General features: G+C 46.0%; 1 protein-coding gene across 5 annotated transcripts; it reads left to right on the top strand.

Annotated features, from left to right (window-relative positions):
- The first annotated feature begins 4,634 nt into the window (after nt 1-4,634).
- On the top strand, nt 4,635-47,646 carry SEPTIN8 (septin 8). Of its 5 annotated transcripts, none has more exons than XM_032124686.1 (10): nt 4,635-4,784; nt 21,209-21,323; nt 23,251-23,446; nt 24,134-24,314; nt 29,567-29,728; nt 31,075-31,171; nt 31,507-31,675; nt 31,930-32,062; nt 32,736-32,926; nt 46,196-47,646. In XM_032124686.1, exons 1-10 carry the CDS (start codon nt 4,755-4,757, stop codon nt 46,359-46,361), a joined length of 1,440 nt encoding a protein of 479 aa, XP_031980577.1. In that variant the 5' UTR covers nt 4,635-4,754; the 3' UTR covers nt 46,362-47,646. The 5 variants fall into 5 exon arrangements, with proteins under 5 accessions (XP_031980577.1, XP_031980576.1, XP_031980572.1 ...); XM_032124685.1 differs by having other exon boundaries at nt 24,128-24,314; XM_032124681.1 differs by lacking the exon at nt 4,635-4,784 and having other exon boundaries at nt 24,128-24,314; nt 46,199-47,646.
- Nucleotides 47,647-53,961: the final 6,315 nt, after the last annotated feature.

Below are 53,961 nucleotides of genomic sequence, written 5' to 3'. Positions count from 1 at the left end.
CAGCAGCCGTTCAAACAGAGTTTTCTGTGTATCTCAGAGTCTGTATTTATTAAATACTGCTTGTTTCACACAGATTGATGCAAGGACTCATCTCAAACAGCTTCTGTTTTTCAGATGGTACCTGCAAACTTGATGGGATTTTACCAGGATAATGCAAACCTGGCATGAGGTTCAGTGTGGTGACAGAATCATGGACTCATGGAATGATTTGGGTTGGAAGGGATCTTAAAGCTCCCAGCCTCCCTGCCATGGGCAGGGAAACTTTCCACTAGACCAGGTTGTTCAGGGCCCATCCAGCCTGGCCTTGAATGCTTCCAGGGATGTGGCATCCACAGCTTCTCTGGACAGCCTGTGCCAGGGCCTCACTGCCCTCACAGGGAGGAGTTTTCTTCTAGTAGCTAACCTATGTTATAAATGAAATTGTTAATTAGTGCTTGTGTACATAAATATATATATTAATTGTACAAATAAAAATGCCTAAGCCCAAACCCCAGGACGGGGACGGAGAAAATTTCGGAAGCCTTGGCAGCAGCAGAGAAGACAATAGGCCAGGAACTAATCAGTATGCGAAAAAGTCTATCTCCGGGTGGAGGTAGACCTTATCTGGAGCTATTAACACCACACCTGGGCGATAATTTGGACGATGATGAAACTGATTAACATCTCGGAGTCGTTAAAGGAGTATCCCATTCCGGGAACTAAGAATAACTGTTCCAGGAATCAGAGATGGACCATTCATCATCCAAGATGGACAATTCATCAGACCCAGGAAAGGCTTTGTGCAGTCCAACTTCGGGACAAGAAAACATCATGAATATGCTAAATTGCGAGAAGAATAGAATTAATTCGGACTCTGCCCAAGAACTGTATAAGAAGGAACCAGCCTAAGCGACATTCGTGAACTTGGGGATCTGACGCGATAGAGGTCAGATCTGTGTTCACCCAGCACCGATCCCGGGCTCGGGGCTGACCTTTTTTCCGATCATGGCTTTCTGTGTGACTGATCTTTCAGCTGCGGAATAAAATCTATTTCTTTAGTAAATTTAATTTGACTGAATTTCTTTACCTCACCTAAATCTACCCTCTGCTGCCCTTTAGCAGGGAAATTTGGGGTCTGTTTCTGTACGGACATGGACCTACAGCTCCTATTGACTTCCAGGTTGAAAAGATAGGACTTCTGTATAAATGCTTTATGAGCTCCATATATTGTCAGCTCCAATGAAAATTTAATAAGGTGCTTGGTGGTGTTAATGCTGAAAGAGTAGCTATAAACCACTCGATTTCTAGTAATCTCCAGGACACACAGTGAGAAATGTATATTTATCCAAAAGCTGTTTCCTCTGGCCTGTGTTGAAAACCCTGAAGGAGATCTGTTTATCTGCACCACCTGGATTTAAAAATCAAGGATTTTTTTCAGCCCTGAAAGTTGGAGCCATCCTCAAAAGGCCTTGGTCTTGCTGCTGTACTCATGTGGCAGATGGGATGATCTTTTGCTCTCTGTGTCTGCCTACCAAATCAAAGGGGCTGTGATAGCATTTACTGCTCTCCACTTTCATTGCCTATACCTGTGCTCACAATGTGAAGAGGTAAAGCACCTCCTGCTGATCTCCCCACCATCAGAACTGTGCTGCTGCAATGCCACCATCCATGCAGAGAGGGGCATTTCCCTTGCTTTCCCCAAGACAAAGAGATTCCAGGGACACATTTGTGCCTCTCCAGTCCTTTGTGCTCTCTGCCCCAGGTCTTCACCTGTAAAAAAATCCACAGCTCGTCTTAAATTCACCGTGGTTTTAGCAGGTACAAATATTCCACGATATTTAAAGTCCTTGCAGGAGCATCCAGCACTATAATATACATTTAATTACGGAGCTATTAGGAATAATTTGCATAACAATTAGCAGCTAAAGGAGTCACCAAATCCAAGTCACTTCTCTTGAAGCAGTTTTTGTGCAACTGAACCTTTTGAAATCAGCAGGGATTTCTCTTGAATTGGCATTAGAAATAGTGTGCTTTCTCAAATAACAAGGTGTTTAAAAATAACTGTGAGCTTTTATACAGTGCTCTGCTGTCACAGAGATCTTGCCGCACACTGGTGGCAGCGCTACTGGAAACTTCCTCTGTCGAGGACCTCAGCTGCAGGAGGTCTGAGCAGCACAGCTCAGAGCCAGGAGGCAGCAGTGTTGGCTCTTGATTTGTTGCAATGTCTCACAATTTTCTTTGTGCTGAGAATCTTTGCATCTGACCTGCAGCTCTCAGAAAGCAGCAGCTGTTTGGGAATCAGCTTTCGTGAACGTTGTTGTCTTGTTACATTGTGCACTTTATTGTCAGGGAATAGAGCTCTTAATGAATCAAAGTCAATTGTTTCTCCAAAAGTACCTGGCATTAAGGCGTTTAGGCATGTGCTAAGCAAGAGTTTTACATTGTCTTAAATAAGGACTCACAAAGCTGATTATAAAATAAAAAAACCAAACCAAAACATAAAACCCGAAACAAAACAACAACAAAACCCAACAAAACCAGAACTTTCAGGGTTTTTTATCCGCTTATTTTTGCTTCTTTGTGATATATAAAAGCAGCCTGGAAAGTTAACTCTGCTTCTGTATTAACTGTTTGACTTGCGTCTGTACACCAAAAATGGCAGATTTTAGCTTCCACATTTTTGCTGAAGGAGCCAGGGAGAACTGGAGAACCTTTGGGAATCAGCCAAAGAAACAAGGTGATAAAGTGAATGTCTGGTCTGCAGGAACATTTCACTCACAGGGGTAAATGAATAAAAGGTTCAGCAAACTTATAACACTGCTCAGGCTTGCCTTCAGGTGGCAGGGACCAGCAGGACAGCTTTGCTGTCCCTGGCAGCATTAAGAACTGTGACTGTGACATGAAAAATATTGGGGGTGGTTTTGGTAATTTTTGGTGAAAATAAATTAAAACAGAAGGTGTTCAGCAATGACCTTTTTAGAAAAGTACATTTTTAAAAACCTGCCTTTATCCACAGCTAATACATGGATTAATTAGAATTAATTTAGTTGTAGGCAGTCTGCTCAGGAAAGAGAAAAACAGCTCCTTTGACCTGCACTAGATCTATCATATTTCAAAAAGCAAATAATTTGGATTACACCATCTCAGAAAATGCCTTGAAATTGCTTAAAGGGAGAACACAACCTTCTTCCTAATCTCTGATCCCTCTAACCCTTGTCCTCTCTCTTCAATTACCTACATTTGAGTTTATATCCTGTATTATTACTCCAGCATAAGCACCGTGCCCTTCTGGATGCACAGTGCTTCCCAGAGCTCCTGCAGCACTGCGCAGGTGGAACACAAGGAGGCTTAGGAAGAATCAAAGATGTGGAGATGTAAAATACGGACACCTGCTGTAACCCAGTGACTCAGTGACTGCCCCGTGGCTGGTGTGTGCACTGATGGAGAAGCAGCCCTGAGGACAGGCTTTGAGCAGCTCAGCTGAGCAGATGCTGCCTGAGAGCAAAGGAGAGAGGGCTCTGTGACTCCCCAAAGCTGCTGGGGGATTTCTGCTGGGCCCTCAGAACATGCACAGTAACTGCTCCATTTTTGTGCTCACACTGCTTTTTTTTGACTCCTGTGTGTAGTGGTAAGAGGAATTCTCTTCTTGCGGGGTTCAAAATGATCCTCATGAGTCCCTTCCTTGCAAAGAGCGTTGTAGGCAGAAGTATTTGGTCTCTTTGACCAAACTCAGCTCTCCAAATCTGAAGAGTGGATTGCTCCAAGAGAGAGGATGAGGAGGAAAGGTGAGGACATAGCAGGGACAGAGGGGAAAGCCTCAGACAAAACCAGGGCTACAGAGAGATTAGCGGTGCAGGTCTGGTCTAGTGACCCAGCAGCACGACCGAGAGCACACGTGGCTCTGGTGAGCTGTTCCTGGGTAGCTGCACTGCAGCAGAGGGCACCAGAAAGCAATAGAAACCGCTCTGTGCTAACAGCTCGTGAAATACCAATGTCTGCGTTACAGAGACTGGCGGTAGCCTTAGCTCTGTGCCTTTGGTGGGAAGGAACGATGAAGAAAGACTCGACAGCCCTCTGTTGCATACTTTAAACTATCATAAACACCGGCAGCGTTAATGGCCGTGAGCTCTCATGGCCCGGCTCAAACCCACACTGTGGCTGCCACTTTGGTGTGGCTCCCGCGTGTTATGGAAGCACCTCGGTGCAGAGGCACCGCTGCCCTGTGGAATGTGTTGTTCTTCCAGCACGCTGAACGCTGGAGACCTTCCCGAGATGGGGAGATGGGTCTCTGTGACCCCTGCAGAGGATGCTCCTGGCCCTTCCGCAGCCGCACTCGGGCTCGCAGCTGCCCCGTGCAGTGCTGTACGGCGCTCACAGCCCCCTTCTCCTGCCAGGGCCACCCGTGCGATGTGCTAGCCCCCAGACGACAGCTGACCCCCGGTAGGGGCGGTGGGCGCCCGCCGGGGCAGCCCAACCGCTGTTCCCCGGTTCCACTCCCCTCCGCGGCCGAGGGTGCCACGCTGAGGGCGGCGGATGGCGGGACCTCCGCGCCGGCCGAGGGAGGGCTGACCCCCACCCCGTCCCGCCCCGCCGGTGCCCGTCCCGCCCCGCCGGTGCCCGTCCCCTCGGTTCCCCCGGTCCTGCGGGCGGGCGGCGCCTGCGGCGGGCGGAGGGAGTTTCCAGGAAGTGGCCATATTGGATCCATTCAGCCGCATCCACCCGCGGCGGGCAGCGACAGTAGCGCTCCCGCCGCCGGAGCCGCGCCAGTCCCGGTCATGGCCGCCACCGACCTGGAGCGTTTCTCGGTGAGCACCGCCCCGCTCTCGTATGCGCTTTCCCTCGACCACACAACTTGGGGTTTCTTTGTCACTCGGAGGCGGGGGAATAACCCAGTGGGTGGCGGGGACAGGACACCAGGAGGGATGCGCGGCCTCTGCCCCGCCGGCCCCCTCCGGGACCCCGGCGGCGGCGGGGGGGAGCTGGGGAGGGAGCAGGTCGATGCCGGTGCCCGTGGTGGGTGCGAGGAAAGTCCTTGCGGGAAGGTCCTGCCCGCACTGTGGGCGGAGGAAACGGTGGGTGGAGGGCTCCGGGGCCTCGGAGCCCCCTCTGGTGCTGGAACCGGCACCGGCACCGCCATGCTCGGGGACTCCTGCCGGGATGCCCAGGATGGTCACAAAGGGTACCCGGGATCCGTGTGTCTGCAGGCATGCAGCACCCCGCAAAGACGGGCGGCAAGAAATGGGGTCAGACCTTCCTAAATGCGAATTGTTTACATACCACTGGTATCCAAACACTCTGCAACAGTAACTGAGCGGTGTGTATATAATACAGCGAGAGACACGCTGATTCAAACACGGGTAAAGCAAACCCTTGAGGCTGGCTGCTCCCTGAGCCTATGTATGAGGAATGCTGTACAGCAAATATGGAGCGTGACCTGTGCACCGCCGCCTCTGCAGCTCACATGTTGTATAACTGCTATCGGAAGTCAATCTGGCTAAAATCTGTGTCGGCTCAAAACTATTCTTTGTCTACAGCTTGAATTTTTTGTTGTTGTTGGAAGGCTGTTCTCGTTAAATAGCTTGGTATTGCGTCTTGTACGCTCTCAGAGCTAAAAACATTTTTACTGCATTAAATAGCATAGCTCTCCAAAGTCAAAAAACTCTGGTGTGATATTACTAAATAAATGGGAACAGCAGTGGTTGCTGTCTCAATTATAGGCATGCTATTTGAGCACAAACAAGTCCCTGCTACTGTTTTCCCTGTAAGCTACTTTTTGCTAAGAATCTTAAACCCTGTTTCATTTCTTTGAATCCTCGCCCAAAAGTTTCCAGCTCAAGAATGAATTTGCAAGACTGTAACTTCCTTAAAACCTGCATAAAGGAAAATTGAGTTGGGGCTCTTATTTAAAGAAGCTAATATTTCTAGGCTCTGGGAGGAGTAGATTAAGGTAAAGACAGTGGCAGAGAGTGAGAACACCAAGACTCTCTCACTGCGATTCTCTTCTGCATTTGTATCATATAAAAATACTTTTAATGTTAATTTGGTGTGCCTGCAGTTGCCTGTGCAGGTTTTCATAGGTGTTACAGGAATGTAAAATATTGCCTAGTTCTGGAGGAAATTAAATTAATTTGCATTCTTTGGTGTGGGTACTTGAATGCTTGGTGTACTTACATCAGTACTCTGTCACTTTGATTTAAAACAAAACCTTTTTAAAAAAACCTCTTGAAGTTGCTTGGCTCTCATTTGGGCACCAAAGGGAAATGGCTGGGCTCCAGCATGGCTTGAGTGCCCAACTCCATTAGGAAGAAATTTGCTTGCTTTATGCAGGGAGCTGGGATGATTTTATAGGGATCTGCAGGCACGGTAGGTCTGGTGATCTGATGATCTCAGTTTACCTTTTGCCTGGAACCATGGATCTGGCAGAGGTGAATGGGAGAGCAGCATCTTGTTTCCATTTGATGTGGGGCAGATGTCTGTCCCAGCTGCTGTTTCCTTTACCCCTAGCATGTGTCTCAGCTGGTTTTCCTCCAGCAGTATCATGGAAACCTCATGATTCAGGTGTTCTGAGTTGTTCTTTCTGGGGCGCTTACAGGTTTCTTGTTGCCATTTTATATCACTGTACTTCAGCTTCCTGAGCATGAAGTCCATGTGGGAGTAGCTTGTTATTGCTAAGCAAAGGTGATGATAAATTCACTTATTTTTACCAGCCGTTTGTATTTGCAGTAGGAAGTAATGTTGGAAAAACCTCTGAAGTAGGGTTTTGATACACAATGGGTCATGCTATTCAGATTGGTGAAGCTATTTATAAGTGTCCAGCTGACACTGACATCCTGGAATGTAGCAAACTTTAGGTTCGGATAATATGTTTTGAAAACTCCCCAGATGCACGCTTCCCTTGTACAGTCCTCCAGAATGCCTCTGTCTCCAGCACAATAAAGTTCCCTTCAAGTGCTGCTGTTGGAAATGACCAACAAAAGCAAATGAAAGGAAGTTTGCCCATGGAAAGCTGTCTCTGAGGCAGCAGGATCACACCAGTGGTGCTCAACACTGTTTTTGTGGCTGTAGTGTTGAGAGAGATTTGCTTCAGCCCCTGGAGACTTAAGTTTTCTGCTGATCTGCTCTGAGAACGTGGCTCACTACAGCTGTGTTCAGGTCTTGGGCTGCAGGCATTGCTTCTGGAGACCCATAGCTGCTCACCACCAGGAGGGAAGGAGAACTGATAAAGTTTGGTTCATTTATTGAATACTTTTATTTTGTCATTAAAGCTCAGAGCTTCTCCATTGCCTGGGGTGGCCAGTGGTGAATTAGCACCTGTGGTGACTGTATTGGAGCAGACACTAGCACTATTAGCAAGGATGTTGGGATGTTGAGTGGAAAACAGCCCAACCACCATGTGCAAGCACCAGAAGTTGCTTGAAATGCAGCAAGGAAATGCAGAAGCTGTGAAGGAGCTGGAAAAGCTGGAAGGAGAAAAAGTGACAGAGAAGCGACTGGAAATGCGTAGGAGAGTAAATGGGATGAGATGTGAGACCAAGACTGTAAGACTTCTATTTTCCCAAATCTGTTGCTTTCTCTCTTTTTAAATAAAACCCATTGACCTCACAAAATGCTGTTGCTTAACTATCTGCACTAACCCATGGCCTGACATGGAGGTGCAAAGCCAGTGGATTCCAAACTGAATAGTTCTTGTGAGAAGAACCAGGTGTCCTCAGCCTCAAGGTTGGGCTGGGATAAGAGTTTAACATGAAAAGCTAACTTTTGGCTGATTGTTCTGTGTGGACACTGCCATTGCCTGCATGGACAGGGATGTGTGAATACTGATGCCCAGGGCGGACAGCACTGGACACATGTACATAGCAGTGTGTGAGCTATGGTTGGGGATGGCTGTCCACATGCAGTCCTGAGATTTCCCTTCATGTAAGTGATTAACAGCTAGGCTGGTATTGGCAGCTTTACTATAAATTAATGTCCCTTAGGAGATCTTGCCAAAAAACCACCACTTCATACAGAGGAAAGCTGAATAGCAGCTTCTTCGCTGGAAATAGACAATGGGATTTGCTTTGTCTCAGCAAGTTGCTGAGCTTGGGGAGGATCTGGCGAGTTTGGCAGCTGTGCGTGAGTGCTACCTGCTTACACACCACTGCCTTCTTGTCACCTGCTCCCAGCTCTGTGGGAGGAGAGGAACCTTTGGATGGTGCCTGTTCCTTCCATAACTGCCTGTGTTGTGATAAACTTCGCGTGTTGCTGCTGCTTTCTGTAAGCTCAGGGTTCACTTAATGACTGCACAACCTAAACCCACCCTTTCCTGTGAGGGGCCAGTGTGATGCCTTAGTTTGTGAAAGATGGGCTTAAGGAGTGAGCTGAGAACAGCTCTGTGTTCCATGACCAGAAGTCTTATTGTTGCACGTCCTAAGCAGAGGCACATTTTCTTCTAAACAAACTCTCAAGGAAAACCTTTCCATGGCTCAATTCCAGTGGAAAATGGAGTTGATTTGAATTCAGACATTCCCTCTGCTCTCTTTTTTGCCCGGGCAGGTGGCACTATTTGGAAGTTCCAGGATCAAATCTCCTTGTCTGTTTTTGCTATTCAGTTATTTTACCTTTCGCCTGGAAAAACTCAAGTGATCCCCCATGCAGTGTGGAGCACAAGTGACAGATTTTTCTCCAAGCTGGTAGCAGGCACCAGGAAGCCAACCCAGCAGGGGCAGCCCTTCCCCTCCCTGTGCTGGCCAGCTCTTCTGAATCTATAGCGTATGCTTTTTTGGGAAGGAACGATGCAGAAAATGGCCTTCCACTGGAGGGGACAAATTGGTGGTTGCGTCTCCGAGCCCTGAGATTTCTCCCCTGGAATTTTGCCTGTCCTCACACAGGAAGCCAGCTTTGACTGCCTCAACCACAGAACCAATTAACTCAATCTCAGCCCATGGCAGTTAAACACTTATTTTCAGTTTATGGACTGGGTACAAATGTTGCCCAGAATAAGATTTTTTTAAATTTCTTTTTTCTCTTCCCTGCTGTGGTGCTGTCACTGCTGGTAAATCTGGAGTGTCTCTTCCTCCTGTAGCAGAGATGCAACATGTTGTTCTGCGTGGGAGCTCCAGAGCTGCTCTGAACCACTCATAACTGCAGTGAGTGCTGAGGCAGTGGGTGGAAGGACGTGAGCTGGTGGAGACTGAGGCTGTGTGTGCTCTCGGCATCAGCAAAACAGATGAGAGCCTGAAGAATAACTCCCTTTCAGGAGGCCGGCATGGTGTCAGGGCTTGTCATCTGTGCTGTGGTGGCAGCTGTCAGCCAGTCCCCAGCATTGCTGGAAGACCAAAAGCTCCCTAAATATTATCTTCTGTGGCAGAATACCAGTGCTGTCTACAGCTGCGGGGAGAGGCACAGCCCTGTCTCTGAGTGCCCCCGCTGTCCCCAGTCCTGTCGTCTCAAGGCACCACTGTGCAAGCCAAGGGCCCCAGCACTGGGCTGTTTTCCTCTCTCTCCAGGAGCAACAGTCATGCTCATCCCCTTTCCTTCCCATGCTCCTTTGGCTTGGAGCTTGGGAGGGGAAGAAACTGATATGATGCTGAATTGGCTTTTCCTGGGTTGTGCAATTAAGAGGAGGAATTTGGGAGGTGATGGGACTGAAGGAGATGTTCAGGGGCGTGGGTGTGCTGGTTCACCCTGCTTATGTAGGGTCAGCGTGTGTTTATGGGATTAGTTTTGATTATTCAGAATGTGTTTTGGGCACACTTCAGGCTGTGGATGGGAGAAGCTGCCCTGTTTGTTTCAGATGCCCTGTTTGTGCAGCCTTTGGAAATAACATTGTCCTGTCCCGTACTTGTTTTGTTGAGGTCAGCCTTGTGTTTATGCAGAATCTGCTTGTTTCTCCCCTTCCCTGCATCTGCATAGCTGCAATGAGCTCTGGGTTTATACCTGAAGCTTTGCCTTTGTATTCGTGAATCATAAAAATGTCAGACGGCTAAGAGAGTCCATCTCTTCTCCCAGAGCAGTTCAAGTGAGAAAAAAAATCCTGAAAGTGCTGCTCCTGCTCAATCCCAGCCATGCGCTTTCCTTCCAGAGCCTCTTCTCTGGCATAAGTAGCCATGCTCGCCTCCAGTTTGTGACATTGGGATGCAGAAGGAGCCCAGACAGGGAATTATCCTCAAATGGAGTGACGGGAGACTTTCAGAGGAGGGTGGTATCAGTTAGAACCACAGGATTCTTGGATACAGCCCTAGTTACCGCTCTCAGCTTGTGGCTGACCAGGGCCCATGGGGTCAGAGCTGTGAAGGCACCACTTTTAGATGTTTAGATTCCTTTGTGAAACCAAAAAGTGTCCGTCTCCCACGTGCATGGAATTCCAGAGATGTCAGACAGCTTGAGCGAGGTTCCCATGGAGCACCCTGTCTTGGAGCTCTTGCCCTCTCTGGCTGCACTGCCTCAAAACCAGACTGTCACAGGGAGCTGTGGAGCCAGAGAGCCTGGCCTGGATTTCCATCAAAGGGTTGGGGTTCTCCCATCCTCACCTCACCATTGTCTGAGATGCTGTGATGACTCTGCATTTTGTGTGCATGTGGGGAATGCATCAAGTCCTCCACAGGCAACCAGCACGCTTCAGCTGGCTCTGGCTGTAACAGAGGCAGGACTCAGCCCTCAGCCTCTGCTCAGCTGGGTTCATGTCTGCCTGCAAAGGACTGTGCAGGCATGCCTTCAGCTGTGGCTGCTGTGGAGCATGTTCCCAGAGCTTGTGGTGATGCTGGAAGATGGAACATTCCCGCATCTGCCAGGATCTCCTGTGCAATCCTCAGGTCTGTTGCTGGGAGAGGAGATCATCCCCGCTGTGTTGAATAGTGTGTGCATTCCTGGGGTGCCTGGAGTGTGGGTGCAGTTCAGGGCATTGCTGGGTCTCTGGTCCAGACCCTGCTTACAGCAGCCTTCCATCCTGAGCCACATTGATCCTGGCTTTCAGCCTGGTCACAGGAAAATGCTACCTGAGGAAGACTGGCAGCTGGCCTCCCAGCAACATTCCTCTTCCCTTTTTCTGGAGCAAAGGTGCTTCCAGCTCATGTTCCTGGATATAGATTTATTCTGTATTTTCATACAGAACAAATAGTCCTTTAAGCTTATCTTTTTGCTATGTGTATTTTTCAAACAGAAGTTTTCTTTTCCTTTTTTCCGTTGCTTTGATTCTTCAGATTAAAGATATTCTGTGCTAATACACTTGGAGGCTTTCTGGAGGCATGTGTTAATAGGATATATAGCAGTCAGCTTATTAGTATGATGACTCTGGTTTAGCCCTCAGAGGAGCTGAGTTGCTGTGGTATATTGTGGGATATTCTCTTTCTGGTGTCTTCCAGGCATTATTACAAGAAGTCATGGTCATTGGCTGAAGACCTGTTTGTGGAGATCCTGTGGGATGGTTGCATAAGGCAAACTGGGAAAAAGCATACAGCAGTGACAAAAAGCTCTTGGGTTCCCATTATAACTCTGTTCCCTTCTCTAAAAATATACTGGATAATAGTATTTATTGTAATTGGGCAATAAATTCTGGAAATGTATGTGGGAATTAGCCATGCTTATTTTAAGTGGTAACTAAAGCAAATAATTTTGGTGGCTGATATCCAGCGTGGCTTGTTTGGTGTGATGGCGATCCAGATCCTTTTTCCCTTCTTCAACACTTCTTTTAAACTGCTCCAGACGTTTTTCATTCCACTCCTTAAGGGTAGGCTCTCACTTTATCTCCTGGGTTTGTCCCACAGCCACTTGTGTTTGCCCAGTGTCTCCTCTTCCTCATGGAAGGATACTGGGAAAGGGAAGAGATTCCACAGCTTAGAGCAGCTGAGTGTAAGCTGGGAATGCATCTGCTGCCTTGGGTCAACTTGGGGAAGGTCTGTGCTAGATAAGGTGCTAAGATTGGCCTCTTGACAGGGGTAATTGGGAAGTCCATTAAATGAAAAGCCTCAGCGGCTTCTGAATAAATAATTTTAAAAAGAAACTGACTAGGGCAGTGTTGGGTATTGTTGTTTGTCCGTATTTTAGGTTTTTTTCTGTGTAAAAAGTTTTATTTGTATTTTGGACTTTGCTTGGTTTTGAATAGCTTATGGGGGATGGAATTCTCACACTGCCGAGAAGCTGAACTTTCTCATCCTTTAAGGTCATTTTGGAGGAAATGTCTTTCATTTTTGGTTCCATAGCTTTCTCTGTTTTTACCAACTTTCCTTATTCTCAAAGGCAACATTCATGTTTGCAAAACACTGTATACATAACGAAAATCTGGTAAATCCTGCTTTTCTCCATTGTAAACTCTCATCCAGGACTTGTGATAGAGACAAAATGCACATTTAATCCTTTCTTGATTAAGAAAGACCTCACAGTTAATTAATTAGGCTTTATAAATGTTATAGGGAAATCACTAAATAACAGCTTAAGAAAAGGAAGCATGTGGGAATTTTGCTTGTGGTGTAAAACAGAGGAATTTACGCCAGAAACAGGTAGTTTGTTTGGAGAAAATTAAAACTGATGTTGCATTCACAGGTTGTGAATGGATCTTCTTGGATGTGTGTGGTATAAGAAGATGAGGAGCTTTACTCTCCCTTGAGACTTGGCTCTGAGCATCAGCAAAAACTGTTGTTTTAGCCTGTGCCATTTGATTCTGTAGATGTGTGTAGGATTTTTATGTTCTGTGGTTTGTTGTGGTTTTTTGAAGGAGGAAAGGCTGCTGGGGCTGAAGTGAAGGCAATGCTGTCAGTTCAGCTGTGTGCTCACAAGCCTTGAAGGGAGCAGGCTGGTGCAGAAGGGGAACACGTGGAGTGTGCAGGTCCCTGCTCCTGGTTCGCTGCTGGGAGTGCCCTGCATCCGGCTAGTTGCTGGGATACAGCACAAGGTGTGCCGCAGGAATCCAAGTGCATTTTGGCACCAGTACCTTGGATACAGGAAAGCAATCAAGGAGTTTGCCTAAGGAGTTCCTCCCTTCAAAGGAGCTTGGCTTTCTCACTTAAATCCCTGTCCGCCTTCTTGTTGGAGGAGGCTGCAGTGTGTGTTCAGCACTGGATATTGCAGGTGTGCAGCAGAGCCTTTGGTTCCCCGAGACTGCGCTGGGGCACATGGGACATTGTGAAATGTTGGCACTGGACAAGTGATTTTTTTGAAATATTTGTTTTCCGTAGGTGCTGAGCACTGCACTTCACAACGCACTCACTGGTCACTTGCTGGTCTTAAAGTTTGTGAATAGCTCTTAAAAATGGGTCCAAAAGAACCTCAGCTCTTGAGCCTTCTTGCTTCTGTAGTATAAAGTTGCTTTAATTTTTATTTGGCACATCTTGGTGGTGACTCCATATGTGGTTTCTTCAGTGATGTTTTTGCCTGCCTGGAGTGCAGCTGGGAGCCAGGAGGGATATGAATAAAGGCTTGAGTGTCTGGGAAAATTCTTGGCATTCTTTGAAGAGCGTTTTAACGGTGGGGGGAGGGCTGGGAATTGTGTTGGTTTAGTGTGAGGTTTTCTGGGGGGACTCCAGTGTAGGCTGGGAGCTTATTGTGAGCATGCAGCAACTGGAGATAGCTGGCTGGCACAGTGTCCCACGCATGGAGAGCTGGCTCAGACATGGCTGTGCTCCCGTGTGCTGTGTGTTGGAAAACAGAAGAAAGGGAAGGCACTTGAGGCTCTGCCCTGCCGTTGCTGGAGCAGTGTTAGGCAACACTATGTTAGTTTTACAGCTCTTTAGGGTTGCTACAACAGGGAAGAACAACTGTTGCCCTCCCTGCACAGGCATAGAAGGCAGAACTGCTCATGGTCTCAGGTGCATCCTGGTTGACTGGCCATGTACCACCACCAGAGTGGGCAGGAGCAGGAGGCAGCAGAGAAGATGATGCTCTTTATCTTCTATTGTTGCTATTGCAAGACAAATGGTAAATCAGCAGAAAGCCCACATCTAAAACTTTTTCTGTGGGCTTGTTTTTTCTTCTTTTCTTCTTTCCCCATCCTGTTAAGTGCTCCATGATGGGGATCTGAAATTTTAAGCCCATGCTTAAGATTAACTGAAAACCTTCAGAACTGAGTGTGTGCTTGCACTTTGCAAATCTCTTTTGAGATTAGGTGCCATTTAGATGTGACGATTTTAGCCTAAGAGGTGCTGAGAGCTCCACTGGCCAGCCCCAGCTGAGTGTGCTTCATTTTGTCTCCAGTGCCAAAGGCATCCACAAGGTCATGCCTACTCCACCTCTGTTGGGCCCTCTGTTAAGATTTACTATGCTCAGAATCCTCTGACTGTCAAATCTGATCTCATTACCTCTCTTGGACTATCTCTTTCTGCTTAGTAGACTGCAAAGTGCAATCTTATTTACTGATGCTGTTATACATCTAATAGTCATTAGCCTGTGAGTACAAGACAGGTAGAACATTCATGTGTGCTAGTGACTGTTTTGAATGTTGCTCACACCACAGAGACGTTTTTCATACATGAGGTGTTCTCTTGCTGTTAATTGCCCTTCAGCTGTGAGCTAGGCAAAAGAGATATTTTCTTCATGGTAATACAAGTCTGTCCTCACTGCTGTCGCTTTGCAAATGTCAAGTGCCATTTATTGAGCCAGCATTCAGAGATGGAGAGATCCTCCTGAGAGAGGTAATTTGTCAAATTTTTCTGCATTGATCCAGAAGCTGGGCCAAGCCCCAGGGTGTGCCTGCTTGGACAAAGAAGCTGAATTTGGCTTCTGACACTGTTGCCCAAAGGCCTCTAGGCAAGTATTCAACTGCTCCATAACTCAGTGTACTTGTGAAATGATGATAACTACAAGTGCCTTTGTAAGGAATCTTGCAGTGGTGGGCATTTGAGGGAGGTTGTGAGGTTGGGCTAGGGACCTACATGTGCTGTACCCTGAAGCAGCCCTCTCTGTTTCGTGGTTTGTGGAACTGCTGCCTGAAGTTTCCAGCCTGAGCGGGGACAGGCAGCGCCTGGGGCTGGCAGTGCAGCTGCTGCGGTGCCAGCACACATGAGCCTGTACCTGGGACCAGCTTGCTCTGCTTGAGTTAAATAAAGAGCCAAATATCACTTGGTCCTTTCTCTCCTCAGTTGCAAAATGAGACTCCCTGCATCAGGATGGAATGATTTCCTGATTCCATGCCTTTCCGTGCAGGAGACAAGGGAATAGCATCCTACAAACCCCACTGGTGCATGTATTAGTCTCTGTGTTGAGTGCACTGTTATGGTTTATGGATGGGGCATCAAGAGGGTGAAGTCATTGTTTTGTGCCCAGCAGCAGTCCCCAGCTGTGCTGGGTGCTGGGCCAGCCCCTCGGAGCAGTGTCTGTCCTGCCACAGGAGCTCTTCCAGCAGAATCGCGGCCATGCGGAGCAGGGCTTAGGGAGCCTTCCCTGCTCTTCCTCCTGCTGCTCTCTGAGTCACTCTGGTCAGGGACCTGCAATCTGCTAACACTGGTTTCTTTTTCTGTTTTGATTAGACTGTAAATCGGAGGGGAGAGGATCTGTGTGTGCCTGGCACTCCATGTCCATGTGTGCCCTGCAGGGCAAAGCGATGCTCCCATGGGAATGGACAGTGCCACAGACCTGCTGCAAGGCATCGGTGTGACACAGATAATGCCTGGACCCAGGCTGAAAAGCACTGGAAGATTTGTTATGATGTAAGGTCAAGGTGACATCCAGGACTGAGGAATTTAGAAACAAAAGTGTGCCTCGGTAGGGGGAATTGAAGTGCTGTGGAAAAGTTCCATGCAAATGTTGTGTTGTTGCCTCTTGCTGTTTTCTATGTGTGTAAAATGTAAGTGGGAAAAGTCTGGGAAGAGAAGGACCTGAAATACAGCTGCCTTGTGAGCTCTTGGAAGACACAAGCTTCTCCCTGTGTGGGGCTGACATGTGGGGTGCTGCAGCCTGGCCACAGATCCTAGGTTGATGGTGCAGAGGCACTGGAGGGAACATTTGGGAGCAGCAGACACCTTTGGGTTGAAGGTCACTGCTCAAGTGTAAGCCCTATTCATGTAACAGAGAGGAGAGAAAACTTAATTTCCTTCCTCTTTCCATGTAGGTCTTTGCTGTTTGGTCTTGGAAATTGTGATCACTTATGTTTTGTTGGGCTGTAGAAATGGGAAAGGGCGCCTCAGATATAGAAAAGTTTTGTGCTGTCCCTCAGTATATAAGGCTGGGAGTTGTCACTGTTTATCAGCTAAACCATGTGATTTTTGGTTTTCCCTCTTGGTTTTATTCACTAGTTGCTTGTATGCTGATGAATCTGCTGTAGCAGGGCCCAGGGTTTACAATACAAGTCCCATCATGCCAGGTTCTTAAAAATAAATATCACCGTTAAAAAAAAAAAGTATCACCACTTATGATTGTGGCATTCAATTACGCTTTTGTTTACCCATATGCTTTCACCTGCATCATTCAGGAAAAAAAAACCCGAGAGTAATCTCAAGCAGGAAACACAAGCATATGTCACTAAGGAGAATTTTGCTGTGGGATTAATTGAAAGATGATACTTCTGGAAATACTTATTTTTTTAGCCAACTGATATCAGAATGGTCTTTTCTATACAAGGTCCAGTCTGTTAATAGGGCTCCTGGTGAAAGCAGGGGAAGCACATCTAAAAGCAGTGAGCTGCTCTGCTCTGCAGCTGAAGGGCAGCTGAACATGGATCTGGTCCCACTGCTGACATTCCCCTGGGTTGTGCCGGCAGTGAGAAAACCACTCTTCCTGGAACAAGCTGCTGAAAAATGTAATGATGCAGAGTGAAACTGATGCTAATTTGGAGGTGAAGCATGAAGAGAATCTGTGATGGGGTTTTTATTTTTTGAAGAATCATAGGCACACAGTTTGAAGCTGTAGCCTGTGCCCTTCTCACAGGTTTTGTTAATCACTGTCTATGAAGAAGAGCCTAATTAGTATATGATACTGTGTTGACCCTCTTCTGGGGATTTGGATTTGGTCTCTCTGATTGTGTTTCTTTGCTGCCTTCTCTTGTCTGACTTGCAGTAAAGAGCCAAATAACATATCATCTGCAGCGGATGTGGTCTGTGGCCAGCTGCCCGCAGCAATACTGCTCCATCTTCCTGCCAGCCCTGCGGCCCTGCCACAGGGCACAGCCTGGGCAACCCTGCCAGGGGTGGCCTTGTAAGCCGATATGGGTTTGAAGCACAGTTTTTGGTTCCCCAGGTAGTTCTGTGCTGGTGTGGCCACAGGAATGGACTGGTGTGCCATTGCACATCCCAAATGCATCCTCCGTCTCCAGCAGGCCATGTCCACGAGCTGGGATGCCTAGTGCATTACAGTGCATTTGAAGCACTATGGTTGGAGGTTTCGTTTTAGTTCTTGTGATGCTCAGCTAAATGTGTCCATCTGTGCTACCGAGGACGTGTCTGTCTTTCTGCTGCATGCTAAGAAAAGGGTTCTGTGATGTTGCTGTCAATTCAGAGCTAAAGATTGATGTCCCTCTGGAATGGCTGTTGTTCCTATGGGCATGCCCCCAGATGCCATTTCTGTGCCTGTTGCCTGGACAGAACATTTGTGAAAACCTTTAAAGGATTTTAGATTTGTAAATACATAAATTCTGCTCTGACCTTATGATGAATCTTTCATTTCCCACAAAATTCCAGATTCAAAATATGGTTTATCCCCTTGGCTCTCTGCTTCAAGCCTGAAGATCAGCTCAAGGCACAGAAATCTTTGAAGAGCATGTTCAAAAATTGCAAGTAAAACCCTGGTAGCTGCCCCATCATAGAATGTTATTAGTGACCCAAGAAGGGATGTTCAGGACTGCAGTGGCTATTTGAGGTGAGAGCTCCCACCTGGAGCCGTTGCAGACTCTTAATTATCATGCTGTGTAATGGTGAAATGGGCCTCAGGAAAGGTTGGCTGCCTCATGGTTATTTGCAGCCCCAGGATGGGGTCCTGCCTGGTAAGAAGCAGAAGAATTGTCTCTCCAGGCTGTGAGATGGAGGGAACTGGTTCACACTGAGTACTGTGGAGGGTAGGAGTGTTGCAGGGTCCAGTGCAACTGGAAAGGGCAGGGCTGTGTTCCTGCCTGGCTCTTGCAGTGGCTGATCCCATCTGCCTCTGCCATATGATCTGCCCAGCTCCTGTCCTGCAAAGCAGTCTCATTGCTGGCACAAAGTGTGGAGAAAGTTCTACTGCAATTCTTAGCTTTCATTTAAAACAAACAAAACCCCCCTACACTGCTGCATTACTGCTGCCCTCATTTATTGCAGCATTTGTGTTCTGGATTGATTATTTTTATGGTGAGTGTGGCAGGCTGGCTGCTTCTGCTGGAAAGGATTCTATTTGGGGTGTGGCCTTATCTTTACTAGCAGGTGAACTGTTTCAAGCTGTCCTTGAGCCACCCTGGTATGTGGGAGCTGGCCAAAAGGGCTGGTCATTTCAGGTTGCTCATCAGGATGTGGGCGGGTTCCTCTCCCGCACAGGTCCATACACTAAACTCCACAAGTGAGCAGAAGTAGTGGTTGTATTCACAAGGCTGTCAAGTTTCCAAGCTCGATAGATTGGAGGGAAAGAATAAAACAGTGAAAACTATTTCCCCCCTTTCTTTATTTTCCTAATCTTATTACTTCCCAGCAGCTGTTGCCATTGTTTTTCCTAACACAGCAAAATCCTTTTGGAGCTGAATGACAGCTGAATGCACTGCAAGCACAGCAAATGGTTTTCTGCTTTGGTATTGGCAGTGCCTTGAACTTGAACCAGATTATTTCTCCTGCTTACAGAAATAAAGGAAACTGCATTTCAAGGTCACTGGCAAAAAATATTCCACTGAAGTTTGGCTCATTGTTTTAGCAGCTTTGAGAGATGGTGAGCAGTTCTGAGCAGGTATATTCCTGTCCTTTAGTGAACAGCCACTGAGTGCCAAAAAAAGAAGAGAAAAAGCCCTGTGCAGATGCATTTGGGTTTCCCGTGGCCAAGGCATGACTGAGTTCTCAATGCAGCCTTGCCTGGCTGGAGCCTATTTAAATGCAGCTTTGCTGAACCGGAGCCTATTTTAAAATCTCGAGCAGTGGTGCTGCCTGTTGCCTGGAAACCTCCTCCCAGCCTCAGGCACTTTCAGCCTAATCATAGCCATCGGCGGCCTTTATTTATTTCCTATCCAAAATGTCATCCCAGGCTTCTGTTTTGTTTTTGTTTGCTTGTTTTTGTTTATTACTTAAAATGAAAAGACACAAAGTGTAACCGTCAAACTCGGTGACTTTCTGTGGAAACAGCTTGTTTGGCTGTCACTGCATTGCAGTGGTGGGAACTGGCATTTTAAACTCCGTAAAATGGTGGCTCAGAGGGACATGGGGAAGAGGAGAAGCGGGGGCTGAGAGATTGGACTGAGAGCCTGAGGAAGCCCCCCAAGCTCAACTGGTGCCTGCAGTGGCTTCCTGCGCCTTGTGACAGCCCCTTCCTTGAGGGGAAAACCAGACCTAATCAACTCTTGAGTCTTTTCCCAGCACACACGTGTCCCAGGTTCCCCTTCCCTGTGTGGTTGTACCACCCCATGCAAGATCCACAGCTCAGCATTGGGCTGACTGGAGCAGCACAGACTCACTTTCAAAACACCCTGTATCCTGGGGGCTGAGCTGTAGCATCTGCCTGTGCTGACAGGTGAACGGAAGAAAGTTAAACTTGGAGATCTCCCTGTTTTAGGGGCCCTTTTTATTTTTAATTCACCTAAACTCTCTGGCCATCTCAAAACCTTGATTACTGATATCAGTTACACATGGAAACTTTAACTGATTGCTCTTTCTGCTAAGTTAGTGAGTGTGATCAATCCTGATCAGATGGAACAGGATGGATCACAAGAGCCCAGCTATGATTCAATTGTGTTTTTGTCCAGGGAGCCCCTTGGGAGAGCACTGAGCTAAAATCATCTGAAAGTGGGTAAAAAATGCTAACCAGAACAACAAGAAGGTTTATATGTGAGGCATAGAAGCTGTTTCAGCTGTCCACAAGTTGTTCTTGTGATTTAAATGGTTTATTTTACAAGGCTGGGAATATTTGTTCTACCAAAGGCAGAGCTAAAGGAGGCTTTGACTCAAAATGCAGTTGAACAAAGGTTTGTGTTTTGTTTAGCAATCTTACTGCAGGCACAGAGCAATACACAAGACTTATCACATCATTTATTTTCCTCTTGACTTCATTTAAGTTTGACAGGCAGCTTAGGCTCTTTTCAGGGATGCTCCTGTCTCTCAGTCTTAGTGCTGGGACATTAAGTTCCAATTGTCAGGAACAGACAGAAGAACCAGAGCCAGACCGAGGGCAGACATTTGTTCCATTCCCATCTTCTATGTGTGCTGGTGATTAAGAAAAACAAGCAATTACCAAAGATATCATGTGGGTGAATGAATCGTGCTCTGAAGTCCTGTCTCCTTGCTTTTCCATGGGTGAGTAAGAGTGCTTGAGAGGCTCCAGGGATGGTGGTCTGGTCCCTGGGTTCAGACATCATTGCTTAGTTGTGCAGAGAGGTGTGCATCTGTTGAAATTCCAAACTTTCCTGGTTTTAGCCACTATAAAGAGTAATTGTCCTTCTGTCAGCTCCTCTTTGCTGGACTTTATAGCTGCTCTGCTCTGCCTTTCTGTATAGCACAGGTCATCTTAGTTCCTAAGCAAAGTCTCTACAGGTGATTAGCTTCTCTGGGGGAGGGAGGAGACAGAAGGGAGAGCAAAGTGCACACGGGGGAGGCAGGAACAGGAACAGCAGAGGAACGGTGGAGAACTGTGTGGTCACAGATGGTAAATCAAGAGGGTTCCTTGTGCTGCCTGTGCCACCAGCACCCCCAGTGCCTGAGTGAGCAAGCCTCGCTGCTTGTGGCAATAGCAAAAGGGGAAAGACAAATACTCAGGGAAAAATGCAGAGTCTGTCAAGCTGAATTCACTGCTGGAAGGTTTAAGAAAATAAAATTTAAAAAGTCAAGGAGAAATGAGTGCTAAAACACACCCTGGTGGGTTTTCCTTTGCTAATCTCTCCCAGCTGCATGTAGTTGAAACTCACACTAGTGTTTTCTTTTTTTTGGACCCTGGTAGCTTAGTTCTCCCAGTTCCCCATGAAGATCAGTATTTCACACCCTCTCTCCTGTTGTTTGTGGCTGTTGGGGGGTTTGTGCTGTGGTGTGCCAAAACACAAGCTCTTGAGAGCACTGATGGGGTTTGTGCGGTGGCTCTGCAGTGCCCAGAAGGGTGAGTGATGTTGGTCTCATCAGTCTGATTTGGCATCTCAGTGCAGTTTGCTAATCTGGCTTCTTCTCCCTGCCAGAATGAAGAGAAGAGGAACCTTTCTCTGGGGGGCCATGTGGGCTTCGACAGCCTCCCTGATCAGCTGGTCAGCAAGTCTGTCACACAAGGCTTCAGCTTCAACATCCTCTGTGTGGGTGAGCATGGTCCCCTGCAAACAGGCATGGGGGGAAGTTGGGACCAGGATTTCTTGAGTGTCTTGCTATGCCACAAACCTTGGCAGTGATTTAAGCAAGTCAGAAATGCCAAACTCTTAAAAACACATTGAGTCAAACCAGGAGAATTTCTGTAATCAGTGGGGTATTGCTCATCATCTCTGCTGCAATAGCTTTGCAATAGGAAGGATTAAGGGAAGGCTGTATATAGCAAGTTAAATATTTCTATATGCTAACTGGGGTGGCTGGCACGAGCAGCTTTTGCTGGGTACGATGTCTAGGTAGATGCAGTCAGATGCACCATGGGTTATGTGAGAGCTGCTGGTGATAACTTGGTCATTTCTGAGTGTAAGCCTGCACCCCAAATCTGGGCACAAGAGGTTTGTGTCTGAGCTGTGCCTGGTCGGTGCTTTCCCAGGTGTCAGAGGGCTTGAAGCATGGTCGTTTCTGTGCCTGGAAAGGGAGGGAGAGTGTTTCTTATTGACTTTAAAATAATTATATTCTTGGCTTTTAATTTTGGTATTGATGGGATCTAGCAGGCGATGCTGGCTGGAGTACTAGAGACCAATTCCTTTCAGTGATGAAATGACCATCATTTTTGCTTTGGCTGGTTCTTATATGGTGTATGAGGTCTGATGTATTGTAACCTGTTAGACTGGCAGAAATACATCCAGAGACAGCAGCTCTTATGGCTTTGTATAGACTGTGCAGTGACACCTGGACAACTTACACAAGGTGCCTGTGCCATACCCAAGTCATTTTTGCATATTCACAACACAAGTAAAAAGCATGGCTAAAATCACAGTTGAAATTCACAGACTTGTTCCTTAGCAGAAGGGTAATTGCAGCACAGGTCAATATGGTTTTAATCAGTGTTGTTCTAGGGGCTACCAGAATGGATATTCCTACATTCTCATTTAGCTTTTTTAAAAATTTTTTTTGGACAAGAGAGAAAAAGTCCCACCCTGTTTGCCAGTTACTACTCCCAAAAGTGCCCACAACTGAACAGGAGAATGTAGCTTACGTCAGGAAGTGAGTTCTCCATATGTCTGCTTGCAGATTAATCTAGAGCACCAGGTGGCTTTGTTTCCTTGCACAACTCTTAGCCACAGCTGGTAGGAAGCAATGTGTGTCTCTGCCGCACTCGGAGGTGTTTATTCTCCTGTGAAGAGCAGAGCCTGAGGTGCTGGAAGAAGGAGAGAGCCCAAAGCCCTTGGCAGCAGGCATGGCACCTCTGTGGAGCAGAACTTTCCCACCCTCCTGCTCTCGCACCAGGGTATCTGCTGTAGGGCTCCTCAGCGTGCCTGTCTCTGCTGAAGTGGTAGCAGTATGGACTGCCTGGAAAATGAGCAGAGCATAGAAGGTTATTTCCTTGGGTTTTGCCTCTCTTCACCCCCATGACCAATAGGGCTGTATGTAGTGAATAAGGAGTTTAAATGGGGCCCCTTCTAGGCCAATCTGGAAAATATCAGTCTTGTTTAGTTACCAGAAACAGCAATTCAAAGCCTTTCTGGCTCACAAACAGCTTGTCAGCCAAATATTCTGAGATAGAGGTTTTTGTGATGCATCCCAGGTGTCCTTCGATGGCTACTAAAATTGTCCTCTCCACAGCTTCTCTAGTGCAGAATCCCAAGCAAAGTCAGGGGTCATGGAAAGGAAAATAGTGTGCTTTGCTGTGCTGATGTGTTTTGTGTGATACTAGGAGGCAAGACCCAAGTTCTCTATGTTGTTCGCATTAAGCATGGGAGGCCTTCAAGAAGGCAGACACCTATGTGACAATTACATGTCTGTTCACAAGCAATTAGTGGTGGCCTTCCACGTGTATTTTAGTTCTGCTCTCTAATTAATGTGCTTTGAAGTACCTGTGGCAAATTCATGCTGCAGTGAGCTGATGATTTGTCCTCCCTAGGTGAGACTGGCATTGGGAAATCCACACTGATGAACACCCTCTTCAACACCACGTTTGAGACTGAGGAAGCCAGTCACTATGAGACCGCGGTTCACTTGCGGCCGCGCACCTACGACCTGCAGGAGAGCAATGTCCACCTGAAGCTGACCATTGTGGATGCGGTTGGATTTGGGGATCAGATAAATAAAGATGAAAGGCAGGTCTTGTGCTATCTGCTCAGCGTTTCTGGGCATGCCTCACGCTTAGACATCAACTGCCTGCAGTTCCCCTTGCAGTGCTGCAGAAGTGTCTGTGTCTGTGCTAAAGGAGTTGCTCCCTGTCGTGGCTCTGGTTCTGGGGACAAAGAACAGAGGGAAATGACTAAACAGCCAAAAAGAGGTCACAGGAGGTCTTTCCAGCAGAGAATGCTGTCCTCCAGGAGCATGAGCTGTTAACCAGCTGTCCTCAGATCAGGGTCAGGAATTATCTGTTCTGGCAGTGATTGGTGTTTCTGGGCATGTTTCAATTAACTACACAGATATCTTTTTCAAGCCCCAGGTAAAGGCATTCTCAGACTCCAGGGTGTCTCCTTGGTCATGTTACATTGCTACAGACAGATGGCTCAGCCCTGAAATCTGGGCCAAGTTTGATCTGGGGAAGTAGATCTGTCTATCCATGCTCCACTGTCCTTAGACTTTGCAGTGCAACCTCAAGAATCTCCAGCAATCTTTGGATTATAAAGTCTGTGTGTAAACACCATGCTTTTCCTGTTGTAAGGCTAAATTGTTTGAGTCTTATAACTTAAGTGATATAATGGAATGTCTAGGGGAATTCCTTCAGCCTTTAAACTGTTTAGATTTGCTCTCCAGTAGCTGTTTTGCTAATGGGATGGTTTTAGTTACAGGCCAATCGTAGAGTACATTGATACGCAGTTTGAAAACTATTTGCAAGAAGAGCTGAAAATCCGCCGGTCTCTCTTCAACTATCATGACACAAGGATTCACGTCTGCCTCTACTTCATCACCCCCACTGGGCACTCACTCAAGTCCTTGGACCTGGTGACAATGAAGAAGCTGGATAGCAAGGTAAGGGGTTGGAGACTATGGTCCGTCTTTCTGGAATGCTTTTGTTGGTACTGATTGTCATGTAGGAGCATTTGTTCCTTCTGTGCAAGTGCTGGACTCCTTCCTGCATGGCAGCTGAGCCATTTTTAGGACTCTGGTAAAGCTTTGTCTGGCCTGGTGGTTGCTGAGGTCCTGTGCTTGTTTTCTCACTGACTTTCCTGAAGAATGTCAGGAAAAACCTGTTTTCCAGTTGGTTGTGTAAATTCCAGAGTATCCCTCTACGGTAAGAGTCTTAGCCAGATTAGCTGGTATTTATCAAAGCCATCAGCTGCGGCTCTATTGGGTGTGAGGATACCTTCCAGCATCAGCAGTTGAACTATGGAGTCCCCTTTGCTGTCCTGACCTGTCAGCAGGGACAGAGGGGCTGAGACATCAACCCCTGTAGATGTCCTAAAGGGGTGGTCAGTGCTGAGGGGACAAGGGCTGAGGAGAAGCATTGGCTGTGTGTGCTGGTGCACAAGGAGTGTGTAAGCTGTTACTGCTGGCAGTGCCAGGTGATCTGGATAGGCGATCACAGTATCTTAAAGTATAGATATGGTGAGGAATTCTCAAGGTCATAGGAATCCTAAAAGTGGGTAATGACAGGGTCTACTCGGGTTGTTTCTTTGTGCATAGGCTATTCTGCCTTAGGGGGCAGGGTGTTACCTAACCAACTACTTGCTGATATTTCTGCAGCTCAGAGCAAGTTTCTGACATAGTTTTGGGTGTTCCAGCTGGCTTCCAGGGAGCTGCAGGAGGCATCAAAGGTCACTAATGGCAGCGGAATCTCTTCTTCTCAATAATTTCCTGTCTTTCAGAGCAGTGTTTTAGCAGCAGGGTGGTTCCTTTCATGTGGCAGATGCTGATCAGTCTACAGAGGGACAGGCATGGCAGGTGGGATCCTGCAGGTCCTGGTGATTCCTTGGATTACACTGAGGGAGCATTCTCTTCTCTGGCTGTTGTTCACGTGCAGGTCTGTTGGACTTTCCTGGTGGGTTGAGTTCCTGTTGTGCAGTCCCTGCTGCTTGCCCTCACCAGCTAGGGCTCATGGCCTGCTTTTCCTTGCCCCCAGTCCATAGCAGGCACTGGCTTCCCGTTGCAGGGGGCTGTATGTATCTGTAGTGGCTGTTACACTGACTTCATCAGGAATCTGAAAACCTTCCCTTAATAAACTTCTGTCTCTTGGTACAGTGCCAGCATTACATGTTCCCAGAAATATTTTTGGAGGAAAGCTTTTGCACGATTCCCCTTGGTGCTGGTGGTCCCACAAAGCATTTCTCTCCTTTCCTTCTCATTCCCTAATTTTTACATCTCCCTCTGGTTGCCTTTAATGCGGTCCATGGGTAGTACCAAAATAAATCCTTTGTACTTCTGGACAGATGAAAACTTTGTGTGCAGGCAAACTTTTTATATTTCCAAACTTCCACTTAAATAGTGCTCTCTGGAGTCATTTTATTCCGTTGTTCTCATCCCCCTTCTTGCCACAGCATGAGAACATCCTGGATTTCATGCTGTGGTGGCCTCACACAAGTGGGCACATGGAAATGAATATGCAAGTGGAGCCCATTGATATTTTCTGGACATCAGGGATATATGTTGTGTTTCTGCACCAGTGTCATCCCAGGACATTGGGGTGCTTTCCAGGCACTCCTTGAGGGTTTGTGCATGGCAGTGCTGTGCCCCTTTCCCAGGACAAATCAACCATTTGTGCTGGGGGCTGGTGTGTGGGCAGAGTGAAGTGGAGTGTCAGCAAAGCCCAGGCAGTTCTGCCCTCTCCAGACGGGAGCAGCAAGTGGTTACTGAGCAGAGGTGATGTGCACTGACTCATGTCTGCTGCTGTGTGAGCACACTTGAACCTGCCATTCCCCTTGGAGAGCTTTGTGTGGCTGGTGGCCCTGGTTTTACAGTTGAAGAATGGAGCCTGTGGAGATGGAAGGTACATCAGAGGCAATGCTTTGCTCTGTGCTCTGCTGGCTCAGCCTCCAGGACTGGTTTAACAGGGAATTTATAGGACCCTGGCTCAGTTCCATCTTTGCTTTAGCCCAACAGTGGCTTGATGTGTCGTCCTGGGTAGGCTTTGGACTCTCTGTGACAATTTCAATAACCAATCTTGCTTTTAGTGTGAAGTTTATGAAACCCCTTCTGGGTAAAGCTGTTTTGTAAACAAAATCTTCCATTGTACTGTAAGACAATTATCTGTTTGGCTGAGCTCATGGCCAGCTGCTGCCTGGGGTATTTAGTTACAGCCAGAGAGCAGAAGCATCTTCAGAAGTGGTTGTAGGTAGATGGAATTTGGCTGGCAGGCTGCCAGTGTGAAGCACATAGGGCCTGACAGGTGTAGGCTTTCCACTGGGTTTAACCTGGGAACAGGAGGAGATAAATAATAGTGCATTTGTATCAGATGAGAAGGTGATTTATTGATTTAAAACACAGCCCTGTCATGGGAAGTGGTGGCACAGTGTGTACAGCCATGAGCGTCCTGGAGCTCCATGCTTGTCCCTGGGTGGTTTTCAGTCAGCATGTGCTGTTTTGAGCTATGGCTAATTGCCTGCCCTCTGAGAGATGACACATCCCAGGCAGGTGGGAATGCTTCAGGCAGCCTGTGCCTCAGCTCTTTGGCTTCCGAAATAGGATTTGCCTGTTGGCTTCACTGCAACTTGCATTCATGAACAGTTTGGAGATGGGGAAAAATCCAGCTATATTTCACAGAGCAGAAGCACCTGCAGTCTTATTGCATCAGCAGAATTATTTTGTACCAAATAACAAGTTCTCATAAGTTTTATTTTTGGAGATGAGAAGCTACTCTGGTCAGAAAGACTTGAGAAGGAGGTACATTTTGTGTGTGTGCGTGGGAGGTTCCCTGTCCTGTCTGAAGCACAGACTTCTTCTGGTCATAATTCCAGCTCCAGCAAAGCCCTCCAGCACATGGACTGACAGGCAAGGGGACACTGCACCCCTGTCACATTCAGTGGGGTGACATGCCAGTAGTCAACTGCATGATTTTATTACGAGATCTTTAAATAGAGGATACTGTTCTTCCACCATGAGATACAAGAATGTTTCTCTAGGGTTTTGCCTTCAACCCCACCTCAACATTGTTTGTGTAAAAAGAGTGGACAGAGAACCCTCACGTAGTTCTGGCATTCCTTCCTTTTTATTGGGGTTTTAAAACCCAGGAGAAGAAGTGACTTCTCTAGCTAGATGTATAGCAGTCACTAATCTCTGTGCCACAGACTTGGCCTTTGCATGGAGGTGGCTGTGGGGAGGTAGGATTAGACGTGCAGTTCAGTAGCATCTCATGTCTCGGTTTCTTGTTTCCAAACTGTTCCATCCTTTCTCTGTATTGTGAGGAAACGAACCCATTCTAGACTTAGGACTACACCCAAATGCCATATCCATGCCTCCCCAGTATTGATGTGGCTATTGATTATTGGAAACACAACTTGTAAAACCCCTTTGGGTTGTGAACTCTGTCAGCAAGTGTTCACTGAGTTGCCTTTTCAAAATACAAGTGTGCCCCAAGACAACAAGAAATCTGGTTGAGGGCACTCGAATCAGCCTTGGTTTGTACTTTCTTTGAATAGTGCTGAGACCACAGGTGACCAGAGAGCCTGTCTCCTCTGCTGCTCCAGGCTCTGTACCTCCTGCCTTGCTGTAAGCAGGGCTGAACTGGTGCCCCTTAGAAAAAGAAGGGGAAATTGCTTGGGTCAATTGAAAAGGGATGTGAGCCCTGAGCTGACCCTTTTTCTGTGGGAGATGGTGAATCCAAGCCTCCTCAGCTCTTAGCAGGTCAGGGAGACACCCAGCTGTGGTCATGGCCCTTTTACTTTTGTAAGGAGGATATGGACCTGCTGAGCAGTGGAGTGAGCAGCAGGCCTTATTCTGTGGGGGGTTGTGGTCCTCGGTAAAAGAGGCCAGGTCAGTGGCTGAGAAAAGGAGGAATTTATTCTCTCAGATACATTTGCATTGAGCAAATTCAGACTATTTTCATTTGGAGTGAGTAAATGCTCTTGTGCTTAGTGAGTACTAAACCACTAAACAGAGACAGGGGAGGGGGAGCAGTGGCACGGGGGGAACCCAAGAAGTATGGAAAAAACGCTGAGCTGCAAAGAACTTGTACTGGGAAAGCAAAACCATTTATTTTAATGGGCACCCACTGGAGACCAACTGGTTGCTATGAATTTCAGCTTTGTAGGTCAAAAAGCGTTGGCTGTTGGGAAATGTTAGATGGCCAATCAGACTTTCCCATTATTTGTCTAAATTCTTGTGTTTCACTGCTATGAATTTGGCTGCTGTTCAGACAGATGAGTTCTGCTGTTTGTTTAGGCAGTGGTTTGCAGTATCACACTTGGCTTTTTTGGCATGGCAGCATTATCTAGCACAGGTTCCTGTGATAGATCCAGCCCCACTGTAGCTCTCAAGCACGAGGCCATAGTGAACCCCATTGCTCCTGATGGATGTGGGATGTGGCCCTTGTTTACTTTTGATCTGGGTGGGTACTGGGCACAGGGAGACCTCCCCACTGTGCAGCTTGTGGGTGGCTTTGAAGCCTGGGTGGATGAAGTTGTGTGGGGTATAGTGACTGCTGGCTGATGTGAAACCAAAGCTGAGAAAGAACAGCATGAAAACAAATCTGTCTGCTGTATGGCACCCTGCACCTTTCCCCGGTGCTCCATATAATCTGCACAGCACACCCAAGTTGTGATCCTCACCAAGAGGCTCAGGGAGTCCTCAGAGAGGATCAGCAGCTGCTGTCAGAGCGTCTGAGGAGTCCCTGCTCTTTCTGCTTGAGCATGGGAATGCTTCACATCAGCTCAAATGCAGCGTTTCATCCTTGTGCTTGTCTTGTAAAAAACATCCTGTCAGCACAGCCAGGTCGCATCCACACAGAGTGGATGGGCAACAGCTTGCATGTGACGGCTACATTGTGTCTGCCTCCATCCACCTGTGTAACAGAGTACATAGGTGAGAGCAGGGGCTTTGATCTGCTCCTTATGTACTTAGTGCAGGGTGTTTGGTTGTTCTCTAGTCTTGTAGCCAAGTCCTGGAAAACTCTTCCCTCTAGTGTTCAGCTGAGCTGGGCTGCAGCTCCTGTGTAAACAGAGCTCTGAGGTGATTTTAGGAAATGTAAAACAGCCGGGGGGTAGGATCCAGGTCACCCCCGGGCTCGACACAGCTGCTCACCCAGTTGCTGCTCACCTGGGTGTTTGTCCTATTCCTCCCTTCTGCTCTAGGTGAACATCATCCCGATTATTGCCAAAGCAGACACCATCTCCAAGAGCGAGCTGCACAAGTTCAAGATCAAGATCATGAGTGAGCTGGTCAGCAATGGAGTGCAGATCTACCAGTTCCCCACGGACGACGAGGCAGTGGCTGAGATCAACTCTGTGATGAATGTGGGTAACGCTGCCGGTTCATCGCTGCCAAAAGTTGTGACAAATTAAATTGCTGCACAAAAATGCATTTGAAGGGCGAGTTTCAGTGGGAATGTCCAGACACTGAATCTGTTGGAAGGTTGAACTGTGAGTCTTGCAGATACCAAAAGCTGTTGCATACAGAATTAATTACAATGTGGCTCATGTTTAGTCTGGGGGCTCTCTGGAGAAACTTAGCTCTAGAGCTTACTGAATTTTTGAAAAATACTTTCTTCAAAATTAATTCTGTCTGTTCTTAGACAAATTTAGAAAAATTGTTAATGTCTATTTTGTCTTTTTTGAAATTCAAGGATCAAATTCAGATCTGGCTGAAGCACAAGCAAAAACACTTTCAAGCTTCTTGTCTCCCAAATCAGAGTGCAGCTATGGCAGTAGAAACAACTGAAATGTTTCCATGTTAATTTTATAAATCAAAGGAAGCTTTTTCATCAAAATGAACATTTTCCTGCATAGCTGTTTCTGATTAAATGCTTTGTCTTTTCTTTCACCCTTCCCCCCCCACCATTTTTTTAAAATTCAGTTACCAATTGGTTTCTGGGTCAACTAGATATGTGTTTTCACTTAATAGTTCTTTTTTGCTGAAATCATGAAAAAGCTGGAGGATTCACTCTTACTTAAATAATTGCAAGCTGTGTGTATTTGGGAGAAAAGCAGGAGTCATGCTTGCTTGGCTTTTTTTTTCCTTCCTTCCTCCAATGAAAATACAATTAGCCACTTCTCTACAAGTTCCATACTTCTGGATCCATCTATATTTAAATGTGAAGGATTTTGTCAGCCACACCCTACTGAAGCACCCAGTCTGTGGCTCCTTCTGTGCAATCCTGAGGAGGGTGTCCTGTTTCCTCCCTGTGCCTGATGCTTTGCAGACTTGGAGAGCAGCGAGCACATGTTGTATCCTGCACATGTCTCTTGCAGTGCCCACACACTCACTGCTGTGCCAAGGCCTGTTTGTGGATATCCCTGCCAGTGCTTTTGGGAAGGCCGGGAGTGCCCTGCTCCTGGTGCATGCAGGAATAGCCTGACAAAGGGATAGAAGAGAGTAGTAATGACCGTGGTGTTCCTACAATATTCTCCAGCTGGTGCAGCCCAGACAGCATTGCTGGTAAGCTATGCTGTGGCCTGACACCACTCTCTGTAGTAATATCCCTGTTCGTAGTAGACATTCCTCCAAGTATCAGAGATTGGTAAGTTCAGAAGGGGGACTCATGGAAGCAGCTCTTGTGCCTGGGTGAGGGGGATTTAAGGGTCAGGCTGATCTCTGAGGGGTTACCCCATGCACTGAGTCCCTGCCCTTGGCTCTGTTTCAGGCTCATCTGCCCTTTGCTGTGGTTGGCAGCACAGAGGAGGTGAAAGTTGGGAACAAGCTGGTGCGAGCTCGGCAGTACCCGTGGGGAGTGGTGCAAGGTGAGGTGCTGCAAGCCTACCCCAAACCCCTCCCTGTGTGTGCTCAGACACACCCTGGCACCTGTGCAGCTCTGCCCTCCACCAGCACCTCTGCATGAAGGTGCCCTGTGATAAGCAGTACAGGCATGTCCCCTGCAGCCTTTTGTCTTTCCGTTGAATTCCCATTCCTACCAGCAGGTAGGAAGGTCAACAGGAATCCATGCATCCAAGGGGTTGTGTTGTGCCCTGAGCAGGGCAGCAGGCTCTTGAGGATGCAAGTACCTGGAGTCAATCATATGTGCCCTTGTCCCTCACCACACCTGCAGTTTGCTGACTTGTCCCTTCACTTCTATTAGTGGAGAATGAAAGTCACTGTGACTTTGTGAAGCTGCGGGAAATGCTGATTCGGGTCAACATGGAAGATCTGCGGGAGCAGACCCACACCCGCCACTACGAGCTCTACCGGAGGTGCAAACTGGAGGAGATGGGTTTCAAGGACACAGATCCAGACAGCCAGCCCTTCAGGTGAGTGGCCTTCACATCTAGCATCGATTTAGAGTGAGAGTTTGGTGCTGACAGCCCCAAAAAGTGGGAGGTTTGTAGGTGAAATCTACAGTGCTGGGCTGGAAAATACCAGCACTGGGTTTGAACTTTGCAGCTGATTTGGATGATCCCTTCCCTGTCTGTTTGTCTTTAAACAACATAGACAGGCATGCATTTCCCCATCACTAACTCATCGGTGTCCAGAGAGTCTGGATTTCATTTGCTTTCTTCCCCAGCCTCCAAGAAACATATGAGACCAAAAGGAAAGAGTTCTTGGGTGAGCTCCAGAGGAAAGAGGAAGAAATGAGACAAATGTTTGTTAACAAAGTCAAGGAGACAGAGGCAGAGCTGAAGGAGAAGGAGAGAGAGGTGGGTGTGCCAAAAACCTGTGAGGAACCCAAACTACACCTAGCAGGGAATCTGGGTCTGGGCAATGCATGAATCCTGGAAAGCACATGCAGCTGTTGAGGAAACCTCAGCAGCCAAAGCACAAACACATCACTGGTTTAGGTGCCTCAGAAATTGTCTTCCCTGTCCTGTGCCGTGTGGAAATATGGCTGCTCTCTGGGGAGTGAAAGGCAGTGGCAGGAGGTTGAAGTGAGCATCCATGCCAGGCTTCACTCTTGAGGCTTACTGGATGGCAGAGTAAAGGGGGCAGCTGGGCTGGAGTCCCCAGAGTGAGTTCAGTGGAGTCCCCAGTGTGAGGCCTCAGGCAGCAGCTGTGACTGCAGAGGAATTAAATGGACCATCCTCAAAACTAGTGAGGAGGAAAAGATCCTGTGATATCCCCACCCCCTGTGCAGTGCTTCGGGCTGAGCCAAAATCCCCTGTGCTTATCTCCAGGGTTCACGCTGCCTCTGGTTTGCTGTGTGGTCTCAGGCAGAGCTGAATTTATTGTGTCTTCCCTGCTTTTGGTGGTTACTGGGTGCTGTATTCTGCCAGATTGGTCCCTGTGGTGGGGATTTGTGTGGGAGGTGTGACAGGGCTCTTGGGGCAAGGTTAGTACAGCCCGAAGGAGCTCAGAGGGTCTGTCTCCTACCAGCTCCATGAGAAGTTTGAGCACTTAAAAAGGATACACCAGGAAGAGAGAAGGAAGGTGGAGGAGAAGAGGAGGGAGCTGGAGGAAGAGATGAATGCCTTCAACAGGCGGAAAGTCGCAGTGGAAACCTTGCAGTCCCAATCCTTGCAGGCTACCTCACAGCAGCCACTGAAGAAGGACAAAGACAAGAAAAAGTAAGTGTCTGAACTGGAGTCTTCCTCCTCTGCCACTGGAAAGCTGAGAGTCTGCTCAGATGCTTTAATGTTTGGTCAGTTGTTCAGAGAGCATACAGAAAAAGGGATTTTGGAATCCTAATTCCCATCCTTCTGATTCTTTGCTTAAAGCAGAGGAGAGATGAGCCCCTCCTGTGCCTGAGCACTGTCCAGAGAAGCCTGGGCAGCTGCAGGTGGGAGGGATTTGCAATTTGGGGCCGTTCTCTAAAGGCTGATGGTCCCATGGGATTCACTCTTGCCTCTGTGACAGCCAACTCAGGTTGTGAAATGGGGCTCCAAGGCACAGTTCTAATTACAAGAAAATTCTTTTCGTCTAAAGGCAGAGTTATCTTAACCTGCTGCGCATTAATTGACATTGCTGAAGCCACCAGGAGCAAGCGTATGTAAATATTGTTGTTTCAGCCACCTGACTGTGTAATGATAGACCAGGAATGGGACAAAGAAGTTTTGTCACCTGTGTTTTTAACACCCCAAATTGGGGGGTTATCCTACTTCCAATTCAAGACAGTCTCTAAGGAACAGTGGCTAGAGAGCAAAATAAGGAGCACTGTCATGCAAACTGGTAATTCTGCTATTGTGGCATTTTTTGTTACTTCCCCTTGCATGAAGGAGCTCAAGAGTCAGAACTATATTCTATCTAACCCAGAGCAGGCTGGTGGCAAGCCTCTTAATGATGGCAAGAAAAAAAGACCATGAAGAGTAGCAACACCCGAGTTTGTGCTTGACAGCACAGCGTTCAGCTTCACACTGCTGATGAGATCTTGTGGTCTGTCATTTCCCTGCTGTGAACTGCAGCACCAGAGGAGCTCATTCTGTGTACTGATCCTAAAAATTTGTTTTTTCCTGTGGAAGATAATGGGGTAGATTATTTGAGTATTTCTTTGGAATGTAAATGTATTGGTGCTAAAACCAAAGCACTCCCTTGTGCAGACTGCTCGACATACTCTGGGGCATAGCCCACCTCACACACAGAGTCCAAATGGCTTGTAAAATACCTTGCTGAAAATACGGTTTAATCTGAATTAGAAGCTGAATCCTAGGGCATTCTTGGGCCCAGGACTGCTTTGGGGAAGGTGAGCACAATGGTAACTTGTGCAAGGGATGCTGGTGGCAGGGATGGACTGTGAGCATGGGCCAAGAAATGCTGCAGCTTCCCCTCTGCTCCTTCTGGCTGCAGCAGAAAAAGTTTTCCTGCACTTTGCTGGGTTTAGTCCACCTTCAGATGTGAGTCTGGACCTTTCCTCTTCTGGGCAGTGATAGAAACAAGCTGTGGTCAGGAGCAGGACTGGGGGGCAGGTCAGTGGTGTGCAAAGGTCTGAGGGGCACCCACAGCTCTGCATGGTGAGGGACCCCACATGGTGCTGGGGGGACTCTAGCTCTGAAGCACAGCTAGAGGAGGTGCACCCATCACCAGGATGGTTTTGGATTGGGGTTTTTTTTATTGTTCTTTTCAAACCTGTGAGCTAGCTCAAAATACGGGGTTTTGGGATTTCTGCTCAAGTAAAATGTTTTGGAGAGCTAGTTGAACTCTTTATCATCCCTGGTTCAAGACAGTGTTCTTAGTAGCTTTGATAAGTAAAAAATGGTGATGGAAGAATTGCAGAAGTTGGGGGAAAGAGAAGTGGTTTTGGTGCTGAGCAGGCTGTGCCAGGCTGCTCTCACCTGAAGTCTTCAGCTGCCCCAGCAGTTTGTCCTCCTCCTCCTTTTTTTGTTTTAACATATTTCGCTACGCTTTGCTTTTGTTTGATTTTCATAACTTTAATTCATGCTTTTTTATGTTTTGTTTCTTTCAGTTAATGACACACAGGCTTTCAGGCCAAGAGTGGACTTGGTGCTTTCATGTGTTAAGTTGCTTGAGTTTCCCACCCTGTGACCCTTCTCATAACATTGTGTGAGTGGACCAAAGTGAAGGAGAAAATGAGCATCTCCAGTGATTGCAGTGTTCCAACCTGCTGTTTTCTTTTCAGAATTATTGGGAGGTTTGCAGGAAGTAACCTTACATGTACATTTTGTTAAACAAAGCCAACTAATCCCTCAAGTAAGATGTTTTGTTCTAAACCCAGTGATTGAGCAGCTGTGTATGAAGTGACTGTAACTGAACTCATCTTACCCACCAGCTAAATAATTGCTTTCTACTTTTTTTTTTTTTTTTTTAAATTGGCCAAGGTGACTGCTGGAGGTTCATCGACCTCCACTGTACATGCACAGTGAGAGGAGTGGTCTGAAGAATGCTGAAATGTTTATTTTTCTAACAAAATTCTCAAATAAGTTTTTAGAATGAGTAGAAAAACACAACACTTAGGCTTTCTGCAGGAATCTTAGTCAGAGTAACCCTCATTCCAGTAATTCTATATTTAATCCTGAATTACTCTAAACACTTTCTACATCATTTATAATATATATATATATATATATATATATAAGGAAAGAGCGTGGTTAATAAAATTAATGGGACAATGTTTTGAATTTTCTTTACTGCTAAAGTAGAACATTTATAGAGAGGTTTTTCATAAGAGTTTGTTGTATAAAGTGGAACTACAGGATTTGTGTAACATTTCAATTGTCACTTACCAATGTATTTGCTGTTGTGGAAACTATTTAAGCCAACATCTTTACTTTTACTCTTTAACCTTAAACCTAATATGTGCCTAATAAGGAGAATCCCCTGCTCTTGAGCTGTGCACTGTATTTATGCTGACAGGTTCTGTTCCTCTTAGAAGGTGCTTCTTTTGACAACTCCTCAGGCCTAGAAATCACAGCCTTGTTTTCCTGGGCAACTCAGCTTAGAAGACTAATTAGGATCAATATTAATTTTTTCCACTCAAACCATTTTGTGACTAGGCAGGGCAATAACTGAACAGAGAGTTACTGGCTATGTTGTCATGGAAAAATAGTTGGACCCAATTCCATCCATCCATCAGATCCTAGGCTAAATGAAAGGAAATATTTTATATTAGCCCTCACATAGTATCTTTAGAGTTTATAAAAACACTGGCTGGCTAAGTTTTAGTTGTGAGTGTGTGCATTTTTATTTAGTTATTAATGTTACAGGATTTTTCTGTTATGTTTTTTGTTAAAGACTTGTCTTTAAGTTGTCAGGAAATTCCTGATGTGCCGTGCAGAGGGAGATGAAGGGCCTGGGTCTGAGCTGTTGCAGGGCAGTATTTTGCTGGATTCTGAGGTTCTTTAAATCTCATATCCCATTAAAGCAGCTTTTTTTTTTTTCCCTTTCTAAATACATGCTCAGGTGTTAGACTGTGTTTTCTTATGGACACTGGCCTCTTTTGTCGATATACTGACCATGTTACTTGATGCTTGTTGAAAAGAACCTCACAAAGATCTCATCGGTACCTTTTAGAATAGGCTTTTGTTGAAAGAATAAAAATTCAGCACTTGTTGGGAATCTGCTGAAAGCTGGACATTTAATTTTTAAGGCTGTGCCTCCAGGTTAGATGTATTTTAAAGAGTAACTATTGAAAATTAGGAGGGTTAGTGTTGTTTTCTCAAACATGTACAAGGAACCCAACCTTCTGTTACATGCAAGAAGACAATTCTGCCTCACCTCTGACTGCAGACCAATCATGAAGCAAATTATTTGTTATTAATCTTCCGCTAATGAGAGAGACTGTAGTGCACTAATTTCCTGAGAAAGCAATGCTCTTTGGTTCATTGTTTTGCTTCTCAAGGCCAATGCTGGGATAAAACAGTAACTGGTGGTACTGGTATGCACCCAGCTGCCTCACCAATGTGTTCCCAATCAATAGTTCTCTCCTGATCTCATGCTGCAGCCAGCAAGATCTATGCAAATGATTTCCTTCTGCCCTGGCTCATCAGAGATCAATTCTTTTTTTCCTAGAGTAACAGGTAGTTAAGAAAAATTATTACAACAAAGAGTAAAAATCTTCAAATCCATGGGCATTGTGGAAAAATTTACAGCATTTTCTGAAGAAGACATTCAGAATGTATGTGACAATATTTTAATGATGATTATTATTATATTACTTTGACTTTATGTTGTGACAGATATCCATTGTCCTTGTAGTTGCTTGTTCAACATCATAATCTCCCCAAGGGGACTCAGTCATATTTTTTTCCTGAGTTTTTGTCTTTTCCTTTTGGCTGAGACAAGATTTAAGTATTGTGGTATATAGAGTAGTTCTGTATCTTATTTTTATTTAACAAATTACAAATATGTTGTGATGCTAATCTCACCCAGTCTGGAGACTTACATCTTGTAGGCTAGAAAAAGGGAAAGAAAAACCCTTCAGAAATGACTGAAACCATTCAGTTACACACCTTTCAGCTGTTTTATACATTCATCTGCAAAAGATTGGTATTAGTGGTAAAAACTATCCAGTTTTTTATCATTTAAACATTTGCCATCCTGTATGTTGTCTGCTTTCTAATTTAAATTGTGTTTTGTGGGTCTCTGAGGGGGGTGTCATGCGTGGCTGTGGTGGCTGCCCCAGGGGTGAAGATGGGGGGGGATGTTTTGGAGCCATGGAGGCACCTTGGGGCCCTGCCTGGGGGACACATCCTTCTGGGATGTGCTGCATCTCTTTGCTTTGTCATTCCCAGCGTGGTTTGGTGTTTTTACTTCCTTTTCTTTCCACTCTGTACTTTTTTTCTTTTATTAAATCTCACATGTATTTTGAGGTTTTGTGGTGTCGTTTATTTAACGGTGCATTATTTTCTGTGCAATCTAGTAATTTTCTGTATTATCTGTCAAAATAATACTGTGTCATGATTTCAAGCTTACGAGTCACAGCCTGTCTTATGACTATTGGGAACATTTAAAAATATAATTAGCTGATTAATTGACAACTAGCTAATCATAGAGTGTGCAGAAATGTACTTCCTATGTAATCTGGGGAGAAATTCTAAGATATTAATCCAAAAGCCATCTGTGTTTGGGCAGAATGACTTTGAGCTTTGCTGAAAGAGGTGATTTAAAGGTAGGATGAAAAGGGAGCAGAGGTGGAGAGGTTTCCTGGTGGTGCATCCAAAGCTGTGTGTCTTGTCTGGAGAAGAACATTATACACTTAGGTCAAGGCCAACAAAAGAGCACAGTTTTAGTTTGGGGCTCTGCTTTCAGAGAGCTGCTGAAGCTTTACCCGAAGATTTGTTCTCAGTGTCTGTTCTCTGGGCCATTGCTGTGTACCAAGTTATATTCACTCAGCTTTGGGTCCTTCTGGGGTTTATTTGGTATTGGACTGAGATCAGTGCTGCACTTCAGACACAGCCAATGTGAAGTTTGGCTGATGCACAGTGTTTACTGTAGCAGTGCTTCTGGTGGGAGGTTTTTCTGCAGCCCCAGCTTGAAGAACAAAACCAGGCTGGTGATCCTGGCTGCCTCTGAGAGCTTTTTAGGAATATGCATCTGGAAATCTTTTAGGCATAACCTTTAGTAGGGAATTAGTAGTTGATACCAAGTGGTTTGTATGAAATGTTTACATCCTTTTCTGTCCCAATACGTTTTAAAGCCAAATCTAGGAGACCAGAGAGGAGCACATACATTCAGGTACATCTGAGTTCAGAGAATCGAAGGTAGTGGAGTAGCTGTTCCTTTTAAAGATGGGTGACCTGGTGATTCAGATGATGTGCGTTGGCAAGTGTCTTTCCAGAGGAGCAGTGTTAAGGGCATTCATTAATATTTGTGCAATGCTCCTAGAGATGCTTTGAGGAGAAGGAGAAATGCACAGGTTTGTTAGAGAAGCAGCTCGGCAATGAGGTAGGTGCTGCCCAGGCTTTGCAGTTCCAGAGCCGAAGGCCAGTGGCCAAGGCCCGGGAACATGGTGGTACTTTCTTTCAGGAGACAGCCCAAACCCAACCTTGTCCTCAGCTGTTCCACTGGGAGAAGTGTGCAGCTGTGAGGGATGGAATGAGGCAAGGACTGTGCAAAGCCACTGCTCCAGCTGTGTGTGCTAGTTGGCTGCTCCTGCAGGTCTCCATCACCTGGGATTTCTCATGTTCCATCAGCAGTCTTTTCTCATTAAAATTTTAAATCAATCCTCTGATTACCAGTTCCCAACAAGATGTTGGCAGCTATGAGAGCTTATCCAAGTTGCAATGGTTTAAACTCAAATGTCTGTACAATAGATTTGACCTTTCATGCTGTCTTTACTTAATGTAAATAACTGAAACTTAAACACTGATTCTCTTTTGTTCTTTCTATAGCTTTTTTAGTCTTCCCAGTGCGTACTCCATAACAACAGGAAGATATGTTAATTAGAAGATTTATTGAGGCCAAAACATCTCATGCAGAAGAAATTAATTGGTACTTACACCTTTAAGCTTGCAATATATTGCACAGAAGAGAATATGTAGCAAGGACTAAAATTCACCATGTCTTTTGATGGGGAAAATTTTGCTTAATCAGGTTTCTTGGTAAAGTTAAATCCAAGATACTTGCCAGAAGGTAAACTGCTAATTCAGGCTGCTGCATGGCTGGCGCTAAAACCAGAATGTTAATTTTGGGACTTTTACCCCAAGGGAGTTAACACTGACTGACTCCAGAGTGAAGAGGGACAAACCTGGGTTAGTGTGAGGAGCTTTCAGCTTTGCTGCTTGAACTGCCGCAGTAACAGGGTCCTGCAGGTCCTCTCCAGTCTGGTTTTGGGTTGTAACTGGGGAACCTGGTGTCCTTAACCTGTCATCCCTAGTCTGACATCCCTAATCTTTCAGCTGGATTCTCACCTTTCATAGCAATAATTCTTCTGTGCAGCTTGCTTCTGTATACTTATGGGTTTTATAACCAAAATGCCCCAACCTTCATCTTTTTAGTTTTCTGAGGGCTGCACATGGTGCCTCACACCGTAACTCCTTCCCCAGAGCTCCCTGCCCACCTCCCACCTGCTGCTTCAGATAACTCTGCCTGGCCAGTCCAGTCTCTACTCATCCTGCTGGGATGTGATGGGTGAGAAGGGAACCATTTTAAAGTACAACTAAATGTTATCTATTAATGGAGGGGAAATAGTTTAAAACGGGAGACTCGGTGTTCCTGGTGTGAGTTCAGTGTTTGTAACAGACTGACTTCCCCTGACAAAAATACTTCTTTTAAAAAAAGGAAAGGGGGAAAACAAAGTGTGATGTCTGTGCCACCGGTAACTTCACACAGGAACAGGGAGAGACCCCAGTTTCTTTGTTTTAAAGAACCTTGTAAATGAATCTCGGGAATGATCTGTACCAAAGTTGGGTTTAATAAAAACAAAACTGACTTGTTTAACAAACATCTGTTAAAACCATGGTTTGTACACCAGGTGTAACCAGAACAATGTCCTCTGTCCAAATTCCCAACCTTCTGTGATCCCAGTTTCCCCTTGTTAACTCTGTTGCCCTGTGATTAAAGTGTCATGTCCCCTGTGCACCCCTATGTCTTGGCAGTTGCTGTCCCCAGTCTCCCTCCCTTTTTCCAGGCTGCTGCTTTCCCCACTGCCCTGGTGCTGGGAGGGTAGGAGTGGCCAAAAGCCAGTCCTTGGCAGGAGATTTAAAGGAAGTCTCACCCTGTGCCCCTACCTTGTGCTGGGTGGTGTGACTGCAGTGGGACAAAGGTTGAGAACAGGGAGTGGGTGGATGTGACAGGAGCCCTCTGAAGCTTCTGCCAAGGACATTTTGTCTCTGTAACCCCCCAAGAGATGGAGAGGCTGGTGTAGAGGTGCTAACTGCCCCAGGCACTGAGTGCCTGTCCCTAGGATGTGTGGTACGTGACAGTCTCTGAACCCTCTGGATGCCCTTAGCATAAATTAGAACTAGGAAATAGATTGCAGCTGTAACAGGTATATGGCCTGAAAAGGACTAAACTGGGCACCTAGAGAAGCTGTGGAGACTCCTGCCACTTGCAGGCATTAGGGATGAAACCCCATGACAAACATGTTCATCCCATGTTCTTCATCCCTGCCTGTTCCTGCTGCCTCAGTGGGCAGGGATGAGGCACCACTTGTGTCAGGAGAAGTGGGACCAGGTGGGAAGCACCAGGGTCTGACACAGCTGTGTCTTGCGGGCCAATGAATTCAGAGTTGGAAGTCCTCTTAGGAGGGCTCTGTCTGTCTCCATGTCTGTGATGCCCTGCACAGAATGGGGGAAAGCTGAGGTTGTGTCTGACCATCAGGCTGAGCTATGATACAGCCTTTGCTGCTGCTTTGATGACTGTTTTAAACTTGCTTGTGTTCCCTTTTGAGGCCAGCCACTCTAATTCCTTTGGCAAAGCTTTCATCCCGCTTATAGCTTTTGTCAAGTTAGATTCCCAGCTGGATAGGTTAATTGGGAATAGAAGTTTTTTGTTCTTTTTCCAAATTGCTTGGAAGATTTGATTAAGTTCAGTTTGTTGTGACCATAGTTGGGTCACCAGGGAGATTCCAGTTGCATGCCTTGCTGAGGAGGAATGGAAAGGGGCTCTGAGACCTGCTGGAAGTTAATGCATCTCTCCATCTCAGTGCACTTTTCTGTCTTCCTAAAGAATTGAACTGTAAGTACTGTTCAAATTGAATTAACACTGAAGTTAATTAGCAGGAGAAAAAACCCAGCAACTTTATAGATGCAGCCCCACAAATGAGGTATAACTATTGCATTACTCTTCCCTTTGCAGTTTTCTTGTCTCTTGATCAATTCTCTGACCACAGGAGTTCCTTTAATTGTGCAGCTGTGTAAATGAACTCTTCTCCTAGGTCATCACCTACCCTCCATAAGTAGTGACACCAAGTCAGGTTTATTGTCAGAAACACCCCAGTGAGTGCTGCCTTGAAATGGGGACGCTCTATCCTCACCTGTAATGGTGCCTGGGCGACTGCATGAGAGGTGACATGGTTCCTTTTGGTGGGGGTTATGAATGGGGGACATTGTGGTGGATGGGAGGATCTGAAATGCTTTGCTGTTTCCGTAGGTGGCTTAAAACAGCCACAGAAAACAGTTCAGTGGGTGCTTACCATAGGGGATTTTAGGTTTAATTGCAGCTTTGTTTACAAGGTAGTGGTAGCTTCAGGCATCTGGAAATCTGGCCTGAATTGAGGCAACAAGAAGAGGAGTCTGGGTTTGAGAGGTGTACCTCACCTGGGCCATGAACCCCAAGGGAAGGAACCTTACTAGGTCAGAGCTCTTTGAAAATACTGTATGAGCATTCTCTGTAATTTTCCTGGGAGTGAATATCCCCCAAAACAACAATCCTCACAGAGCTAGCCATAACCACATGAGACCTGTGCCAGCACTCACTGAATCTGGCACATTTTCACCAGTAACTGGTGTGTAGCAAATGGGATCCACAGTGGTGAGTTGAGCTGCAGTTGGAATAAACTTGTGTTTATTATAAATAAACAGGTGAGATGTCATCCTCTCTGAAACTGGCTGGGCAAAATAATTGTTCCTGTCACTGCTGTGTGTGGGGAGTGTTCATCTTGTCACTCATCACTTGTCCAGGCAGGGAGGGGAAAGGTATTAAAGCTTCCAACTCTGTTCTGCAAGGAAAAAAAAGAGATTTGGTGCTGTTCTCACTATCCAAAAAGTGCTTTCTGTAACAAGAATGGTCCTGTGCAAGAGCAGCTCCTTCCTGTAGCTGGCAGCTCGTTCTTTGGGGTAGGAAGCTCCATTCTGAGTGATGGCAGGAATGCAAAGGTAAGTGACATTTTTAACCAGTTGGAGCCAAGACAAAAGTACTTGTTTGTCAATGGTAACTACAGTGCTGGAATAGGCGTGTGGGAGGGAGCTGTGGTGCCAGAGAAGCAGCAGTGTGTCCTGGGAGTGCAGGTAGCCTCCAAGTGAACTGTTCTCATCCCAGTGTGGCATCTTGCACTCTGACTGGGAACATGGTGCCCCGATGGGCCTTCCAGCACTGCCTTTATCTTTTAGAATTAACTCCTGTTAATGTATACTTTTCAGTGCTGATCATAGAGATCTGCAGGGATTTTGAAAAGCAAGTTTGTTCATGGGTGTTAACACATCATCCAGCTTATAGGCAAGAACTATATACATAGGCTCAAAGCTGTGGGGAAAACCTGAGGTTATGATTATTGTGGTGTAAAGTTACAGCATGTTAATTACTGCGTGTACAACTTTTCTGCTGGCATTTCCACAGGTAAACGCAGCTGGTGACAATGCTTGAGATAGGGCAAATGGATGGGAGGGAAGCAGAGCCCATCACACAGCTCAGTTTTCTGCAGGGATCAGTGTGGGCATCACCTTTCAGCTGGGCTATTCCAGGGCCACAGAGAACAGGCAGACCAAGCTTATGTTTTATTTAGTGGAAACTGTAAAATACAACTCGCCTCCTCCCAAAAGCCAGGCAGTCAAGTCACAGCTTGTGAGAGAAAAGGAAGGTACTGCTCAGAAGGAGGGAAGAGCCCTACCATTAAATGAAAACCTCCCCTGTGATAGAATGAATAAATACCATGTCCCAAGCATGCTGCTGCCTGGCCCCCAAGTATGTGGGGACCTCACAAACCTCATCTGGTCTAACCCAGCCCCAAGTCCTGCTCCTGCAGCACCCCCGGCCTGGTCAGAGCCCCTCCTCAGCACAGCATCCACAGCTTGAGGTAGCTTTGATCTGATTCATGGGAATTCTGTGGGTTTCACTGCAGGTTCAAGTCATGTCTGCTCACACATGCTATTTGCACTAAGTCTCCAATACTGGATGTTACTGGAACACTTGGGCATTTCCTTTGTGGTTTAAAGAGCAGCATGGCTTTCTCCCTGCACACACAGAGCTCACTGTGTTCTCAGAACCCAATCTGGCAAATTTAACACTTGAGAAAAGTGTGAGCAGCTGCTCAGCACATAGGTCCTGCAAGGCTGGCATTCAGGAATTCCTCTCCTACAAGATAAGACAATGAGGAAGGGGGGACAAGGCCAGAAACTTTCTTCTTGCACTGATGAGCTCTGCTGTTACATAGCATGAGGGTCTCCTTGCTCCTATCCCGTCTCTGTCTCAAAGTTATTTTTCCCATGTCATTACATGAGACACCTGCTCAGTATTTAGCCTGTGCCAGTCCATATGAAACCCCCTCCTGTTTGTGACAGGATGGCAGGTGTGGTGCTGCTACCCATCCCATACTGGCTGGATTATACCTTCAAGCTAGGGTAACAATCACCTAAAAATGCCTATTGTTTAAAGCAAAACCCCCACAAATTTTAAAAGGATGTGTGAGGCTGGTTTTTAAAAGTGTAAGAGTGGTTTAATCTGACCTTTGTGAAACCACTTTGCTATGAAGATTAAGCAGTTTGTAAGAAATAATGTGGTTGTAGTGGTGGAGGGGAAATAAAGGCATTTTGTGTTGCCTAGTCTGGTAAGACAGCATAAATGTTAAAAACCCTGAGCAGCACATGCTGGTTGGTAAGAGCCCAAGGCAATGGTGATTGTAGACAAGAAGTGATTTCCCACATTTCATAGGAACTGTGATTGAGTCTGTAATGGTTTAACCAGGAAGAACCACAGATCCCAGACCCCTGGATTACAAGGTAAGGCCTTAAGGAAAACTGGAAGTTTGATTCAGGCTTTTCACTGGTGAATCAAAATGATGCTTGGCTCCATCTGAGAGCTCTTGCAGAGGCAGCAGTGGGGGCTGCCCATTCCTCGACAGCAGCTCCTGTTCAGGCTCCCATGGACCGAGTCAGATTAGCTCTAATGAGAGAACAATGGTGTGAGCTGGGTGAAAGGCTCAATCTGTCAAACTTCATCATGGCTATTTTAAAAATAAACTCTGAGGCATTTGGTTCTCCGTGCAGTCTGTAGCTGCCTGCCAGCTGGATCCCTGGGTTGAAGGACTATGACCAAGTCCCTTCTCTCCCCAGCTTTCTGTCTTTACATAATGTTAAAACTGAGGGGTAGCACACACTGCTTGGGGAGGACATTAAAAAATAGACTGATAATACTAACTGTCTTTATCCTCTGAGAAGCACAGTGACACTTTTCCCCTGTTGTTTTGGCTGTTCTGTTTGCTGGGACCTGCTGGTTCTGCAGGTGCTGCTTCCAAGGCAATAATTTTCCACTAGTCCTTTTTGGGTGGCTGTAAGGGAGGGCAGGGGCAGCTCAGTTGAGGGCATGAGCCTCCTCTGTTCATCCTCCCAGCACTTACTTCCTCATCCTCACTGTGCAGGTGTCTGAATCCATCACAGCATTCTTCAGTCTCAATGGTTTGATCAGGAATTTGGGCTGTGTAGTGGGTGTGAAAGGTGCTGAAACAGGCTGGCTTACAGCGACCCTCAACCTCCCTTCATGGGAACTCTTCCATTCAGAAGGGTGATGGCAAGGTAGCCTTGCCTTGGGATGGCCCTGCGCAGTTTGGCTGATGGGATAGAAAATATAAACAGCATTGGGTGGCTGCAAGCACATTAACTCTTGATCCACAAGCTCTTTGCAGTGGATTAATTCAGTGCTGTTCACCTGTAAAGAAAGATGCAGGTTTATTGTAAGTTCTGGATAAATGACTCTCTTGTCTGGCCACTGCTCCTGTCACTTTTTAATTAGGGGGAGGGCGGGGACAGGCTGCATACTTCAGTAGATGCATAGCAGCAATATGCTGTTGATCCTGATGGAAAACACTTACCCAGGAGTTCCTGGTAACTACTTCTGTAACTACTACTACTCCTGCTACTACACAGAAGGCAGGCAAGTGCTTCCTCTTTCCAGGAAACAACAGGCAGCAGGGACAGCAGGAGGCCAGGTTATTTCAGACAAATTCAAGACCTTAAATGGGTGGATGGCAAGCTGACATCCTGGGTCTTTAGCCCTGTAAGTGTGCTGTCTTAAAAGGCATGTGTTTTATGAAACTGGGGGAAAGCGTTAAAAAAAAAGGAAGAAAGAAAAAAATAGAGCTTGTCTTGAATCATTAGAAGTCAAACTGATTATATTTTAAGAGCAATGTGACTGTACTTACAAGTTTTCTTAATGTTCAGTGGGAGGCTGAGGAAACTGGGCAGATTTCTAGGTGCTCTCAGACTCTCCCATCATGAGAGAATTCCTCCTGGCTCAGGATGCAGGGAGCTATCTGTGGCCAAGAATTTGGAACCCTCCCTTCCCTGCCAAAGGGATGTCCTTCTTCCCAGTCCCACACCTGAACTGCATTTTTGTTCCATTTTGTTAGCACCAGCAAGGTCTGCAGCAAAGGCAGAACCAGGACACAAGTCTCAGGAGCTGCTGAAGTGCAATATTGGCTGTAAATACACATAGCTTTATTCATTTATCATGTCCTGCCTTCAGGATTTGTGACCAAAGGCCATTTTGCTTCCTACCTGTGCTTTTTTTAGCAGATCAATAATAACAGGAAACCAACCAGGAGTTTGCCTCTCCAGCTCCAAGGTGATGATCACCAAAGCCAACGTGGAGCCCTTAAACTGCACGAGTTGGTGGCAGGCCATACAGTGCTGCAGCTGCTTGGTCAAGAGTGCAACGTGGAGGGAAGGATTCCTCTGAGGCAGTCTGGGTGGGAGATGGGGCCAGCTGGACATCACCATGGCGTGGAACTGCAGAGAAGATAAAGTGTACATATATATATATACACACACATATATATATATATGAAAAGAAAAGCAGAGGTTAGTGAAGTTTATATGTTTTCATGTCATCACCCAGAAGTACAGATGAATTTCATCTCATATCAGGAAACTTGAAGGCTTCCCCCACCTTTTTCTTTGTGTTTTGTGTTTGTACTTGCCAATCATTGAACTGTTTTTTTGAGCTGATAATGAATGTATGAGGCCTGTGTTTCCTAACAATTTCTGAGGCTTCTACATTATCCAGATTGCTGTCCAGGAGATTCAGTTCAGGATAGCAGCTCCAAATCCAGTAAAACCAGTAATACTGCACTCTGAATTTACTGAGGAAACAAGCACCTACAAAAGGCAGTTTTCACAATCAGCAGCCTAAAATGGCTTAATATTTGCACATTACCTTAAAAGAAAGGATCCAGGATGTGTTCATATCACATGAATTTTGCCTTACTAGCACATGATCGTTTCTTGAAGACAAAGTTTAATTGTTTATATTAAATGCTTAGTAACTGCAATGTGAACTAAGTGCCAGATCAGGGTAGTCTCATTGCATAAATGAATAATTAGTGGGATGAAAAGGAAAATGGTTTAAGAAAAAACCTGTGTGTGAAATGTAGCAAAACTCTGACAGCTTTCTATGTACAGTACTAATAGAAGGGAAATAGTTAGAAATATTTTTGCAGCCTGTATTTAAAAAAAATAAAGAAGGCATATGGTTGTGCATTATGAGAATCTTTTTAACGTCCATTCAGTTGTCCTTTAAAGATATGAGTAATTTTTTTGGAGCAATATAGGTTTTAAATAGTAGAAAACTAAAAAAATAAATTTAAAAAGAGAATTACTCTAATATTCTTTAAAAGACTTGCAGATAGGTAGAAATGGGTAGTTTGCCAAGCATCTTCTGAAGGATGTATGGGTGTGTGTGTGCACATCTGTGTTTTTTAGTCTTGTTTGATAAGGAGTTGTTTCTTTAAAGAAAAAAAATTTGCAAAATGTAGTGCTTACAATGTTTAAGAAATCCATTGGTGTTGCTGTGTAAAGATCCCACTGAAGCTTATCCAGTATAATTTTTTCCATTCTCAAGATCTCAGCTGGAAAGTGTTTACACCTGCTTTGCACTGCTAATATCTGCACCGATGGTATTACCTGTAAAAAAATTTTTAAAAATTAAAAAAAAAAAAAAAAAATAAAGAAACCAACGTCCTACACTGCTGCGTGTGCTTCTCTATATTGTGAAGGGATCTAGCAAGTTTAAACAAATTTATGTTAAGGAGAATGCTCATCCAGGAGACCTTGTTCCTAGGTACCTCCCATCCTAAGTGAAGAGTGGTCTCGGCTCACCCCAGGGCAGCTGCTGCAGACCCAGCCCACAGCAAGAATGATGCCCTGAGCCCCCTGGGTCACTGTGATCCTCCCCAGTGTGGCATCAGTGATGCACCTTCCCTGCTACCATTAGTTTTGCTCAGAGGAAGCCTCCTGTCAGCCAGTTTTACAGGGCCTGCTGTGGTTGCCTTGTTTCCTGTGGTCATTGACTCAGCTTCTCCTTTGTAGTGGAGAGGAAAAGAACAATAACCTCAGTGTAAGGCCACCTAAGAAAGGCTGTGAAGAACATTTCACTACAGCAGTGGCTGTTTGAAGAGATGTGTATGTCTGACTCCAGCTCCTGGGTTTCTTCTTCTTTTGCAAAGCATAAGGAAGAAAAGAAGAGGAATGCAATCTGAAATGCTTTTGGCTACTGCTTGTAAATGCCTACAGAAGTCTATCACTGCATTTCTGCTGTGTAATTACACATTATCCTGTGAAATTTCTCACTGGCTGCTGACTTTACTTGCTCATCTTGAGGTGCAGACCTGAGTCAGTTCCTCACTGGGTTCAGAACACTGTTTTGGCTCCAAGCAAACTCATCTATTTAAAGCTTCCTCTGAAGAACCTCTGCTCTACTCTGTCACACCTGCTGTGCCCTCCCAGGAGCTATAGCATGGGAATTGCAGCCCTCTCATGTACATCTTGACTGTCCCCCCAGACTAAGCTCTACTGTGAGCCATGGATTCTGAAAGAGGAGAGAGGCAGGAGAGAAACACATCCATGACATAAACAAAAACAAGTTCTTCATCTGTAAATGTCACAATTCTTCAGAGCAACAATGAAACAGGCCTGAAAATGCTACTCTCACCCCTTAAGGACTACTTATGGTAAAAAAATTAACACTTTCCCATTATGTCCAAGTTGTTGAAAGACCTGGAAACATGAACAACTTTTAGTGTGTTTAAAATGAAACATACTGACTTCATCTTCATTGGTTTTTGCTGCAAGGACAAGGCAGGAAATTGCAATGCACTGCAGAAATTCTAATTGGGCCTGAAGGGAGAAGAAGAAAACGCTGAGTAAAGAAGAGAAAGAGTCTTGGGAGAAATAATTGTCATTCTATGATACATACACAAGTTTCAAACTTTCATTTAGGTTACAGTTGCTTCTGAATTAGTGTAGCTACAGAAGCTGGAAATAGGACAAGGAAATTCAAAGTGAAGCAGAATAAATCCTCTTATAGGTGCCATTTTTATTCATGTATTTCACAATTTTTAGACTATGCAATGTCACAGTATTTACATTGCAATGTTGCTCCTCTTCTCACTTTCAGCTATTGTTTCAGGTTGGACTTCAGGAAGAACTTCTTCATGGAAGGGGTTATTAAACATTGGAACAGGCTGCCTAGGGAGGTGGGGGAGTCACCGTCCCTGGAGGTGTTCAAGAAACTACTGGATGTGGCACTTAATACTATGGTTTAGTTGACAAGGCGGTGATCAGTGAAAGGTTGGACTTGATGATCTTAGAGGCCTTTTCCAACCTTAATGATTCTGTGATTCTATATGCCAGTATCTATTACCGCAGGCCTGGTTCCTACGGTATATCACTGTGTCCCGCAGCCATAGGGAGGAGGAGGAGAGAAGATCCAACAGGCAGGAACTGTGCAGCAAGATTGATTTATTTAATTATTTTACAAACACTTTTATAGACTTTTTTCTTCATAGTCTAATTGGACAACGGACCAGCCACCCCTTAGGGGTGATTGGCCAAAATCCTAAAACATCCATTATCAAAATATTTTCTACTATACCATAAACAAGACTTTCCAAGGTTGCAGGTGGCTTGGTTGTTTACATTCCCTGCTACCTCTTCTGTGAGAGAGAAAAATCTCTCACGGACTTAGAAAATAACAAGAAAATCCTCACTAACAGCATTTTTGTACCTACAAGTATCAACCTAAATAGAATTGGGAGCTGCAAGGCTCAGCTCAACTCCTACCTTTGCTGTAGCTTCAGTGGCAGAAAAGATCAGCCCCACAGTTTAATTAAAAATAGTAGTTTAAAGACAAGAATATTAAAAGTGATAATGTGAATAATTTCTGTTTAGCAGAGAAAACCAGATGAGTTCTTTGTACTTACCACAGCAGTTGGAGTAAGTGCACATAAACAATTCTAATGAAGACTGTATGTCAGTGCAACCTCACCAAACACTCAAGTTCATATGTGTGTGTGTATATATATATATATATGTATATATATTTGCTAAATGGCCTTCCCCAGCAACGACCCTGACTGTTCCCTAAATCTTCTACCAAACACAGTCCCTGCTTTGTCTATAAACTGATTACATGCTCCTTACACTCTCAGTCAGTAATCTATCCAGGGAAAAGCTGACAGAGATCTCTACCTTTACTGATGCCAGCAGCCTATTGAAGATGCTGGTGGCTAAGGCAAACGTTTCTGGGTAAAACTGGATCTGGGAGCTGATTTCTGCAATCCAGACAACTGCTTTTTTGTAACCCGACAGAGAGATACCTGTGCCCTTAGGGGAAGGAAAAGTTAGAAGAAAAATACAGTTAGTACTTTGATGATTTTGTTAACATATCTCCAAAGGAACACGAAAGTCTTTTTAAGTGCTCTAATTAGCATTTCAGATGGCTGGAGGCTTGAAATGAAGGAAGTTGTCGGTTGTGTCCACAGAGGTGAGGGAATGGGCACATTTTGGACCAGTTTAAAGCACTCACTCCTGTTGCCCATCCAGTCTGGCTCTAGGTGTGCTTACGCAGGCCTGGTACTGGATTGTACTGGAGCACTGAGTAGGGAAGCACCCAGCCTTCCCAAACAGAGCTCTTATAAACAAGGTCATGAGTGTGCTCGTTATTCCCACCCTGGGAAAACTGAAGCCTCGATGCAGCACATGTTCCACTCACCCAGCCTCAACAGAGAAACTGGAGTCAGGAGCAGGTTTTGATTTACTCTGCAAGAGTTTTAACAGTCCGTGGATTTGCTAATTGTTGGGATCAGAAATAGGTTTGTGACTCCCCAAAGGTACATGGCAAAATGTACTGAGCTTTTTCTTTCTTATATCTTATTTGAAGTTGCATTCAGGTGAGAGGGAGGACCTTGACTGCCATGACAATGGCACCCAGGAGCCGTGGAACACACCTGAACATTGTTGTAGGAGAAGTGAAAGGACCAAGCAGCTACACAGAACAGACAACACTAACCACCAACTTGTTTAATATTACTTATCACATTATCTGTTTCACTATTTTGCTTAATTTGGTAGTAAAAATACTTGGTAAAAAGTAGCATTTCTAGACTATTTCAAAAAAGAGACAAGGCTGTCAAGGCACTTCTGTGCATTCTTCCATGGTTCTGATGCACTTACAGAAACAGCCAAGAAAAACTGTTTGAATTGTACAAAGAGGCCATGGAGTCTTGTAGCTTCCTAAGGTAGCTTGGAATGGAATGGAACAGATGGAATTCACAGAATAGTGCTGAACACAATTAGAATGCCAAATTTGTGGTTTTACTGTTGATTGGCTGCTCTTACCTGCTCTACCATATTTCCCAAAACTACTACTGTTCTGACTGAGCCAGAACAAAATGCAAAGCCCCTGTTTTATACAAGACATCAATAAAATGAAAAATGGGACAAATATAGACTCTCCTCCTCCTCCATTCCTTGAGCCTAGTCCATGAGGGTTGACTTTTACATTCTGGTGAGTCAGATGGCATGACCAGCACTGCACCTCTGCAGGGTTCTTTAGAGAATTCCAAAGGGGACAGGGGAGGATACCTTCAGGGTGAGATTCTGGAAAACTGGCACTTTCCAAATCCTGGCCTCTCTGGCTAAGGCATTTTCCAGAAAAAAGGCAAGTTGTGAGCTCTCTATATGTCCAGGACACTTCATGGCAGCTGTTTGAGCCTGTTTCCTGATGGGAATCACTGACAAAAACAAACAAACAAACACACAAACAAACAAAATTATAAAACAACATCCGAGCTCCTTGTACTAAGTATGATTTCCTCTTTTGATGCCTTTCCAGCACTGAGAACTGAGGAGCAGCCACAGGACTGGTTTGTTTGCAGACAGAGCAATCCTGATATGCATTTTCCCTGGAAGTTCCCGATGAAAGAAAACATGTCAGATGGCTGAACAACACCACAGTCCAGCTTTTTCCCTCCTGTGCTGTGTAATGGCTTGAAAAACCTTGGGTCGAGCAGTCCAGATTACTCCATTTATCCTGTTTCACACATTTGGCTCTCCCATTTGCAGAGCTATTACATTGCAACCTGTTATCACCTGATTTCTGTTTCTGGCAAATAGAGGCTTATGGTTTCCATACAAAGGCTCAAAGATGACTGTTATTAGGAGGTTTATTCATTCCCAATTAAAACTTTTCTTCAGAGCAGTTTAATCTTTGGAGGTACCATTTTGGAAATCCCACTCTCCAGACCGACTAAGGAGAGTATTTACAGGACATAAACATGTCTGAATCATATCAGTACCAAGTGAGTGAGAACATCCAGCCTGAAACTATTTCAAGGCTTACATTTTTGTGTCTCTTTAACAACAGAAAAAAGATGTTACTATACATAAAATTCCTGCTTTTCTTTCCAAAGAGTGGTGAATGTGGGCTTCCTCACCGTTTTTTTTCTTGAAGCTTACACCATTATCTCAGCAGTTCCATTAAAAAACTCAAAGTGACACGAATCCTCTGGAAACCGCTCTCCGTTTCTAAAGCTGGAACTCTGTGATGCTTCCCTGAAAGCAGGAACCATATATGACTTTAACTTCGTCTGCCACTGGATGTCAGAGCATCCAAACTCGGACCGTTTCAGCAGAGGGAAAGCTGGAAATTATTTATCTGACCGGTTTGATGCACTGAGAAGTTTACTCTTATGTAGCTGGGGGGGGGGGGGGGGGGGGTAATAGTTAAAATCTCGCCCTCTGGCTAGTTTCGACTGTCCCTGAGAATGAGACGGAGCAGCTCCCGCACCGCCAGCGCTCAGACAGCCCCTTCAGCCCTGCAGAGCGTCCGAGGGACGATGGGGGGCGATGGGGGACCCCCGTCCCGTCCCGTCCCGTCCTGACCGCGTCCTTACCCACCTAGCCGGGGTGCCGGGCAGGGGGGGCACTTGGCGGTGCTCAGGGCGGCTCCGCCGCAGGGCCGGGCGGGGCTGGTGACGCGCCAGCTGCGGCGGGATCTCCCCGGAAGGGCAGCGGGGAGCAGGCGATATCTGCGGGGGACCAGCTCCCACGGGTGCTGCTGGACGCCTCCGCCAGGAACTTCGGTACCTGATCTCCGGGGCACGGCTCGGCTGGAACACCCATCTCGTCTCTCGGGGTCCAAACCGCGTGGCACATCCCAGGTGAGCGCTGTCTCAGCCCGTGTGGGTCTGTCTCATCTGCACAGAGATCATTGTTCCAGGCAAAGCGCTCCCGGGATCGGGATGAAATTCTGCCACGGTGATAAACACTGTAACCTTCAGCATAGCCCCCAAATCCGCCTGCCCCCTTCTCTGGCATCGGTTATTGCCTTGACAGATGTACTGCCCCTTCTCTTCGACGTGGGCACGCATTTGCTGGATCCACACAATCCCAGCACCTGCCAGGACCTATTTTCCTTCCAGTCACAGGAGGTATTTTTTCTCTGTGTGTTTCATGGAGCATATGCACCCTTGTTCCCTCCCAGGACTGGGCCTCTTTTCCAGCATCCGTGTTTTCACCCTATGTTTTCTTCCACCCAGGATCTCTCCATGTCTCAACTTTCCCCTCAGCTCCTGGATCCCTTTGTTTTCCTCCTGCAGCATTTTCTGTGAGAAGCTGGTTCCAATATTTTATGTTAAACCTTTTCTCGTTCCTCAGCTTTGCCTGCCTACACGTGACTCTCTGTTCTCTCACCAGCCCCTTGGGTTCTACATTTTTTGGTGCTAAATTATTAGTCCATGAATCTGTGCATGCAGCACAGCTCTGAGTAACACCGTGGCAGCATGTAAAGAGCAAAGAGACTGTTTACTGAACGCCTGGTCCTCAGGCTTCCTGACTCACCTGGTGACACACACCTGGGGCTGAGGGAATGGCTGTGTCCTGTCATTACCGGTGTGTTCCCAGCCCTGTGACACACCAGTCGCTTTGGTGGGGGAGTTCTGCAAGGTACAGATCAGCTGTGTCCACATTCCTGCTTGCATCCCTCTGGCAAAAATACAGCA

The sequence above is a fragment of the Corvus moneduloides genome, chromosome 15 (assembly GCF_009650955.1).
Source record: "Corvus moneduloides isolate bCorMon1 chromosome 15, bCorMon1.pri, whole genome shotgun sequence".
Classification (NCBI taxonomy): domain Eukaryota; kingdom Metazoa; phylum Chordata; class Aves; order Passeriformes; family Corvidae; genus Corvus; species Corvus moneduloides.
This window is presented reverse-complemented; position numbering and strand designations above follow the sequence as displayed.

Coding starts and splice junctions, on each gene's coding strand:
- SEPTIN8 (XM_032124685.1), top strand. CDS start 4,755: ATGGCCGCCACCGACCTGGAGCGTTTCTCG. Junction 31,676..31,929: donor CCAGACAGCCAGCCCTTCAG/GTGAGTGGCCTT, acceptor TTTCTTCCCCAG/CCTCCAAGAAACATATGAGA. Junction 32,063..32,735: donor TGAAGGAGAAGGAGAGAGAG/GTGGGTGTGCCA, acceptor GTCTCCTACCAG/CTCCATGAGAAGTTTGAGCA.